General features: G+C 49.0%; 1 protein-coding gene across 5 annotated transcripts; it reads left to right on the top strand.

Moving 5' to 3' along the window:
* The first annotated feature begins 29,989 nt into the window (after nucleotides 1-29,989).
* Nucleotides 29,990-58,409, top strand: SLC6A14 (solute carrier family 6 member 14). 5 transcript variants are annotated; one of them, XM_073358559.1, is made up of 14 exons: nucleotides 29,990-30,229; nucleotides 30,731-30,899; nucleotides 37,781-37,912; nucleotides 40,885-41,046; nucleotides 42,277-42,415; nucleotides 43,779-43,911; nucleotides 45,945-46,085; nucleotides 47,483-47,711; nucleotides 48,602-48,727; nucleotides 49,283-49,401; nucleotides 50,622-50,721; nucleotides 51,224-51,333; nucleotides 52,367-52,534; nucleotides 56,444-58,409. In XM_073358559.1, exons 1-14 carry the CDS (start codon nucleotides 30,182-30,184, stop codon nucleotides 56,591-56,593), a joined length of 1,926 nt encoding a protein of 641 aa, XP_073214660.1. In that variant the 5' UTR covers nucleotides 29,990-30,181; the 3' UTR covers nucleotides 56,594-58,409. The 5 variants fall into 5 exon arrangements, with proteins under 5 accessions (XP_073214660.1, XP_073214665.1, XP_073214664.1 ...); XM_073358564.1 differs by lacking the exon at nucleotides 56,444-58,409 and adding an exon at nucleotides 51,915-51,983 and having other exon boundaries at nucleotides 52,367-52,456; XM_073358563.1 differs by lacking the exon at nucleotides 56,444-58,409 and adding an exon at nucleotides 51,870-51,983 and having other exon boundaries at nucleotides 52,367-52,456.
* The last annotated feature ends 12,823 nt before the right edge of the window (nucleotides 58,410-71,232 follow it).

The following is a 71,232-nucleotide window of genomic DNA, read 5'->3' as shown; positions in this document are numbered from 1 at the left end:
TATGTGACTCTGAGTGTTGCAATGTCTCCCTTTTAGGCACCTAGAAAACCACAGGAACAAAACTTTGTGATCCACAAAGTCTGCATTAGGCATCTTGACGCTCCATACAACACACAGGGAGAGAGAGGTGCCTTAGACTGTGACCCACAAAAGCCAACACAGCAGGCAGGGAGCGGGTGAGGCCATCTGATCACTTTTAGTCCAGTGGTTAGAGCACTCACCCGGGATGAGGGAGACCCAGCTTAATTCCCCCCTCGGCCAGTGGGGGAGACAAGATTTGAACAGAGGGCTCTCCCCCCTCGCGGAAGTGTGCTCTAACCACTCAGCTATGGGATAGTATGATGGGGTTTGGCCTCTCTCACTCTCCTGTTGAAACTGTTCCACTGTGGATCAATACGGATGCAGGGCCAGAGAGAGCAACACACATACTCTATGGCCCGGTGGGTAGGGAACCACCTCGGGGCAGGAGACCAGGGCCCAGACCCCCCCCGTTCCAGCAACTCTTCCACAAGAGCCCCACCTCGGAGTGTCCCATGGCTCAGCAGCCGGAGCACCGTCCTCCGAGGCAGGAAAGCCTGCTTCAAGTGGCTCTCTCCTTCCGGCAGAGCGCGGCATGGTCTCTCCTCCCAGGTGAATGCTCTAACCGCTGGGCAAACAGTTCTAGGGTGGCCACTGACGCTTCTTCTGCCAGCTGGATTTTGAATGGGACCCATCCCACCAGGTGGCCTTTGAACACCGCCCCCCCCACATGCGAGATAGGTGGGCAAAGGCCTATCTTCCCTTTTGGTGGCACATCGCAGGAGATCAGGGTGCAGGTGTCTGGAGGGATGGCAGTGCACGTGGACACGGGCAGACGTGTAGGCACCTAGGAACCTTTCCCCGGTGCATTTAGGCGCTTGCAGGACTTAGGGCGATGTGAATCATCGCGGTGCCTCGGCACCTTTGTGAGCCCAGCTCTCCGGCCGTACGGTGCTTGTCGGAGCTCGGCCTCCTTCTGGGTCTGGTTCCAAGTGGCTCTGGTGGAACCCACAGTCCAGGTCAACTCCTCCTGTGTCTGATCAGGAGTTGGGAGGTTTGGGGGGAATCCGGGCCTGCCCTCTACCCTGGGTTCCAGCCCAGGGCCCTGTGGACTGCAGCTGTCTAGAGTGCCTCCTGGAACAGCTGGGCAACAGCTCCAACTCCCTGGGCTACTTCCCCATGGCCTCCTCCCAGCACCTTCTCTTCCCTCACCACAGGACCTTCCTCCTGGTGTCTGATAATGCTTGTGCTCCTCAGTCCTCCAGCGGTATGCCTTCTCACTCTCAGCTCCTAGTGCCTCTTGCTCCCAGCTCCTCGCACGCACCCCACAAACTGAAGTGGGGTCCTTGTTAAACTCAGGTGCCCTGATTAGCCTGCCTGTCTTAATTGATTCCAGCATTTTCTTCTTAATTGGCTCCACGTGTCTGTCTTAGCCTGCCTGTCTTAATTGGTTCCAGCAAGTTTCTGCTTGTTCTGGAACTGCCCCTGCTACCTTACCCAGGGAAAAGGGACCTACTTAACCTGGGACTAATATATCTGCCAGCTGTCCAGTGCCTGCCCTGCCTGCTTGGGGCAGAACTGATTTATTATTTTTAAACTCCTGGAGTTTGATACCAAAAATCCTGCTCTGGGGAGAGGGAGCCAGGGGGGGCTCTTGAACCTGGGGGAGTGGGTTTAATCTTTTTGGATCAAGTCTATTTTGCCAGTTGAGCCCCTCGACCCTCCCCCACAATGCTGAGAAGATTTCTTTTTGAATAAATATTTACCAGAAATTCTTAAAAACAAAACCACACACACACACACACACCCCACTCTCCTGTATCCATCTGGCCTGACCCTGTCACGCTTGGTATTGACCTATTCTGTGTGTAGAGGTTGTTTGTCATTTCAACACCTTATAATTAATCAAGTTCCTATATTTATGGACAAAGGAACATGACATTCATCTCATCAGAATGTTTGCAGAATGAAATAACCAGATTTATTGACATGAAGCCCCATTCACACTTCCTTTGCTGAGAAGCCATACATTAAAGTCAAGAGCCATCATTTTCAAATAGTGACCAGTGGTTCTGCATGCCTAGCAGAAGCAGCTTGGTTTTCGGAGTGTGGGTGCTCAGCACATTCTCCTTCATAGTCTCTCACATTTGGTACCCAGAAATGGAGGTACCCCAAATCCCTAGTCGTGTTTAAGAAATTTGGTCAAGATGAGGTTTGCCTTCAGGATTGGGCCGCAGGTAAACAGGCAGGTTAACTAACACCTCTGCCATGAATGGCTCACAACCAGATTTGTTTGCTTAGTAACTGCATATGCAGACATGATCATCGGAGAGTAAATAATTGTTATATGTCAGCATGAGAACTTGTGTGGGTCCCACAAGCTGCCTCTCTGCAATTACTGAGGAGCTGGTGAGTAATTTTTCATCTTCACAAATAGGTAGCTGGCTGCTTTCATTGTTTGGTTGTTTTGAGGTAACTAATGAGGTAAACAGTGTCATAAAGCTAGGAGTGATGCTCGCACCAGGGAAGCCTGCCAGAGGAGGAAACAGCGTTAGATACAGAGAGAACTGAGCCACTCCAGCGTGTGTGGTGGCAGGGCTTGGACTCCACAGGGCCGTTACACCTTGCTGATGAGGAAAACAAATTAAATCTGCGCTTTCTGAAGAACTATTCTTAGATTTTTGCCCAAAACCAAGGGAGTAGATTGTATATTTTCAAGCTAAGATATAACATATCTTGTTGAAAATCTATAATCTGCAAATATAGGGTGTGCATGAAAACCGCCAGTCAGCTTAGCATTTAGGCATCCTAGGGCGAGGGGAGGTTTACTGAAGTCAATGATGAGGAGACTGCTTCTGAGGGGCCTACATCATGGTGGCATTCATGTGACTTACAATGAGTAATTTGCATGAGGTGTCTCCCCCCCTTAACTTATGTCAGTGTGGTGCTCATCAGCACAGAGGGCGCCTCAAGGGAGATGGGTATAGGCAGTTTGCAGTGGGGCCCGAACCATAAAGGATGGGGAGAAGGCAGAATCAGAGGCTGGTTCAGCATGAGGAAGCTAGGAGCAGAGACTCAGGAATGGAAGAAAGTAGGTGTCTGTTTATAGAGAGTCTCAGATTCCAAGGCCAGAAGGGCCCATTGTGCTCAGCTAGTCTGACCCCCCACCCCTCCAGCCCCGTATAGCACGGGCCAGAGAACTGCCCCGAAATCATTCCTCACACAGAGCTTTTAGAATAACATCCAGTCTTGATTTAAACATGGTCAGTGATGGAGAATCCGCCTTGGTAAGCTGTTCCAATGGTTAATTACCCTCACTGTTAAACATTTACATCTTATTTCCATTCTGAATCTGTCTAGCTTCAACTTCCACCTGTTGTATTAGATCTTTCTCTGCTACCCCGAAGAAGCCATTACTAAATATTTGTTCCCCAGGTAGATACTTATGGACTGTAATCAAATTGCTCCAAGTCTTTGTTAAGCAAAGTAAGTTGAGCTCCTTGAGTCTATCATATAAAGCAGGTTTTTTTAATCCTTTCATCATTCGCATGGCTCCTCTCTGAACCCCCTCCAATTTATCAACCACTTTCTTGAACTGTGGACACCAGAGATGGACCCAGGATTCCAGCAGCGGTTCACCAGTGCCAAATACAGATGTAAAATAACCTCTCTACTCCTACTCGAGTTTCCCTGTTTATACATCTTAGGACCACGTTAACCCTTCGGGCCACAGCACTCTACCAGGTGCTCATGTTTAGTTGATTATCCACCAGTACCCCCACATCTCTTTAAGGTCCCTGCTTCCCAGGATAGAGTCCCCCACAGTGTAAGTGTGGCCTGCAGTCTTTGTTCTTAGATGTATATATTTACATTTAGCCATATTACAATGTATATTGTTTGCTTTCCCCAAGTTTACTGAGTCATCCGGATCACTCATCAGTGACTTGTCCTCTTCTTTATTTACTGCTCTCTCAATTTGTGTGTCATCTGCAGACTTTATCTGTGATGATTTTATGTTTTTTGCTGGGTCATTAATAAAAATGCTAAATAGTGTAGAGCCAAGAACTATCCCTATGGGACCCCACTGGAAAACACACACTCGATGAATCCCTGTTTCCAATTACACTTTGAGATTGATCAGTCGGCCAGCTTTTAACCCATGTAATATGTGCCATATTAATTTGATACCTTTCTAATTGTTTAATGCGGGCTTGGAAATTAATATCTGGGTGTCTTTAATCTGCATTCTTGACACCACTGTAGCCACTGCAGATCCTGATCTTACATTGTATGTGCACAAGCTAAGTTTGGCATCTCATTAAGAGGGTGGGGAGCAGGTAAGGCATTCTACATCTTAGCCGGACAAACGAGTTACACGTGTTATCCTCCTCCCTCAAGCAAGTGTTGTAGTGTGGCTCTCTCTCCATCCTAATATGAACCATCAGCTGTGGCAGTGATGGACTAGAGCATGTATTGGTTAAACCGGGGGTAGTTTAAAAGCCTGTTTGTGCAAATTCTGCCTCTTAAAAATTAGACAGAGAATAGAATGAAAAGCTATCCCCCTTTTACGGACATATATATTTTCACAAGATGCAAAAATGTTTGTCCATAAATATCACATAAGGAGCAGTGGGGAGTTTAATATAAGATTCTTTTGTAATAACCTTCAAGTGTATTTAACACAACAAAGGAAAACTGTAGAACTACTCTCCGAGAGAGAGAGAGAGCGCCTCAGGGTTTGGATGACATCACAAATCACTCCGGTTTCACCCTTGTGGGGCTATCATATTGTCATCACAAACCCAGGTGAGTGTGGGGGTGTGTTTGGGTTGGCCTATTGCTGACATATAGCACTGGAGTGCAGCATCAGACAGTAAACTCTCTGCATGTAATAACACCTAGCTCTTACAGAGCACATTTCATTAGTAGCTCTCAAAGCACTTTACAAGGGAGGTCAGTATTGTTATTATATAGCTGGGGAAACTGAGACAGGGAGGTACAAATGTCGTCCAGCAAGCCAGTGGTAGAGGCAGGCATAGAATCCAGGTCTCCTGAGTTCCTTCCACGAGGCCATGTTCCCTCCCAAGGATGTGGCATCTCTAACTGAAAGTGATTGAAATAACTGAGGGTTTGTTACTGATCGTAGGGTTTTATGTTGGACTTCAGTTCACATATTTTTGGCGTAGGGCTCATTCACTCAGCCGGGCCCTATGGAGCACTGAGATTTCCACAGTAATGCTCCACAAATCCAGCTGCACTATTCTAAGTGGATGTTAAAGGCCTAACCTAGAAGAGACAAGATGCTATTGCAGTCATCTCTCCTCAGAGTAAGTTGCTCAGCTCCAAACAGCTTCCCATTCAAACAACATCAGTCTAGTAATTTACGGACAAGTCTTGCCTCTCTTTCTATGGGCACAGAGGGCTCCATCTCCCTGTTCCCATAGCCTGCTCCCACAGTGGAACCAATGCAACATGACTGCACAAACTAGGGGATGGATTTAGGGACTGCACATGGAGTGTAGCCCCCTATGTGGCCCAAGCCCAATTCTGCACTGGCTCCCAGGACATGAGAAATTGCAACTTTTGCAGCTGGGGTTGGAGCAAGGCTGGAAGCCTGGCTGTGGCATGGACCATGTGGCTCTCCCTCATGACAGGGCTCTGTTGGGACTGTGGAGGGCTGCTGCAGCCATTCAGAGAAGTAGCCTCTTTGGGTTTTCCTGCCCCTCCACCACCTGGGAGATGCCCTGCCCAGTACATGGATGGTCCCACAAATTGCCTATTGAATGGAAGTCCAAAAATAACAAACTTTTTGGCAAAATACAAAAGAAATTGCAGGTGAATGTTTGAGTTATAGGAACGCGGCCTGTGTTAGAGTTTATGGGAGAGAGGACAGAGCCCCACAGAACCCCAAGTCTTGAGGAATCTATGGGTGGAGGTGCCCTTGTGCCCTTTATCCTGCTCAGGGACTGTTCTGAGAGGAAAGGTGTGAACAAGCCCCATGCACTTACCTTCATCCCTGCCAGGTCCCTGGGGTGCACCAGCACCATCTCATGGTTGGCAATGTTAAATGTGTTGGAATGATCCAGGAGCATGAAGATCAGCATTAGGTTCCACCATCCTGGTCTGCAACTGAAATGGGAAAGGTCCACGACACAGGAGGAGGTGATGAGCTGTTGAGAGATGACTCTTCACCAGGTTCTCAGTCGCTGTGTTCAGGGAATGGAGCTCAGCCACTGAGCTGGAGCTGATGAGGTCAGGTAGACTGAGTGATGTCTTCCGTAGTGCTGAAGAAATTGTACTTTTGAGACCACCTCCTCAAAGGAGGCGTTGCTATACAGGCTAGCAAAGAGTCCAGTGTCTTTCACTGTGGATCCAAAGCACATGTGATGTGTTGAGGTTTCCTTCAGTGCTTTAAGGTCTTGTAGCTGTGTGAATGGGGCAGTATCTGAGGAAGGGACCCTGTGTGTGGAGCTTCCAATGCCTGGGAGCAATAGAGGGATTGAACCCTGGGTTTGGCAGGTCTTGCTCGCAGACCCCGCTAACAGTTGTTCACAGCAGGCTGGGCTGGGATATGACCCTGGGAGCTGGTATTCTGCACTGACAGGCTGGTTTACACTCTGGGAAAGTTCAGCAGGACCTGGCTCGAGGGCTGCTCTGAGGCCAGTGAAGGAGCTTTATTCCTCCCGGGCATTCAGGAACTGCGTGTACACTACAAGCAATGCTCCATACCTGCTCTGTGCAGGAGCAAGGCCATAATGCGGAGGCCACTGCTCTGTCCCTAACCAGCACGCCTGGGCTTCATGCCTAACTGCTCATGACCCGTAAACAGGATAGAAGGCAGAGCCCAGATCATGGGTGATCTCACTGCTGTGTAAGCTGAGATGACTCACCCATTAACGAAGGAACGAGCGTCGTCTTTTCACTTTTCTAACCCAATGTGGAGGTAAAGTCCTTTGGCTGAAATGCCATTCCACGAGCTTCTAGAATATTCTGCTCCCTCTAGAACCGTTCTGGTCCTTCTAGAACGTCATTATCCTATTCTCTCTGGTGTCTCTCATTAACACTGAAACTTGGGTTAGTGTTTGCCTTCGCACATAGTCTCGAAAGAATCAAAATAAAAAACCCAAGAGGACAAATAACATCCACGCAAAATTACTTTCATTTTTTAAAATTCTGTTTCTTAGCAAGAAACAAACCAGCCATGCTCACAGCATCTGCAGCATACACAGAATGGACTGAAAGCCTAGCTCACAGCTCAGGGTTATATCAAGAGAGATCGGATTCCAGGAAATCGATAGGAGCACAAAAACCGCCAGAATCCCTATTAATATCTCAGCCCAGGGAAACCTGAGAAATGTGGATTTACGTAAATTTGAGCTCTTAAAAGCAAAATAATCACAGCTTCACGTACTGTACCACATTCCCTTCTCACCATGAACGAGCCATAGACTAGAACAAGGAAGAGAGCCTGCACATAACTCAGTTTTTCTGAAATACATTTTACCTCATTTTCTTTCTAATGGGAAAATCACCCTTAGCGATTACTCAAAAGAATTTACCTTAATGTATCGGCAATGTCAAAACTTTAGACTTACCAGCCCCGCTTCATCACCCTGAGAGGAACAAAGGTTTTTCAAACCATTGAATACAACTTGATGTGTATGAAGGGGTTTATACACTACACACGTTGTCCTTACTCCGTTTGGGACCTCCATGTAAACTTAATCCTCAGATTATCTCCAAGGCATGTCCTCCTCTTCTCTCTTGTGTCTGTACGGCTTTAGTTCTTCTCACCACCTTACTGAGATCCCGCCGACCAAAATAAACCCTTCTGCAGGCATCCAGTCCACCAAAGCTTCCTGAATCTGTTTAAAATTTTGATGAATTTGCAGCTCAGAACTCCTGATATTCCATCCAGCACAGCAGGTTGTTGGCAGTCATGGGTGGAGTCCAAATCTCATGCTGGTTATGGAGCAATTGTGGGGAATTAGTAATTTTTGCCGTCTCCTGCCATTGTCCTTTGCATATTCATTTTATGTCTGAGTGTTAGCCTATCTTGTTTGGTATGTGATATGGCATTTGCCTTCTTGTGCTATCAGTCTGTTGTCTTGTTAAGCAAAAAAGACTAAAATAGAGGTCCGTACTCTAGCCTATTTGCATAGGTATTTGCTAGATAAGGCACAGGTGTAAATTAAGCCAGTAAAGCAAAGAGCTTACAGGCCTCAGGCCTGGGCAACAATAGGTTAGCTAAACCAGGCCGAAGAAGTCTTAGCATAAGCAGCTAACCAGAAATAACCCTAGCTCATAAGATATCCCAATTAGAATGCTGTGATGACTAAACTGCTGACCTGTAACCACAAAATGTCAATTTATATCACTTTGAGGTATTTTTAAATTAGGAACATCAGTAGATGTCTGACCACAAGATTGCTATGGTAACTAATGGATGTATATGCTAATAAACCTGAGATAGAAGGATTCGAACCCTATGGGAGAGAGGAGCCCGGACATTAGCTTGAGGAAATACAGATCAGAAAAAGGCCTACTGAATAGGCAGAGATATCGTGAGCGCCACTATTACATATCATAAAAGCTGTCTTCCGGCCCGCGTGCCTTGGCAGATGCCAGGATGATGACCACTAGGATGCTGAGGGTGACTGACGCTTTGGGTCCTTTTGCAAGGGATGGTGTGAGTATATGGGTATTCCGTTGCGTGTATTGCCTCTACCGACTTTGGTGGGTTGGATTGTTTGTGATCTTGCTTAACTGTGTTAATAAAACTATTGCAGATTCAGAAGCGTTTTCTAAGTGCGAGTGTTGCAACCGCACATGTCGGGGTTCCCAACGGAACAGTAATTCTAATAATACCTGACCTTTCGACGGCAACCTCTCAAACCTCAGAGTGTTGCTGGGAACTCTTAAGTGATCAGTATAATTAATGCACAATGAATAGATCAGGCAATGCTACTCATTTGAATAATGCTCTTCAAATATTCAAGCTCCCTGTGATGTTACCTAGTCCTGGTTTGGGTAACATGTTACCTAGGTGTTGAATGGAGGTGGGCTAGAACTGAAACCTGAATGCAAACATCTCAGGAGTTACAGACTGGATGTCTCTGCAAATTTCCTTGCAGAAATCTGCATCTTCTTTACATACCTACACATGTATGTAGCAACACATTTATTGCCAGTAGCACCCATGTACCCTGTACCCGGAAATGCCTAACTTACTAAAAAACCAACAAGACAAATGTAGCCGAGTTGCTGATGAGATTGTTGCCATCACTATTCCTCTAGTCTTCAATGGGCAAATATCTGTCCAGGAATGAAGTCGCCCTCTTTGTGATTCCCGGTAAGATTGCAAATGTGAAAATGTCTTTGTTTCCATCAGTTCATGGTGTGCAGCATGAACAAACCATTCTAATGCAAAGGCAAACCTGATGCTGTCTGTTAATCAGTCCCATTGTCTTTATACCAAGATCAGATTTTTTTCCCCGCTCTATTTGCTCAGCACATCATAATACTAGTTAGCAAGTTTGCTCGGACACAAAAATTGCAACTTAGCCAGCAAAACAATTTTGTGTGTGGGATACAGCCAGCTAATTGGAAGCACTTAAGCATATACAAGAGAAATGTCAGCCAATCAAAATTAACCCCTTGCTAGAAATAGTCACGCTGTAGTGTTGTCTTTTCTTCTGACACAAGTGTCCATTTCTGGAACTAGTGTGACCCTCTGCTGAGCAGATATTGGTACCCTTGCAGGTTGGCTTTCCAGTGGAGGAGGTATCAGTGATGTGAAGTCTAGGTATTTCTAAGTGTCACTTGTCTTCTTTACACACATACACCAGCCCAACGGGGAACAAACAGCCTGTAGTGTAATCTCTTCTCTCCAGAATTTCAGCCCAGCACCAGTTTGCAGTGAGTAACTCCAGCCTGAGCACTGACTCAAATCAGAGACCATGTCACTGAGCAGAATCTCTCCTGCTTCTCAAACAGCTTCCTCTGCACAGAACATTGCATAACAAAAGCTAACAGCAACATCATGTCTTCCCAACAGCATTTGTGAATTTTGTGGCATGTTGTGTTAACCATTTAACAGCCGTGGTTATAGTTTGCAATATATTACTTTTAAGGCTAAAATGTTTTGCCTTAGCCTTACAGATTTCTTTCCACATTCCTTCCCCACTATATCTTTAAAATTCATGTGGACCTTTTTTGCTAGCAACCCAGCATGTCCATACCTTATTACACTCTGTGAGGATTTGCAGGGCGGGGTTAAGGGGGTTTCTAGTTCGTGGTTTTCTGTCATGTTAGATCAAGATTCCTACAAAGGACAGCTCATTTACTTACCTGATCAGTCGTCGGGGTCACCAGTGTGGTTAGATGTTCAGCTGCATGTGTATGTTTGTTCTGTGTGCTGCCCCAGCTCTGCACAGACAGCCGGCACAGCAGACCTCGAGCAACTGCCCAATGACCACAAGATCCTTTAAGGTACAAAAACACCCGGCCAGGTTAATTGTTGACAAAGCATGGTAATAGCACCTGGCAGACTCTATGAGAATACTAAGACATGTATGCCCATGACACTGGACACAGCTCAGTGAATGGCGGGACTTTCCATTTCCCCCTTGGCTGGACGAAGATGCTCCCTCTGAGATCCGTCTTTATACCCTGATACGAACAAGTTATGTACTGTCATCCTGACCTTATCTTTTAGGAGTGGTCAGTGTGTTCCTGTTATTCTTGGGGAATGTTTTTTGTACCATCCTTGATAGTGGGATGTTCTGGTACCACTTGATATCGGGATGTGTTTGCATGAGTACTCTGTGCCTAGCACTTCTTAGGAATGTATATTTCTGCAATATCAGCCCTGTTCTTGCCAGTTTCTGTGAGCAGGTCCTGCCTCATACCAGGCCTCTGATACAAGGGCTTATGTCTCAAGCTCTCTTCCTCCTATACGCCATAAGAAAAAATAACTTGAGACAGTGTGTACCCATGTATGGCACCTAACACAATGGGGTCCTGGGTCATGACTAGAGCTAATAGGTACTACAGTAATACAAACAATTAAATAATGGCAAGTTCAAATGAGATGCTAATGCCAAATACCGTAACAGAGCCAAATGGTCTGAGGTTAATTGATCTAATTCTGCAAAGGTACAATTAATGAACTCAGAACTTTGGACCTGAACCATTTACAGGGTTAAAATGAAAATTAACCATCAAATGTTTGTGTCAAATTGATCTACAGCCTCTTGTCAGATGTCTTGTAACACATAGTAGCTCTTCCTGAAGGATTTCCAGCAATATCATTTGCCATGTATGATTATCTATAATTCTAAGTGAAGATATCTAACATTATTCTTCCACCTTGAGATGACATGTTTCAAAGCCTCCTGTCTCTGTTTGCAAGAAATCCCACACATCTTTGCAGTGTCCTTCAGACTGGAATGCTCTGTGTATACAAGATTCAGTTAAACACGGTGCTGTCTGTACACCATTAAACCTTCATAATCATGATACATGGAACTGATTAAATAGCAGTGGTGCAGTGTTTTTGCACTATGCTTCCAGAAACCAGTTCATATGTGCTTTGCAAGGGATGGGCTATATCAAATAGATGTCTTATGACTTCTGAATCTACATCTTTCTAGTGGAAGCGGAGCATTGTAAATGATCAGACACTTAAATCAGTGCAAGTGGCTGGGTTTCCCTTGGTTGAATACATTTTTAAAAGGTGCATATTCTGGAAGGTTACAACACCACAGACATGCCTACCAGCGCTGATTTGGAATGCAGACTGCCAGGGGTTGACAGGGGTCAGTTGAATGTTAGCAAGCCCAATCTTGCTGTCAAGTTTCTGTTTTGGAAGTAACCACTCTGCAGACGCTTGCCATGTTGGGACTGCGTACTGTGAACTGAGATGGCCTAGCAGGGTCTACCAGAACTCAGACACCTTTTGTAAAGCCCTGTCCACATGGCAACAAAAACCAGTTTCAGGTGCCCTAGGTCAGCAGACTTGTACCCAATGCCTTGAACTACAGGGGCCAAACCTCATACTTTAGCCCAGGTTTAAAGCAGTTCTTTAAAGAAGAATCCAGGCATGAAGAATGCCCACTTCACCAAGAGTAGGGAATTACCGCTCCCCCCCCATTCACGACTAATGGATGTCTATGATGAGTTGGAGCATCTTGTGTGGCTGGTCTTCTGTTGGCCAATGTTTCAGTTGATGTGCTGATTGGTCTGGGCACTGTCAAAGCCCCCTTTTTACTGAACCATGTTGCTGTGGTCTGGGTGGCCCCTCCATGAGGTATGTGGCAGTAGCTTCATGTGTTCCCTAGCTACGTCATTCCAGGACGATGTCCACACTCCATCAAGCTGCATTACAATACTATCTTGCAAATTTTTCTTCTGGGCATGTCAGCCAAGGAAGGGCCAGATGTCATCCCCAATGTGGAGAGGTAGCAAATGACAGGATTATTGGGTTGAGATAATATGGACAAATTAATTATTGCACAAAGGCTGATGTTCCAAAATGTTCTGGGTTTGGATTGGTGTCAGAAGATTTGGATAATCACCCCCAGGAATGTGAAAGGACCTGAATTTCTGAAGATGTGTCCCTTGACAGTGGAAATCACTTGGACAACCCAAAGGTAACAATGACTGATTTGAGGAAATGTCGCAATGCAAAGCAAACACAACTTCAACAAGCAAATAAAATCTCTTCAACTGGGGCATGGGGGAATCTGTAGTACAATCCTGTGGAGTAACAATAATGGGCCAGATTACATATCCAGCTGTTTTACTGAAGGCTGGCAATGCAAAGCAGCTGTAACCCAGTTAATTAGCCATTCACGCCAGAGTTATTGCTGGCCTGTGTCGCTAGAACAGTGCAAAGAAGCCCAGCATACCAGAGAATTTATTCCAATATTTTCATATTTTTTTTTCTGCCAATTGTAGCGGAATTATATGTATTAATCTCTTTTCTTATCAGCAGTCAAATAAAAACAAAGTTGTCATTTATCTGTGTACACGGATGTGTGTAATTCCTCACAGACAGAGCATGCAATAAAGGTCTGCCCACTCGTTTGTCCCACAGAAAGTGCAGAAAATAAAATTATATTTAAGAAGAGGCATAGACACTATTAATTGTGGTGATGAATTACAAACAGCTTCTGGCAAATTCATCTCCGATTTAACTCCGCTGGAGAGAAAGGGATGATACATCAAGGATGTATTTATCCCCTCACCTTTTCTATACCGCGACTCCATGAAGTCTGCTAGGGACTTTGTGTGGAAGGCACTCAGATTCTACTGTGTTGGAGGATTAAGTCCCCTCGCTAGATAGATTAGATAACAGGAGCCTACAGGAAGGGAAGTACAAACCCTTATTTCGGATGGCACATCTACCTCATCTTTGCAATTACAAAATGCCATTGTGCTACTTTTAGTTCTTCCCCTGTGATCACTGCCACAGTCAGCCAAATTCTGTCCTCAGGAGTCACTGGGGCGTGCCCTGCCATTTCTCTGGGTGAATCCGGACCATGATACAGAACGCAGGTGCTTGTGTTAGACATGCTGATGGTTTCAGAGTTTGGGGAAAGATGGTTCCCCCTGTTTTTTAAACACCGTTCTGATTGTTTGTGATGGAATGCAGGGGTGGGAGGGAGAACAACAAACTTCTCTCCTCCGGCAGGCCCCTTGCACCTCCAACATTGCTGGGGGCAAGGGGAATTTTTGCACCTAGGATTGGATATTCACCTATGTAGAGAGGGGTACCCGTGAGGCCTAGGCTCCTCTGGAGGTCTATCTGAATGATTTTTTTTTCCACAGACTTGTCCATAATCCTGGTGACTGAGGGGTGAGAAAGGGATAAATATTGTACCATGCAGTGGGTATTAATGGCTGATTCCTGCCTCTGGCATTTTATTTCTGAATTTTATTTTATTGAAGAGCTAGATTGTGCAACCCTTACTCACCTTGGTCAACTCTTGCTCAGACGAGCAGTGCCGTTGACTTGGATGGGAATATTTTGTAAGTAATTGCTCCCAAACGTGAGTAGGTATCACACAAAGAGAAGTGTGGACAGAAGTTGCTGTCAGTTACATAAGATAAAAGCATAAAGACTAGCCAAGGCAATACAGGCTATTGGTTACAGCCTGGTTTTTATGCTGTTGGTGGAGAACAAGCATGAATATAGTGCCCTGTAAGATCATGTAATGAGGGTGTTTTAGTATGTCAGATCAGCTGAAACACTTGCTATGTGATAGACAGCCCTTCTCTTTCCATAGTAATGTAGGACTGGAAGATACCTCAACAGGTCATCTAGTCCAGTCCCCTGCACTGAGGCAGGACCAAGGATTTTCAAGACCATCCTTGGAAGATGTTTGTCCAAGCTGCTCTTAAAACCCTCAAAAGACAGAGATTCCATAACCTCTCCAGATAGTTTGTTCCAGTGCTTAACTACCCTGATAGGAAGATTTTCCTAATGTCTAACCTAAGCCTCCCTTGCTACAATTTAAGCCCATTAGTTTTTGTCCTGTCCTCATAGATAAGAAGAACTATTTATCACCGTACTCTTTCTAACAACCTTTTAAGTACTTGAAGACTGTAATCGTCCCGTCAGTCTTCTCTTCTCCAGACTAAGCAAACCTAATTTTTTAATCTTTCCTTGTAGGCCAGGTTTTCTAGACCTTTAGTCATTTTTGTTGCTCTCCTCTGGACTTTTTACAATTTGTCCACACTTTTCCCAAAGTGTGTTGCCTGGAACTGGACACAATACTCCAGTTGAGGTCTTATCAGTGACGAATAAAGCGGAAGAATTACTACTCGTGCCTTGCTTACAACACTCCTGTTAATACATTCCAGAATGATGTTTGCTTTTTTTTTTTTTTTTGCAACTGTGTTACACTGTTGACTCATATTTAGCTTGTGATCCACTCACAGCCCCCAGATCCTTTTCCACAGTACTCCTTCCTAGACAGTCATTTCCCATTGTGTATGTGTGCAACTGATTGTTCCTTCTTCAGTGGAGTACTTTGCATGTCCTTATTGAATTTCATCCTATTTACTTCAGATCATTTCTCCAATTTCTCAAGATCATTTTGAATTCTAATCCTGTCCTCCAAAGCACTTGCAACCCCTCCCAGCTTGGTATTATCTGCAAATTTTATAAGTGTACTCTGTATGCCATTATCCAAACCATTGATGAAGATATTGGATAAAACCAGACCCAGGACAGATCCCTGCAGAACCCCAATCGAGGCCCTTCCAGCTAGTCTGTGAACCATTGATAACTACTCTCTGAATATGATTTTCCAATCAGTTGTGCATCCATCTTATAGTTTGTCTAGACTGTATTTCCCTAGTTTGCTCATGAGGTGATGTGAGACAGTATTGAAAGCCTTACTAAAACTGAGATATCTCACATCTATTGCTCCTCCCTCTTGTCCACAAGGCTTGTTGTTCACATCTGCCTTCTTTTCAAAGCCGTTTTCACGTAACTAATGGGATATGGGTGGTTTCCATATGCAGTAGCACTCAAATTTTACTGAGGAAAATGACATGAGACTGATTCAATGGGGAAGAATTTGCTAATAATTGAAATATGTCACTGTTAGCAAGGGCTGGGGGACTCATCTGGGCACTCTCAATAATTGACACTCCAGTCATTATATGACTGAATATTCATACTCTGTTATATTTCTGTGAAGAATGACTCCCTTGTTCCCGTTATTCGTAGCTCTGAAACATTTCCACTCCCATTAGGCTAGTCACGAATTGTGTGCATTGCCACAGAGTTTAGGTTTGTAATTCCCAGTTTGTATTTTTCATGCAATTTTAACTCCTCCCTTGTATTAGTTGAACTTGTTATGCTGGGTTAATGAGACGCTCCTGAGCTGCACATGTGCACAGAACATTTCACTGGCTCAAGGAAAAACAGGTGGAGCATGGTGGCTTATATAAATGAAAGGTCAGGAAGAGGGGGCTTGAGGCTTTTTTTAAAGTTTATTTCAATTCTTTAAAAGTTGATAGTGAAAGTTTGTTTCAGAAAGGGGGAAAAGTGTGTTTATTCCTCGAAAACCCTGAGAGAGACTCTCTTGGTAGAGAGGTTTGTATGTTTGACAGTTAGACCAGAGCTATTGCATCCAGCTTCTGAAAGTGATGGAGACAGTTCTACCCCAGTTACACAGGGCCAACTCTGAAATACCTGAGAGAAGAGCAGGGCCCAGGGTCTGTCTCCAATGCCTAAGGAAGATATCAGACGACCGTGGCTACACTCCTGTTTAGACGCACGCTAGCTTGATGAGAACTAGTGCAAATATCTGCACAGCAGCAGGGGAATCACACCCCCTAGCTCCTAGTGCAAACATAGCCCCAGAGAACGTTACAATGAAGAAAGATCTCACTGGAGAACTAGTGCTGGGGGTTAAGTCAAGACAGCTGCCTAGAAAACTGTATTGCAGATAATGCATGTTGTCAGGCATCACCGGTGTGGTGCTCTGCTCTGTTCAATATTGATAACAGTCGGCTGCAGGCATGTGTTCCCCCTGTGAGCTGCCCCGGCTCTCCGCGGATAGCTGACACAGCAGACCCCGAGAGAACCCACAATGACCACAGACTCCGTTAAGGTACGAAGGCACCCGGCCAGGTTTATTGCCAAACGAAACACAGTCTCCAGCTCCCCGGATCAGATGTCTACAGTTCTGCTAGTACATATGTGCTCCTTGACAATGGACCGGCTCGGTCAGTGGCGGGATTTACCACTGTCCCCTAGGCCAGACCAAGACAACTCCCCAGGGATGCGGTCTTATACACAGGTACAAACAAGTTACACATCACTCCTGACGTATTGAGGTACAGCCCCTCTGCATGTCAAGGTGCCCCCTATTACCTTGTACATGTTGGTTCAATTAAAACAACCCTAGCCATCATATTATCCTTTTAACCCTATCTTTGGGATGAGTCAGCATGTTCCTGTTCTCTGATGGGGAATGTGCTTGTGCTGGAGTGTTGTGGTACCATCCTGGCACGTGTTTACATCACTTGTGCCCGGGACCTTTTAGGTATGTGTGTGTTTGCAGCATCAGCCCTCTTCATGCCAGATTCTGTGAGCAGGGCCTCCCTCTTGCTCACAGCTTAACTTCATTTATATCAGCAAAGTCTTGACCGTTACTTTAGCTTAGGCCTTAGGCCTCATACTGGGCCTCTGATACAAGGTCTTATGTTTCAGGACCTCCTCTGCCTACAATGTACAGTAGAGCTGGTAAAAAAAATAAATTAAGTTGTTGGAGCAGTTTTCCATTGGACAATGCCATTACATCTTACGCTACGGGTTTTGCTGGAATGTGTCATAAAGATTCAAAATAGAAATGGAGTATTTCGCTTTGACTTGCTCAATTCATTTCATTCCAACCTTCTTGTTTTCATGTACCGTATTAGAAAAATGAAATGCTTTAATAAAGTTCTTCTGAACTTTCTGAATCAAACTTTTTGTGAATTTCTATTCCACAAAAATTTCGAAGTCCCAGTTTAGGACAAAAACAACTTTCCAAATGCTGGGATTTCCCCAAGGATGGAAATTCCATTTTCTGACCAGCTCCAGTGCACAAACAATAAATGTGGCCATGGGGAAAAAGCTGCAGAAATCCTGGGGCAGGAAGGGGGGCAGTTGGTCAGTTATAACCCTTCCAGTGTCCCTAGCCTTGCATTGGCAGAGGCTTTGATTGCAAGCAGGAACTCGTCTTCTTGAAGTGAATGACAACATTGGGAGCATGATCAGACCCAAAGCCCACTTGTTTACTCATGGGAGCAGTCCTATAGAAACTGCAGGATGTAGGCAGCAGGATTTTCTCATGATCATTTCTCACCCTCACTATAGTTTATTACAACCCCCTAAGAAGCTGCTTCCTTCTCCCTGTTTCCTCCTGCAGTGAGAGCTCATTGTTTTTATGCCTCAGTTGTGCAATTTGCATAGGCTGTGCCCTTGTTTATCCTATGATGACCTCTCCACAATAACACATGTCCTCTGAACATGAAGTCCAGTTAGGGCATTTCTACACTGCAATTAGACACCCCTGGATGGCCCATGGCAGCTGACTTGGGCTCATGGGGCTCTGGCTAAGGGGCTTTTTAATTGCAATGTAGATGGTCAGGCTCGGGCTGTTGCCTAAGTGCTGGGACCCACCCGCCTTGCAAGGTCCTAGAGCCCAGGCTCCAGCCCAAGTCCAGATGTCTACACTGCAATGAAACAGCCCCTTAGCCCGAGTACTGCAAGCCTGAGTCAGCTGGCATGGGCCAGCCCTGTGCATCTAATTGCAGTGTGGACAGACCCTTCGTATCATCCCCTCTTGCCAGCTCTTCCAGATGTGCTTCCCTGCTGTTTGCAGCTGGTCTGGAATGCAATAGTTGCTCACAGGGTGGAGTAACCAGGTTTACATGACACCCACCCTGTGTTACTCTCCGTGGGTTGCCTGGGAAGTGTCAGGTTGGTTTTAAGTAGGTGGTGAAGGCTCTGGCTCTATTCCAGACACCTCCTACTACCTAAGGACAGAGAATGACCATGAACTGATGAAAAATACAGAGCATCTCTTAGCCCCACAGTTAATTGGGACTCAGCGATGGCCATTACAGCCTTGCCAGGCATTGCCTTGTGTACCTCCCAACACACAGCATTGCTAGGATTCACGTGAGCAGGCTGAGCAGGGCGGTGGGCGCTCCTGGAGCACTGAAAGCAAACACGGAATCCCCAACTGCCTCCCTGCTGTCAGCTCCCCCTGAAATGCACTCACCAGTGAATGGCTCCCGCAAGTTCCCAGCCTCTGCGATCGCATCATTCAGCCTCCGGCTGAGTCTGCCGGAATGACCTCACCCAGGAGGGCCGCAGGATGTGGCCACTTCGCCCACTGTGCAGGACGTCAAGGAGGTCAATGCCATTCATAGAAATCAGGGAACATGCACACGTGGCAAGGGACGGGCTGGTGGTGTGATTAAGGGACCAGGCTGGGATTGCATAGTTTGGATACCCCCATACCATCCATAGTAGCAGAGCTGGCAGGCATGTCGGCTGTTACCGTGGTCACAGACTGGGTGTCAGGCTGGCACCGTTCACCAGAGAGTGGATCAGACCCCACTCCACATGCAAATCATCTAGGCATCGGTTCCTGAGGTCAATTCCAGGCTGTGCCACAGTCACCCTGAGACTTGGCAGGTCCCTTCAGGCTAGGTGGGGAAAGGAGCAGGTAGGTGCCTAGTGAAATTTTCAGATGCCCCTAAGAACCAAATGTCCACAGAAACCAATAACAGTTTGGCACCTAGGAGCTTTTGAAACTCTCATTAGGTGCCTCTCAGCATCTCTGGGTGCCTAAACACCTTGGAAAACTAGCCCTTGGTCTCTCTGTGTCTCCATTCCTCATCTGTAAAATGAGGATAAAATATTCCCCTGTCTTGCTGGGGTGCTGGGTGGTTAGATCATGAATGTTTGCGGGGTGCTTGGATTGTACCACTGCGGGCGCCATATGACACCCAACTTTTTAACCAGAAGGGGAACCAACCCTCACGAGGCCCTACCAAGGGGTGTGGCTAATATCTCATCGGTTGGGATCTTTAACTCAAGACTGGCTGTCTTTCTAAACAACATGCTCTAGTTCAAACACACGCAATTGGGACCGATAACGTTCACGTTCCCTCTAGTGCAGGAAATACTGGGTGACCTTCTCTGGCCTGCGTGATGCAGGAGGTCACACTAGCTGACACTGGTAGTCCCTTCCGCGCTATTAATCTGGAAGTATAGCGCGAGCGATAGTCTGCGACCTCTGAGCAGCACTAGCCTGGTGCTGCTGATGACCGATTGGATGACTCATGCTCCCTTCCCTGGGATCAGTCTGGCTTTTCACACGGAGATTGCGGCTGCCGCCTGTTTTGCCAGTGGGCACATGCAGTGACGGGGCAGCCATTGTAGAAGTATTGTGCTGAAGTGGGAACAATGACGCTGCTAATGTTGTTGTGGTCCGTCCCTCTGTCCGCGGGAGGACAGGCTACGCCCCTCTCCCCACAGACGGTTCTGGACCGGCTGACCGGCAAGCTCTGTCCAAGGCTCTTTGCGCTTTTCGCGTGACGACGACGACATCCCGTTCATGACCATTCGTACGCACTGAGTGCATGGATCGTGCCGTTCCCGGGGCGGAGCAGGGTATCCCGAGTGGGGGCCTCTACTCCTCTGTGCGCAGTGTGGGCTGTGTTCTGCCAGGCTGCACTTAGGGCTCCTGCAGCTATGGGTCTGGTTCCTATGCCTGGGCCTTTGCCAGTAGGTGTAACTGGCTACGTTGTGAGTGGGAGTGCAATGTTCATTTTCTTTTGGAGCCCTGAAGTTTTTCCAAGGCCCTTCCATTTTGCAGCGGGGATGACATCCTGGGCTGGGTTCTCCTGCAGGCTTCTGGTTGGTCATTGCCTGGTCCAGCCAACTGCCTGTACACAAAGGCTGGGCATGTGCATGTGTTGTCACCCCTTTCCAAGAGCAGCAGTGTTCTGCTCGTGCGAGCATGCACTCTTGTCTGGCTGCTCGCATGGGGGCATAGATGTGTATGGCTTACTCCCATTTCTCAGCCATGTCTGTTGGCATGGAGGCAGCTCGTGTCTTTCTGCATTCACTCTGTGTTGGTTGCCAAATGCCTGTTGTTCCTCCGGATTACATAGTCCTCATCTGGATTCCCTCCTGTGGTGTGCATAGCCTTGAAATGGCTCCTTCCACCTGCCTCTGGGTAAAGGCTATGCCAGATCTGTCACTCCTAACATAAGCACGGCCAGACTGGGTCAGACCAAAGGTCCATCCAGCCCAATATCCTGTCTACTGACAGTAGCAATGCCAGGTGCCCCAGAGGGAGTGAAGCTAACAGGTCATGATCAAGTGATCTCTCTCCTGCCATCCATCTCCACCCTCTGACAAACAGAGGTTAGGGACACCATTCCTTACCCATCCTGGGTAATAGCCATTAATGGACTTAACCTCCTTGAATGTATCCAGTTCTCTTTTAAACCCTGTTATAGTCCTAGCCTTCACAACCTCCTCAGGCAAGGAGTTCCACAGGCTGACTTTGCGCTGAGGGAAGAAGAACTTCCTCAGGTCTCCTTTAGGTCCTACCCACTGGCAGCAGCAGACGCAGAGCCCTGCCTTGCTCCGCTGCACCTCATTTTGTCTCGTCCCCTTGTGGGAAATGCATATTTGGTCACAGTGTTATGTGCGTTGAGTGCATTGGGTATGTGTTGGTGTCCCAGGTGACACACAGCTTCGTACAGGAGAGGAAGCAGTTGACTTTGTCTCACCAGTTTCTTTAACACACATTGAATGTGTCTCTCCCCCACTCCTGCAGATGTGCTGGTGTTAACCCACAGCCACACTGAACTCCCAGTGAAATCACTCATGTATCTGAAAGGAGAATTTGAACTCTTTGATGTACTTAGCAAACTCAATGGGGCTTGTGCCCCGACTCACTGAAGTGCTTCTGAAAACCCCACTTTGTGCAGGTGGGGTCAAGCTGCTCATTACTGTTGTGTTGCTGGATCAGGAATTCCACTGGTAACTGGCTTAGCAATCAACAGGGGTAATTATTACACTGTAATGAAGTCAATGGTTAGCTCAAGTGTGAGGGGAAAATCCCCCCTCCCCCAGTGTTGGAGGAGTCCGACTATAGGAAATGCAAATCAAACAGCTGTGCCTTTCAGCAATGTATCTCATCACAAGGTAGAGCAAAGCCACGCGCTTGGAAGCTCGATAGGCCCTGCAATATATTTGTACTAAGCACTGATTCTTTTAAGTACTGGAAGTGCATAAAAATGAACAGTCAAGTGTCAGGAAGAGACTACGTCCCAGGTGTGGTACATTAAGGGCCACTGTACTGTAGTTGTCTCTAGTTACATGGAAAGAAAATACCCCAGTAAGTGACTTCACAACATTACAACATGCACTTAATCTTAATGAGAAGGGAGAGGTTGCGGCTAACAGGTTGGGTAGTTTTTTTTCTAGTTTCGTTTCAAACTAAGCACATCCCCAGGAACAGGAGCTGTCTTCTAAATCATTAAACTGTAGTTCTGAAGAAAACTCGGCACTACTGTAACGTTGTTCAAACAAACAGTTTTCACCCCGGCTGTGAAGAACTGATGACTCGGACTATGCAAATGGTCAAGAAATCCCCCATAAGCCAGGCCAACTCCCCTTGTTTCATAGGTAATTTCACACTCACAGCTCGGAATCCAGTTTGTCAAAAGCTCCACTAAAGTTCATGTTCGATCCCAACAAACATGGGGCCAAGTCTGAGAGAATCTGGGCTGATGTATGGGTTTCTCTAGCGCATAGGTGAGATTTGCATTTTCTTTCAGGCTGAATTTGTTCGAACTCAGAATTCAGAGGGAAGATGGAAGCCCAAAGAAATGCCTTCACCAAAGCCAGTGTGTCATGCAGCCCGACAACTCTGGTTGCATCTCTTTCAGCAGGTACTGTAGATTGGCATTTTTCCAGCAAGCTAACACACATGTCTCATAGCTAACACACATCCTACTTTACAGGATGATCCAACAGAACCCAATACAATCCTGTTACCTTTCACACACTATCCTCCCCCTCCCCGCAATGTACCAAATACGCCTTTGACGAATGGCTGGATTGTGCCCTGCTTGCTTGTGCCAAGCAGCTCCTCACTCCATAAGGAGCCACACAGACCTGTGAAGAAGGGTGCTGCTCACTGTGAATATGGGTGGCACAAACTGGCACTGCAAAAGAAAATGGGCCCTAGAGTTGGAAATGGAAGCAATGAAGCCATCAGTCAGTCCCCACCCGAGTCCCCTTGCCAGGGACGGGGTCTCTCCTGCAGGAAGCGTGGGGGTGCTTTGGCCAGTTTGCTATTTCTTGTCCAGAAAGGGCTCGTTGTGAAATCCACACTCACCGCATGTAAAGCAAGAGCCCTTTCCCACCCATTGCCCCTCGGATTCCTGGCCTACAGGTGACTCTGCTTTTATGGTCTGTTCTCTAGCACGATTGATAAGTGATCCCACCTGGCCCTCTTGGAAAAGGCCACACTCCACCATGCCTCTCTGGCTGGTGACTCCCTCAGTGAGGAAATTACAAAGGGCTCCTAGGAAGTTTAGTTTAGGCGTTGGAATTTCCATATCTGGTCAATGGTTTGGGAGCACGAAGAGCAGGGGCAGCAGGCCGGCAGGTTAGGTGGATGCGGTGTGTGTGTGTGTGGGGGGGGGGGTAGTTTGGAGGATGGATGTGTCGTGGGGGGAGGGTGGATGTGCTGGGGGAGGGGGTAGTTAGGAGGATGGATGTGCAGGATGGATGTGTCGGGTGGGGGGTAATTAGGAGGATGGATGTGCAGGGGGGGAGGGGGAGATGTGTTGAGGGTGGGGGTAGTTAGGAGGATGGATGTGCGGGAGGGCGGAGGGTGAATGGGTGTGTCGAGGGGGGTAGTTAGGAGGATGGATGTGTCCGGGTGGGGGGTAGTTGGGAGGATGGATGTGCTGTGGGAGGGGGTAGTTAGGAGGATGGATGTGTCGGGTGAGAGGTAATTAGGAGGATGGATTGGAGGGGGGATGTGTTGGGGTGGGGGTAGTTAGGAGGATAGATTTGCAGGAATGGGGAGGATGGATGTGTCAGGTGGTGGGTAGTTAGGAGGATGCATGTGCGGGTGGAGGATGGATGGCAAGTAGGAGGATGGATGTGTGGGGGGAGGATGGATGTGTCAGGTGGGGGTAGTTAGGAGGATGGATGTGTGGGAGGGCGGAGGGTGAATGGATGTGTCGAGGGAGGTAGTTCGGAGGATGGATGTGTCGGGGGGAGGGTGGATGTGCTGGGGGAGGGGGTAGTTAGGAGGATGGATGTGTCGGGTGAGGGGTAATTAGGAGAATGGATTGCAGGGGGACGGAGGATGTGCTGGGGGTGGGAGTGGTTAGGAAGATGGATGTGCAGGGAGGGAGGATGGATGTGCAGGAGGGGAGGGTAGTTAGGAGGATGGATGTGCTGGGGGAGGATGGATGGCAGGTAGGAGGATGGATGTGGGGTGGTGTCTAGGGGTAGGTAGGTACATGGGTAGGAGGATGGATCTGCAGGTGGGGAGGATGTGTGGGGGATGGCGAGCAAGTAGGTGGGAAGACGAATGTTTCGGGAGAAGGATGGATGTGTCAAGTGGGGGCATAGTTCGGAGGATGGATGTGTCGGATGAGGGGTAGTTAGGGGGATGGATGTGCAGGGTGGATGTCGTTGAATTTTCTTGGTGGTTGGTTTAAAATATTCTCCTGTGAAAACTGAAACTCAGTCTCTGTAGGGTTGTGTTTAAGACCCTTCTGGAAAGTAACGAGCCTTTAAACAGAAGTGAAACTCATGCAGTGTTGCCACCTCTGATGATTTTGTCATGAGTCTCATGATAATTATTGTTTTCCTTAAAACCCTAGCTCCTGGAGTCGCAACATCTGTGATGATTTCAGCCTTCATTCTTAAAGAAAAATGAAGTTTCCAGCCCTTGTGGCTGTGGAGAAAGCTTCAAAATGTGACCCCAGTGCACCCTAAAGGCTCAAAAAGCAGAAGGCAAATAGAAAGAACACCAATTCTGTTATTTTTACATAATCTCATGAGTTCAGAGGCAGTCTCATGATTTTTGGTGGGCCTGAGTCATGATTTTTGAACACTGGGGATTGGCAACACTATGAGAGTGACTTGAAAGTGTCCGTTTCACTCCTGTTTAAAGCCAGTTTCTAGTCTGTTATTTGTAGTGGGGTAACACCCCCCAGGCAGGTGCAGGATAAATAAACACATGGGGCCTTGCCCTAGTTGGATGTTTCAAAAAGTTAAAGGCTCTGTTCCAAGCTGGATGAATTGCAAACAAGTGCCAGAAAGTCATCTAGATTCTTCTACAATTGTTCCAACAGTCGTGTTCAGCGTTAGTGACAAAGTGAGACGATACATTAACACTGTTAAACCTGACCAGTGTCCCTTCCGTGGACTGACACAAGATGTCCCAATGCGTTAGGTTTAACGCTGCGTGCGTCTAATATTTATTTCATTTTCTTTTTTTATATAGGAATTAGAAATTATCTGACAGGAGCACCCCAGTCATTGTTTGCAAAAAACAAAGACCCCTGCCCCCAAACAAACAAAAATAACCCCAAGAGTTATCAGGTGCCCAAGGAGTCTCTGAAATCATGGTTAAAGTTGCATCTCCCCCAATCTGAAATGGTGCCACTAGGAGGGTAGGAGGATGTGTGTGTGGTGAGGGGTAGGTAAGTGGGGGGATTACTGGGGAGGTGTCTGGCCGGGGGGAGGATGATTGTGGGGGGGCTGGCTGGATGTCCGGGGAGATGCTGGCAGGAGGATGTGTGGGGCGGGGGGGGGGGGCGGATAGATGTGCGGGGGGCTGGCAGGTAGGAGGATGTGTGTGTGGGGAGTGGATGGATGATTAGCGGGGAGCGATGGATGTGCGGGGGGGTGTCTGGCAGGTAGGAGGATGGGGGGTCTGGCAGGGAGGAGGATGTGGGGGGGGGCTGGTAGGTGGGAGGATGGGGGGTCTGGCAGGGAGGAGGATGTGGGGGGGGCTGGCAGGTGGGAGGATGGGGGGTTGGATGGGGAGATCTGGCAGGTGGGAGGACGGGGGGGAGGCGCGGATGGATGATTAGCGGGGGGGGAGCTGGCAGGTGGGAGGATGGGGGGTCTGGCAGGTGGGAGGACGGGGGGAGGCGCGGATGGATGATTAGCGGGGGGGAGCTGGCAGGTGGGAGGATGGGGGGTCTGGCAGGGAGGAGGATGTGGGGGGGGCTGGCAGGTGGGAGGATGGGGGGTCTGGCAGGGAGGAGGATGTGGGGGTGCTGGCAGGTGGGAGGATGGGGGGCTGGATGGGGAGATCTGGCAGGTGGGAGGACGGGGGGGAGGCGCGGATGGATGATTAGCGGGGGGGAGCTGGCAGGTGGGAGGATGGGGGGTCTGGCAGGTGGGAGGACGGGGGGAGGCGCGGATGGATGATTAGTGGTGGGGGGAGCTGGTAGGTGGGAGGATGGGGGGGTCTGGCAGGTGGGAGGACGGGGGGAGGCGCGGACGGATGATTAGTGGGGAGCGATGGATGTGCAGGGGGGGGTCTGGCAGGTGGGAGGATGGGGGGGTCGGATGGGGAGATCTGGCAGGTGGGAGGAGGGGGGAGGCGCGGATGGATGATTAGCGGGGGGGGAAGCTGGCAGGTGGGAGGACGGGGGGGTTGGATGGGGGGGGCTGGCAGGTGGGAGGATGGGGGGAGGCGCGGATGGATGATTAGCGGGAAGGGGGCTGGCAGGTGGGAGGAAGGGGGGGGCGCGGATGGATGATTAGCGGGGGGGCTGGCAGGTGGGAGGATGGGGGGGTTGGATGGGGGGGCTGGCAGGTGGGAGGAAGGGGGGGCGCGGATGGATGATTAGCGGGGTGGCTGGCTGGTGGGAGGATGGGGGGGTTGGATGGGGAGATCTGGCAGGTGGGAGGACGGGGGGGGGCGCGGATGGATGATTAGCGGGGGGGCTGGCAGGTGGGAGGAAGGGGGGGCGCGGATGGATGATTAGCGGTGGGGGGAGCTGGCAGGTGGGAGGATGGGGGGGTCTGGCAGGTGGGAGGACGGGGGAGGCGCGGATGGATGATTAGCGGGGGGGAGCTGGCAGGTGGGAGGATGGGGGGTCTGGCAGGTGGGAGGACGGGGGGAGGCGCGGATGGATGATTAGCGGGGGGGGAAGCTGGCAGGTGGGAGGATGGGGGGTTGGATGGGGGGGTCTGGCAGGTGGGAGGATGGGGGGAGGCACGGATGGATGATTAGCGGGGGGGCTGGCAGGTGGGAGGAAGGGGGGGGCGCGGATGGATGATTAGCGGGGGGGCTGGCAGGTGGGAGGATGGGGGGTTGGATGGGGGGCTGGCAGGTGGGAGGAAGGGGGGGCGCGGATGGATGATTAGCGGGGGGGGGCCTGGCAGGTGGGAGGATGGGGGGGCTGGCAGGTGGGAGGATGGGGGGGTTGGATGGGGAGATCTGGCAGGTGGGAGGACGGGGGGGCGCGGATGGATGATTAGCGGGGGGGGGCCTGGCAGGTGGGAGGATGGGGGGGCTGGCAGGTGGGAGGACGGGGGGAGGCGCGGATGGATGATTAGTGGTGGGGGGAGCTGGTAGGTGGGAGGAAGGGGGGGGCGCGGATGGATGATTAGCGGGGGGGCTGGCAGGTGGGAGAATGGGGGGGTTGGATGGGGAGATCTGGCAGGTGGGAGGAAGGGGGGGCGCGGATGGATGATTAGCGGGGGGGCTGGCAGGTGGGAGGATGGGGGGTTGGATGGGGGGGCTGGCAGGTGGGAGGAAGGGGGGGGCGCGGATGGATGATTAGCGGGGGGGACTGGCAGGTGGGAGGATGGGGGGTTGGATGGGGAGATCTGGCAAGTGGGAGGAAGGGGGGGCGCGGATGGATGATTAGCGGGGTGGGCTGGCAGGTGGGAGGATGGGTGGGTTGGATGGGGGGGCTGGCAGGTGGGAGGACGGGGGGAGGCGCGGATGGATGATTAGCGGGAAGGGGGCTGGCAGGTGGGAGGATGGGGGGGTTGGATGGGGGGGCTGGCAGGTGGGAGGACGGGGGGAGGCGCGGATGGATGATTAGCGGGAAGGGGGCTGGCAGGTGGGAGGATGGGGGGGTTGGATGGGGGGGCTGGCAGGTGGGAGGACGGGGGGAGGCGCGGATGGATGATTAGCGGGAAGGGGGCTGGCAGGTGGGAGGCCGGGGGGGGCGCGGATGGATGATTAGCGGGGGGGGGGGCTGGCAGGTGGGAGGCCGGGGGGGGGCGCGGATGGATGATTAGCTGGGGGGGGCTGGCAGGTGGGAGGCCGGGGGGGGGCGCGGATGGATGATTAGCGGGGGGGGCTGGCAGGTGCGAGGAAGGGGGGGGGCGCGGATGGATGATTAGTGGGGGGGGCTGGCAGGTGGGAGGATGGGGGGGTTGGATGGGGGGGCTGGCAGGTGGGAGGATGGGGGGGTTGGATGGGGGGGCTGGCAGGTGGGAGGATGGGGGGAGGCGCGGATGGATGATTAGCGGGAAGGGGGCTGGCAGGTGGGAGGCCGGGGGGGGCGCGGATGGATGATTAGCGGGGGGGGCAGGCAGGTGGGAGGCCCGGGGGGGCGCGGATGGATGATTAGCTGGGGGGGGGCTGGCAGGTGGGAGGACGGGGGGGGCGCGGATGGATGATTAGCGGGGGGGGCTGGCAGGTGGGAGGAAGGGGGGGGCGCGGATGGATGATTAGCGGGGGGGGCTGGCAGGTGGGAGGAAGGGGGGGGCGCGGATGGATGATTAGCGGGGGGGGCTGGCAGGTGGGAGGATGGGGGGTTGGATGGGGGGACTGGGAGGTGGGAGGACGGGGGGAGGCGCGGATGGATGATTAGCGGGGAGCGATGGATGTGCAGGGGGGGGTCTGGCAGGTAGGAGGATGTGGGGGGGCTGGCAGGTGGGAGGATGGGGAGGTTGGATGGGGAGATCTGGCAGGGAGGAGGATGTGGGGAGATCTGGCAGGTGGGAGGACGGGGGGAGGCGTGGACGGATGATTAGTGGGGAGCGATGGATGTGCAGGGGGGGTGTCTGGCAGGTGGGAGGATGGGGGGGTCGGATGGGGAGATCTGGCAGGTGGGAGGACGGGGGGAGGCGCGGATGGATGATTAGCGGGGGGGGGAGCTGGCAGGTGGGAGGACGGGGGGAGGCGCGGATGGATGATTAGCGGGGGGGGCTGTCAGGTGGGAGGATGGGGGGGTCTGGCAGGTGGGAGGACGGGGGGAGGCGCGGATGGATGATTAGCGGGGGGGGCTGGCAGGTGGGAGGATGGGTGGGTTGGATGGGGGGGCTGGCAGGTGGGAGGACGGGGGGAGGCGCGGACGGATGATTAGTGGGGAGCGATGGATGTGCAGAGGGGGGGTCTGGCAGGTGGGAGGATGGGGGGGTCGGATGGGGAGATCTGGCAGGTGGGAGGAGGGGGGAGGCGCGGATGGATGATTAGCGGGGGGGGGAAGCTGGCAGGTGGGAGGACGGGGGGGTTGGATGGGGGGGCTGGCAGGTGGGAGGATGGGGGGAGGCGCGGATGGATGATTAGTGGGAAGGGGGCTGGCAGGTGGGAGGAAGGGGGGGCGCGGATGCATGATTAGCGGGGGGGGGCTGGCAGGTGGGAGGATGGGGGGTTGGATGGGGGGGCTGGCAGGTGGGAGGATGGGGGGAGGCGCGGATGGATGATTAGCGGGAAGGGGGCTGGCAGGTGGGAGGAAGGGGGGGCGCGGATGGATGATTAGCGGGGGGTCTGGCAGGTGGGAGGATGGGGGGGCTGGATGGGGGGGCTGGCAGGTGGGAGGAAGGGGGGGCGCGGATGGATGATTAGCGGGGGGGGCTGGCAGGTGGGAGGATGGGGGGGCTGGATGGGGGGGCTGGCAGGTGGGAGGAAGGGGGGGCGCGGATGGATGATTAGCGGGGGGGGCTGGCAGGTGGGAGGATGGGTGGTTGGATGGGGAGATCTGGCAGGTGGGAGGAAGGGGGGGCGCGGATGGATGATTAGCGGGGGGGGCTGGCAGGTGGGAGGATGGGTGGTTGGATGGGGAGATCTGGCAGGTGGGAGGAAGGGGGGGCGCGGATGGATGATTAGCGGGGGGGGCTGTCAGGTGGGAGGATGGGGGGTTGGATGGGGGGGCTGTCAGGTGGGAGGATGGGGGGAGGCGCGGATGGATGATTAGTGGGAAGGGGGCTGGCAGGTGGGAGGACGGGGGGGCGCGGATGCATGATTAGCGGGGGGGGGCTGGCAGGTGGGAGGCCGGGGGGGGGCGCGGATGGATGATTAGCGGGGGGGGGCTGGCAGGTGGGAGGCCGGGGGGGGCGCGGATGGATGATTAGCGGGGGGGGGCTGGCAGGTGGGAGGCCGGGGGGGGCGCGGATGGATGATTAGCGGGGGGGGGGGCCGGCAGGTGATTTACCTGCCGAAGACACGGCCCCGCCCTGGCGCCGGGAGCCGGCCCGGGAGGTGTCCAACCTGCCGCGGCCCCGCCCGGGTCCCGCCGCGCTCGTCACTGCCGGGCAGCCCGGCGGGGGCGGGGGGCGGATAAAGGGCCCGGCCCCGCGGCCGCCGCTCACTCGGGCAGGGGAGCGCAGGGAGCCGGGCTCATGGGGAGACTGACACCGCCCGCCTGCCTCTGCTGCGGGACAAAGAAGGTGGGGGCCGGGCAGGCGCGGCGGGGGGGCCCCTGGGCAGGTGCAGGGGGGCGCGGCGGGGGGGGGCTCGGGGCCCCTGGGCAGGTGCAGGGGGGCCCCTGGGCAGGTGCAGGGGGGCGCGGCGGGGGGGGGCTCGGGGCCCCTGGGCAGGTGCAGGGGGGCCCCTGGGCAGGTGCAGGGGGGCGCGGCGGGGGGGCCCCTGGGCAGGTGCAGGGGTGTGCGGCGGGGGGGCCCCTGGGCAGGTGCAGGGGGGCGCGGCGGGGGGGCCCCTGGGCAGGCGCAGCCGGGGGCCGGGACCTCTAGGCAGGAGCCCCGAGCCAGCCAGCGGCCCCGGAGAGCCGGGTGTCCCCCCGAAGCCCCGGCTGCTGCCCGGGGCCGGGCTCCATCTCTCCCCCCTGGGCGCCACGTCCCGGGTCAGATTCTCCAGCGCCCGGCGGGGGCCCTGGGCGCGGGTGATCAGACCCCCCCCCCGGGCCACGGCGGCCCCCTCTCCCCCCGCAGGACTTCACGCTGTCGAAGGGGAAAGATGCCCCCGCGGGGCAGAGCGACGAGAACTCGGAGCGCGGTAACTGGTCGAGCAAAACGGACTATCTGCTGTCCATGGTGGGCTACGCCGTGGGGCTGGGGAACGTGTGGCGGTTCCCCTACCTGACTTACCAGAACGGAGGGGGTAAGTTTTGCCCCGTCTGGGCTCCGCACCTCAGCCAAGGCAGCAGCGTCCTCTCCGCTTCCCTGCCGGGCACGGACGCGGAATTCATGGCATTACCCTTTTTGCTCTCCTGCAGCACCTCGGCTGTCCCCGGCTCGGGTCAGATGCTGTGTGTTAGCCAGCCGTCTCAACCCCGAGTCTCCCGGTGGAATGAATGTTCCAGCTGGCACCAGCCTTTGTAATCGGCTAAACCCGAACCCGACCCCGACCCCCGGGAAAGGTGGGGTGGGCCCATCTGGAGTTAGCAGTGGATCAGGGTATTAGGGATGGACGGGAAATGTGAAGTATCTGTTCCAAACTCCTTTCCTATCAGGAAAGTAACTGAAATACTTCTAAAAAGAACAGGAGGACTTGTGGCAGCTCAGAGACTAACCCATTTATTTGAGCATGAGCTTTTCTGAGCTGCAGCTCACTTCATCGGATGCATCCTGTAGCTCACCAAAGCTTATGTTCAGATAAATGGGTTAGTCTCTAAGGTGCCACAAGTCCTCCTGTTCTTTGTGCGGATACAGGCTAACACGGCTGCTCCTCTGAAACCTTTCGAAATACTTCTCTGATGGATTATATCTACTAAGGGACAACCCATCCTAAATGCTCAGTGACTGAGGGACCATCTACACTCATTTCTATATTTGCTGTCTACAACCAACTCTCTGTATAACTTTTCATGAGTGATGTACCTGCGTATTTAGATTCTAATATCTAAATTTAACGGATACAGTTTATCTAAATTTGGGTTATTGCAGATCATGCAGTATGTGTATCTTACAAGTTTTTAAACAAACTTTGTATTTGTGGATAAACTAAGCACTGTACCGGAGTGGGCAAACTTTTTCACCCAAGGGCCACATCTGGGTATGGGAATTGTATGGCAGGCCATGAATGCTCATGAAATTGGGGGTTGGAGTGCAGGGGGGGTGAGGGCTCTGGGGTGGGGCCAGAAATGAGGAGTTCAGGGTGCAGGAAGGGGCTCCAGGTTGGGGCAGGGGGTTGGGGTTCAGGGGTGGGTGAGGGCTGTAGCTGGGGGTGTGGGCTCTGGGGTGGGGCTGGGAATGAGGGGTGCAGGAGGCTGCTCTAGGCTGGGGCCAAGGGGTTCAGAGGGCAGAAAGGAGAATCAAGGCTGGGGCAGGGGGTTGGGGCACGGGAGGGGGTCAGGGGTGCAGGCTCCAGGTGGCACTTACCTCAAGCAGTGGCATATCTCCGCTACAGCTCCTAAGCAGAGGTGCAGCCAGGCAGCTCTGCGCGCTGCCCTGTCCGGAGGTGCTGCCTCTGCAGCTCCTACTGGCTGCAGTTCTCGGCCAATGGGAGCTGCGGGGCCAGCACTTGGGCCTGGGGCAGCATGCGGAGCCCCGTGGCTGCCTCTATGCGTAGGAGCCGGAGGGAGAACATCCCACTGCTTCTGGGAGCCACAAAGAGTGGGGCAAGCCCCGGACCCCACTCCCCAGTGGGAGCTTGAGAGCCAGATTAAAACTCCTGGAGGGCTGTAGTTTGCCCACCCCTGCACTATGACCAGATAGACAGACGCTTTTCTCAACCTGTGTATTATATAATTTTAACATTAGCTTTAATAAAATTTTAAACCTAGTTAGCACTTAATTAGCAACGTCCATCTGAGGCTCTCCAAGCCAGGAGAATAAGATGGGAATCAGACAGATGGGAAAACGAGGTACAGAGAGGCTGTAACTGATTCAGACTTATTCAATGAGCCGGTGGCAGGACCCAAACCAGAATCCAGGTCTCCCATTCCAGTGCTCTGGGGACCTATTCTACTGCCAGGGATGGGTAACCAACCAGACAGCAACATTCTCAGCATTTGGTAATTCCTGAGGCCTCAATCCCGCAAAGTACTTAAGCACGTGTGTAAGGGGGCTTGTAACCTGAGCCCTGCCACCTGGGCCTGAAACTCTTGGTCTTTGGCCCTGAGCGGTCTGGCCACGTGTGTAAAGATTCAGGTTAGTTTGAATGCTCATGTGCTTCTACACAACGGGGAGCTGGAGCCAGTTGTTAAATCTACAAAAAGAAAAGGAGGACTTGTGGCACCTTAGAGACTAACCCATTTATTTGAGCATGAGCTTTCGTGAGCTACAGCTCACTTCATCGGATGCTTATGCTCAAATAAATGGGTTAGTCTCTAAGGTGCCACAAGTCCTCCTTTTCTTTTTGCGAATACAAACTAACACGGCTGTTACTCTGAAACTTGTTAAATCTAGAAGCCCTTTTAGAGCCGGTTGTTCCGCGAGGGAGAACTGGTTCTAAAAGGGCGTCTAAATTGAACCGGCCCAAAGTGGCGGCTTAGGCGCCGACTCCACGGGTGCTCCAGCCCTGGAGCACCCAAGGGGAAAATCTGGTGGCTGCAGAGCCCCCACCGGCAGCTCCCCGCCCCACCCCCGACCCCAGCTCGCCTCCGCTCCGCCTCCTCCCCTGAACGCGCCGCCCGGCTCTGCTTCTCCACCCCCCCAGGCTTCCCGCGAATCAGCCGTTCGCGCGGGAAGCTGGGGCTGGCTGAGAAGAAGGCGGCGGCTTCGCGCCCAGGCCCAGGGAGGCAGAGCGGAGGTGAGCTGGGGTGGGGGGGCACGAGGAGGGCCGCCCGCGCCGCAGCAGGTAACCCGGGCGGGGGGGCACACGCAGGGGAGCCGTTCCCCGCCCCAGCTCACCTCCGCCACCCTCGGTCTGAGCGGGAAGCAGTGGCCTGCTTCTCAGCCCGCCCCGGCTTCCTGCCGAACAGCTGATTCGCGGGAAGCCGGGTGGAGGGGGCGCGGAGAAGCAGAGCGGGGCGGTAGGCTCAGGGGAGGAGGTGGAGTGGAGGTGAGCTGGGGCCAGGCGCAGGGCGGGGAGCTGTCGGTGGGGGCTCTCCACCCACCAATTTTCCCCGTGGGTGCTCCAGGCCCGGAGCACCCAGGGAGTCGGCGCCTAAGGCACCCACTTTTGATGTGATCAGTGGGGGGAGCGGCCGCTCCCCCCCCAGCTACACTCCCCCGCCCCTAGGAGCCAGAGGGACCTTCCGGATGCTTCCTGGGAGCTGCCCCAGGTAAGCATCGCCGGGACTCCCCACCTTGCCTCCTGGCAGGTGCCTCTGGCTCTTAGGGGTGGGGTGGGCACCCACTACGGTGGCCCACGAGACCCTCCTGCCCAGTTCTGGGGGCAGTCAGGGGACAGGGGAGGGGGGTGGATGGATCAGGGGTCCTGGGGGGGCATCAAGGAATGTGGGGGGGTTGGATAGGGCAGAAGGCCCTGGGGGACGGGGGTGGGCAACGACCGCCTCGTGGGGTGAAGAGGGAACCCAGTGTTAAGATTTTGGCAGCTCATCACTGCTTCTACATCTACCTAAGTGCTTTGGGGCCTTGAGACACCCCTGCTTCACTATTGTCAGTGCAATGGGACTAGTCATTTGGGAAAGGGTTACTCATGTGAGTAAGAGTTGCAGGACAGGCTTTAAAGCTGAAATCATTAGACTGAAGTACACAGAGAAAAATAATTGTGATGTGACCTGAAATAAATGACACAACTTTTTGTGATTGTAGAAACAACTACTTAGAGCAGGTTTCAGAGTAGCAGCCGTGTTAGTCTGTATTCGCAAAAAGAAAAGGAGTACTTGTGGCACCTTAGAGACTAACCAATTTATTTGAGCATGAGCTCATGCTCAAATAAATTGGTTAGTCTCTAAGGTGCCACAAGTACTCCTTTTCTTTTTGCGAACTACTTAGAGCAACGATTCTCAAACTATGGGTCTCTCAAACTGTGGATCAGGACCCCAAAATAGGTCGGGACCCTGTTTTAATGGGATCGCCAGGGCTGGCTTAGTCTTGCTGGAGCCCAGGGCTGAAGCCTGAACCCCAATGCTCAGGGCCAAAGCCCAAGAGTTTCAGGCCCAGGTGGCAGGGCTCAGGTTACAGGCCCCTTGCCTGAGGCTGAAGCCCCTGGGCTTTGGCTTTGATTCTCCCCTCCCCACGCCCCCACCCAGGGCAGTGAGTGGGGGGATTCGTTCCCCCCTCCTGGGGTCGTGTAATAATTTTTGTTCTCAGAAGGGGGTCACGGTGCAGTGAAGTTTGAGAACCCCTGACTTAGAGCCTGTTCTGTTTGTTGTTAATGGCTGTTTCTGGTGTAAATGTTGAAGGTTACACTTATCTAGACTTCACAATGCTGCACTCCAATTAGAAACTGTCCCACACTAAATGATGCTCAATGCCTATTTATTTAAAAGGGCCTATTTTAAAGTGACATCCCCTTTTTTACTTGGATTAAAAATAGTTTACCCCCAAATAAAGACTAAAAATAAAGGTCTCTAATCTGTTCACTAGAAGGTTACATTCCATGGGTGCCTTGGCAGCTCCTTCACAGAACCGTGTGGCTGGCTTTACCTGACAAATCTCTGGTGAATCACTTGGCTGAATGCAGAGGCAGGATAGACAAACTTTGGCCTGTCCTGTGATTTATGGAGGTCAGAGATTCTATTTCAGGTGGGAAAAGCCCTAAAGGCCTTAGGGCCAAGTCCAACTCCCATTTAAGGTCAATGGGTGTTGTTGTGTAAGTGCAACACGGCCCGAGTATGAAATTTTACATACATACATTGGAGAGAGAGATGTATGGAATACACAGTGGCATTCTTGGCATACATCTTTTATTGGCATGTGTTTGACCTGGTTGCATTCCTCATGAGTGATGAAGGAGAATTCTAATCCAAAATGAATGCTAATAAAATCAGTTTATCACACTGCACCATGGAACAATATATATGGAACAAAACAGTTATATGAGGAATATTTTAGAATTTAAAAATATTTCATTGGGACTATTTTTTGTATCCTTCTGCCTGTAAGGCAAGGTGCCTTCAGCAAGGCATGTATGCATTTGCTTAACTTTAAACATGAGTAGTTTGCTTGAATTCAGTGGGGTTACATGCTTAAGGTTAAGCATGTGCTTAAATATCTTGCCAAACTGGGTCCCTAGTTTATCGTAAACACCTGTGTGGGTGAAGAGAAAAAATAGATGAACAGCTGCACGTGCATGAATATCAGATCACTTCCTGGGTGCTGATTCTCTGTCACACTTATGCAGTACAGCAAATATGAAATGCTGGTCCTTCTCATAGTACAATAGATCTCAGTAATGAGGGGTGCTGGAACAATTTGTACAGTGCGGGTGCTGAGAGCCATTGAACCAAACTTTAAACCCTGTATATGATGGAAAGCACTTCAAGCCAGGGGATGCGGCAGTACCCCCAACATCCCTATTTCCAGTACCTATGTCCCTGACCCTAGTTTAATGTGGAATTTAGGAAATCATTCATGCAAGTGACCAGCTGAGGCTCTGTATCAGAAAGGAGTCAGCCAACCATATGAAACAAATGACTAACATTTCCATGTTCTAGCCATTCTAACAGAGAGTTGCAAATCACCACTAAGTACAAAGAAGAAACAGTTCATTTCTGTTGTAAATTAAAAAACATAAGCTACCGTAGAATGCAAACAAAATCAAGAGTATATGCAGCCAAATATTGTCTCTGGCTTCCTGGCAGCAGTATGTGTTGGACAGGGTTTTTTTCATCCTTCTTTTCACAAAAGGAAAGTTGTGCCATAAAAATTTGTCCGTTCTAAGTTCCAGAGCCTAGCAAGCTGGCTCAGCGCTTTGCGCCTGTGGCAGCATAGAACGATACATTCCGCGGCATTGGTGAAGAGGAGAAGCAGCTGGTGGTATTGTGCAGGGTCTAAAATGAGTGGTAAAGATTTGTTCTGAATTCCTGTTGTTTATATATTATGGGCCAGACTCTGCTATTTCTACTCACATGGGTAGTGTCTGATTCATGCCGAGCAGCCCCAGCCAAGTAAGTACAGGCAGCAGACTCTAATCACCAGGATTTATATAGCACTATACATTTGCTTGGCACCTACAGAAATAAAAAAGAGATGAGGTCAGTTTTTTGATAATTCAGCCTTTCTATGCGTATGTGCAAACCCACGGTGCAAATACCTGTGGATGAAGTTTTGTGCCTGCATTGATTTGCAGGTACAACTGACGTAATGTGGAAGTCTAAGTACCTGATTTGTGAGTGCAATGTGGTGCACGTTTTATTTTGCTTAAATGATTAAGATTAAAATAAATTTTAATTAATATTTGGTTTTGTAAAATGTTTATTTTTAAACTATAAAATCTAAATTTTGGGCTGAACTATGTTCCAGTGTTCCTGTAAGCAATTACTGAAAGTAAAAAGCAGGTGGGGGAAACTAGATAATTTTAAAACTTTCATATATATGTTATGCAAGTACATCTATTCCCTTTTATTCAAAATATTAAGGGCCCACCATTTCAGCCCGGAGGTAGGGCTTTCGTACTGTGCCTTGAATCTTAGACTTTTAAATAAGTTATTCAGAGATAGAGCCACTTCAGCATCTTTCTGACCTGCTGATGTTTTCCTGTGAAACATATTTTCAGTTGTAGCCATAGGCACAATTCGTAATCATGCGTGAAGGTATATCTGGGATCTATGTGACACAAGCAAACATCTCTGGATAGACAATAGTGCATCCTGTTGTTGGTAAGAATCTATCATTGTGAAAGAAGGAAGGAAAGAAAGAAAGAAAACGAAATACATGAGAACTTTATTTTACAAAACAGACCTGCTTATGTTACTAAAGTTACCTTTAATGGAACCTGGATCAGACCTCCAATGAGTAATTATCCCTTTCCTCTGCAAATACTATTTGATTTTATGGAACACAGTCCTTTAAAAAAAGCAATCTGTATATTCTGTACAAAATAAAAACCACTTTGGTATATTTGCATATATGGCTACACAAGAAGGAGAAGAATTGTGCAGGTATAATAGGTTTTTCTATTTTCCCCAGGTGCCTTTCTAATACCCTACACAGTTATGCTGGCGTTAGCTGGTTTACCTTTATTTTTTTTGGAATGTTCCTTGGGGCAGTTTGCCAGTTTGGGGCCGGTTTCTGTGTGGAGAATATTACCAATTTTACAAGGTCAGTGACATTAGTTTCTTATGTATAGATCTTCTTTTGTTGCTGCTAATAGTCAAAAGTGGATTAATAGTTTCACCATAATGCTTCTGGCTAGTGTCATAAATTAGACTCTAGAGTACACGGTGTGTCATGCCATTTCATGGATGGCCAAACTAAGAGGGCTTGTATGTACTGTAGGGGAGGAAATTGAATTCATGGCACTATATGTGATACATCAGAAGCAGCAATTCTCCAGAGCGCCAATGTAAGTTTATTGTTTTCATTTACTGGCTATGTCTTCTCACTCTATATGCTATATAGGGGTCTGCATGGGACATGCAAATCCTGCATTTAGCTACTCATATTGCACGTGTAAAGAACCATTTTATGCACCTATGCACCTGGGCCTCTATTCCAGCAGTGTGGTCTGTGGGGCACTGAGCCTGCTGCAATCAGAGACATCCCACACCTATGGGAATCAGGATCACGGGGCAAATTCTGCCCTATTTGCATCCATTCTTCTCCAACAAGGATGGATATGAACGAGGGCATCATTGGGCCTGCATGCCCTCCTCACCACCCAGCTGCATTAAGATAGGAAAGGAAATTACATTTTTAATCATATTAAGAGCTTTATTTGCCTTTACTGATCCTGTATATTAGTAGACAACAAAAAGGAATTATATCCAGGCATTTACTGTTCCTTACCAATTTCTGCCTGAAAACTCACCAGAAACAACAAGGCACTGCACACAAGCTTCCAAAATCTGCACTAAATGAAAAGAAGGATGGATCCAACCCAAAGGCAGTTGGGTCTATGGAGATAGCCAGGGCTGTGTGTGTGTAAACGTGTATGTCATATATACTCCCCAAGATCATTGGAAAAGGTTTGGTAGGTTGACCTCAAACTTACAAAGTTCCTTTTGACAAAGAGAGAGCTGCAATGTCCTTGCAAACCGCTAGTTTATGCTGTCTTTCATTCACTGATGCAACTAGCAATCGCAATGAGATCTCTACAAGTGATGCCATCAGCCCCAGTTTTGTATAAGTTTCCTTTCATTTTTTTTCGAGACACCCAGACCAAAATCCATTGAACTTCAGGGATACAGAAAATCTAAAACCTCACCCAGAATTCACAAACAGCTCTGATTTTCCTACATGTCTGGCCCAAACCCTGGATTCAAACCCTCATTTGGGATATTCAAAATCTGGATCCAGTCCCTAATTTTGTGGCTTCAGCCCATCTCTAAGCTTGTTACTGTCCAGGATAAAAGGAATGAAGGTAATTCTTCCCGCTGATGTTGTGCTTTTTCATTTAACTAGCACAGATATTTTCCACCTCTATATTTAACACGTTTCTTTTAGCGATGCAGCCTCCCTTTTCCCTCCTTTCTGTCTTCTTCACCAGTCCTTTCTTCAGCTGCAAAGAGCTGGACATGGTTCCCTTTAGCACATGATTCATTGCTCCTTGTATTGGCTACAGAGAATCATGTAGTACATTCCCCTTTCTCCCCGCTCACAGTCTATTGCCACTGTTTCCTTCTTTCCTGGTAGTCTCGGATCTGATCTCCTCCCCTCCCTAGCTGGGCTGCCCTGGTTCTTTAACACTAATGTGTACTCTTGGACTAGCATGGTGCATTTTCCCACTAACTCAGTGTGGAATGCAGAAGACTCTCCCTTACTTTATCAAGTTTATATTTATCTTTAAAATGATGTAAATAACCTAATAGATTAGCCTTAATGATCTTAGTCTTACTGCTAAGAAAGATCAGTAAGGTTAAGTTGTTAGTTTATTTACACACAGAAGTGGAACGTCTTTGCAGACTTTAGCCATACTGTGCCTATAGAAATCAGCCATGTCCGAATTTTCTCTTCAGCACTGGACTCCCTTTGGTATCTGAACCAGTGAAATCTGGTCTCCTCTCTTTGGCCTAGACTGCCTTGGCGTGGATGTTGTATTCTGTTCTGTTCTTACTCTGCCCTCTTCACCATAGCATCTTCGTCCTCCGTTTGGCCACTCCACACACTAACATTATAGGCTCGTAGACTTTAAGGCCAGAAGGGATCCTTGTGATTTTCTGGTCTGACCTTCTGCACCTCGCAGGCCACAGAACCTCACCCACCCACTCCTGTACTAGACCCCTGACTGCGGGCTGAGTTACTTTCTTCCTGCTGCTGCGCTGCGCTGACCCTTCCCCCCTACATTTTCAAGGAGGTATGTAGCATCGGGATTGGGTGACTACGTTCCCTCCAGCTATTAAAACGTAGTGTGTCTCCCCTGCCAGCTCTGCAGCAAGACTGAGGCTTTTTTTGTTTATTGCAACCTGTAAATCCCAAGGTGCACCCTCCTTCCGGGCAGACAGGCAGCTTTTTTCAACATTGAAATGGAACATGTATATATTTGTGTCCTTTAATTCTGTCTCTTCTCTAGCCTGATTCCAATAGATCAGGATGCAACAGGGACAATACAAATAGGTATCTGGGTTTTTAAACATTACAAAGTTCTACCACTTTGAGTTTGAAGGTCAAGTACCACACTCTGTCATGGGATCTCCTCAAGAGAGCTCTGCCTACACCACATGGTATAAGATCCATCGTGAACTTTGCTCTGCAGTAAACTCGCTCTACCTTGTGTTTGCATGTCACTTTTGTCTGGTCACTTTCTGATGTCACACCAGCCTTCACTGCTTCCTCTCTGTGCATGTGTGGAACTCCTCTCAAAACCTGGCAGTGAATGAAGAGTGCTTTGAAATGAACCATGTTCATTGTACATGTGCAGGGAATTGAGATATGCCCAGGGTTTATTCACAGGGAATTGTCTTTGCCTGGTGTATATACCCAGCAATACTATGCAATCCAGTGGATAGTAAAATAATTTCTAGGCAATGTGGAGGAAGAGTAGAGAAATGTGGAGTTCACTGAAGTTGATGATTCACATTTTCTTTATCCTCTGTTTGGGTTGGATGATGAAACTTTCACTCTCTCTTTTCTAGGAGTGGGAATCACGATGGTGGTCATCACCGCCTTGGTGACGGTCTATTACAATGTTATCATTGCATATGCCCTCTACTATTTGTTTGCCTCCTTCCAAAGTGTGCTGCCGTGGTCAGACTGCTTTGCGTGGGCAGATGAAAATTGCAGCAAAACACCTGTAGGTATGGTACTTTTAAATAATCCACACTATTACTAGGAATAATTCCATTGCTTCTGTTTCCCAGTAATAAACAAAATACATTAAAAAGGGCAGTAGTGGGATAGTTAGTTGGCCATGATGCTGCTGTCTACTTTACCTTGACAACCTGTTGACACCTGGACTGATCTTCTTTCTGTCTGCCTGTCGCATTTGCCCATATGATCTGTTGGGAACTAGAATGAATCTTCCTCTCTGCCTTTCTGCCCATCTTTCCTTCTTCCTTAGAATAACAGATTTCTAGACTAGTATAAAATCACCAAAAATACCACACTGCAATTTCATTAGTGCTTCATGACAAAGAAATGGCCTTCCTAATGCAAAAGAAATGCCTACGTAGTGCATTCACCTGAGGTTCTTCCAAAATCCTTTATCCTATATGTGTGGCTTTGTTAACACCATGTGTTGGATGGGCATTGGCTTCATGTTTCATCATGTCTTTAGATAATATTTCCAGGCTATTGATTGGCTGTGTGCATGCATGATTTAAAAACTGTAATTATATTTTAACATTGAGATTTCCCACCCCACAGTTAAGTTTAATAATTTATCATAGACTGCAGTTCTGATGTGTTATTTAACAATTTTACATTTATAAATTTCAAGGAGATACTCATTTAAAAGACCAATACAAATGTTTCACCCCATATTAAAAGTGTGCTGGATTGGTATAAGAGTCAGACAAATTGCCCCACAGTACTGCACTAAAATTTCACCAGGGTTTCATGTCAAATAAATCCTCATGCTGATAGTGATCTTTAATGCTTTGATCAACTCTTGTTTGGCTTAAATTGTAGCCAAGAGATTTGCAGTATATTTTAAAGAGAATTAGGAATAATGCCAGTCTGTCCCGATCAGTATGATATGGGATTGCTATAGATGAGTGTGAACTGAAATACTGGATCTGGCCCTTAGATTATCAAAGAGTTTGAAAGCCTAACTGTACCTAGATCTGATTTTTGCAAACATTTCCTATCTTTACATTAGGCCAGCCAGGTTCCCAGAGCTGAACACATCAGACCTGGGAGTGTTTGGATATGGAGCCAAATCCACATCTGAAAGTGGTGGCGGGGGCCTGTTTGTAGTTACCACAAGAATACAAACTGTAGCGATAACAGCACGAAAAAGGCCCTAGCTGTAATCAAAGTCTGTTTCTAATTTCACCACTGAACATTAACAACCCTGTCTCTTTTAGTGCGTGATTGCAATACGACCTTAGCAGACGGGACAGTCATTCACACAAACTACTCGTTTGTCTCCAGCAACAATCTAACCTGTCTCAATGGCACCTCAACGTATAAAGAAGTGCAGCCTCCCAGTGAGCAGTACTGGAAGTAAGTATACCACCTTCATATTGCTAAAATCAGTATGCACTGGATGGGGTTTGGAGGAGCCCTCTCTGGAACTCATACCACTTTCCAGAAACTGCTTTGGGCCAAGCTCATGGGACTGCAAACTGAAGTGAGTAGTTCTGTCCAGGAAAACATTAAATACTGAATCAGGGTGACAAATGTAACACAAGTCACAGAGAAGCATAAGAACAAATTTATAACTAAGAAATAAATAATAAAATTAAGGAAGTTTTCTCCCCTTAAACTCCCAAACATAAGGCATGTTCTTTACGATGTTGAAAATATTCATCCTTTCATATACCTGTCATTACAGGACACTTTCCAAGGCAGGTTAGTGTTCATAATGTGCAGGTGTTTCATCTGCATACCACACACTTAGGTGTATGATTCACTGCTGTCTGATGATTAATGGAGTAATAAGCCTTGCCGGAGTAGGCATTAGCATGCCTTCAGTTCATGCCTTGTGGGTGGGTGGGGGCAGAAGCTGTACGGCTCCAGACACCCTGGAAGAGTATCACTAGTGAATTAGTGCTCACCTTAGCTTGGTTTGTTGCTGTTACAATACAAATCTTTCAGAACCACTCTTGCCTTCGCTATTTCAGGTTTTTCTATGGTGTCTGTCAACCAGGCACCTGGAGCTGTACTAAAAGACCATAACACACAAGTGTTTTTCTCCTAGCATTACCCCACTGGCCACTTGCACCTTCACTTTCTTACAGTTATTTATACCAGCTAAGGACAGTAACTCCGATGAAGAAAATCTGGCCCTAAATTGGAATCTACCTACTTCCACTTTTATAATGGTATTTGAGCTGGCAATGGGTGGAAAGACTAGTCAGTTCATTGGAGAGGTGTTTTCCTCCAACTCCTGTCAGCCAGTGCTGGGCTCGTCCTTTTAGTTCATAGCCCAAGCTGGCTCTGTGCAGTAAAGTTATCGTTTTAAAAACAGCACAGTCGTGTCTATACACCTACTGAGCGTCAATCCGAGGCAGGGTGGAAAGGAAAGCACTGGTTTCTCTTTGAAGCCTGCAAAGAAACCAGCTTTCCTATCACTCCGAGCCTGGCCTGCTACCCAGGAAGTCAATGGAATTTAAGTACTTGCTTGAAATCAGCAGATGTTTAAAAGGATACATTTAAGAGCCCTGCTAGGAGGCAGGGGCGGAGTGGGGCTGACAGGCTGTGCACCAATGGAAGTTGACGCATGGGTGTGACATCACCAGGTAGACAGACATGAGCATCCCCTCTCCAGAGTGGCTCTGGATAATCAGTGGGACTCTTCATGCTAGCAGCTGCCACGCCCTGTTGCAAGTGACGCGATGCTGATCACGATGTTCTGTGCTTTCAGTAAAGTGGCCCTTCGCCGCTCTGGCGGGCTGGATGAGACGGGTGAAATTGTCTGGTACTTGGCCCTCTGCCTGCTCCTGTCCTGGGTGATAGTCGGAGCTGCATTATTTAAAGGGATAAAATCTTCAGGAAAGGTAAGTCAGGAGGAACCCATGCTAGATTTCTGGGACTGATCCTGCCGGGAGATGATCCCAACTTCAATGGCAGCTCAGCACCTGGTGGGGTTAGGCCCTGATTCTCTGGCCCAGAACACAGGCGATTTCTGACTTTGCTGCTGCTGTTTGCTCATATTTTCCATGACACACATAAAGCACATGGGGCCCGATTCTGCCACCCTGACCTAAGCTCAGTGGTCCCTTATCCCACCAGGAATGGTGCTATTGGGGCTTTTTATGATCGTGTGAGAGACATCGGTTGAGTTCCTCTTATAGCCTGGTCTGTTGTGAAGCATGTGCGCGTGCACACACTGGGCACACACACTGCACACCCAGTATGCACATGCATGATGTTTAGCCTGAACGCATGGGCCCGATCCTGTGGATAGTTATGCACACGCCGCTTGCTGCTGCACTATAAAGTCTTGTCTCTGTCAGTGGGAACCCCCTATGCTGTAGTCAGGGACTAGGCGTGAGGCCCACTGAAGTCCTGGGAAAGCCCCCAGTCTCTTGTGACTCGGGCTCTGAGTCCAGGCCCTGCAGCTCTTCTGGACAGAGACACATCACCGCACATCAGTGCTCCAGCCAGAGGGGAAAAGCCTGCTGGATTGGCCTCGCTAGTCCTCAGGCGATGTCTACACTGTAGTTAGAGGTATGACTGCAGTACCCGCAGATGCTGGCTTTGAGCTAGCTCGCTCCTGTAACATAACGGAGAAGCCGCAGCAGCCTGGGCTGTACAAGCCCCCCCATGGCCGTGGGTATGCACTCAAGTGGCTAGCCCGGCCTGCCACAGCGTCTCTGCTGGTATTATTCGAGCAGGCTTCTGACCAGTGCACACAGATCTTTCCTTCGTAACCCCAAGTCCTCCCATCCAGCCAGGCTCCCTGACCAGCCTGAAAATCCCCCTCTCCCCAGGCCATGATCGCCGGCGGATCCGCTGCAGCTAAAGAGGGCTCCTCTCCCACTTTCAGGCAGGGGGCGACTGTTAACTCATTTTCCTACGTGCGGCCTGGCCCCCTTGCCCAGTTTCTTAACTCCCGATTCTGCTCTCATTCTTCTCTTTGCTCCCATCTGTTTCTTCGTCTCCCTGGCTCCTCCGGTTCCTTGCCCCCATATCTGTCTCCGTCTGCCCCCCTGGATCTCTGTCTTCCTGCTCCTAGCTAACTCGATTTTCTTTCCTTTCCTCCCATGATGTCTGTCTCCTTCTCTCCTTGCTCCCCCATCACTTTTCTCTGCCTCTAACTCTTCTCCGCAACACAATTTTCTGTCCCCTTCTCCTGTCTCTTTAGGCCACAGCGGCTTCCATTCCAGACTGTAGTTCCTCCCTATTCCTAGGGGTCTTTTGGCCTATAGGCCCTTCTCTGCCAGCAGGAGAGCAGGAATGTCCCGTGGGCCATTAGAAGGAGGCTCTTGATGCCAGTGCAGCCAGTGTGTTGGGGTGCAATCCTACAGCATGATGCAATGCTGGAGCAAGGCGGAACCAGCCAACCTGGCTCAATTACGGACGTAAACGACCGTGAAACCTGCAATGAGCACCACCTCCAGGCTTGTTGGTTGTTTTGTTTGTTTGTTTGTACTATGCTAGCGCATAGGAGCCCCCCTTTACAGCCTGTCACCCCATTGTGCCATGCGCTGTACAACTGCAGGAAAACAGACAGTCCCCGCCCCAAAGAGCGTACAGCTCCCTTTGCTCAGTAACTGAATCTGCTCCCATGGTTTTGTTCGACGTTTTCAGTAAATACGCCGCTGCCAGCCAGCTGGCTTGGGCAGGTCCTGAGGTGCTCACCGGGACAGGTTGGACGAGGTTTGTTTGCCCCTGTTGTGCCCAGTTTGTGAATCCAGACTGGTAATTTGTAGAGAAGAATGAGGGAAGGGTCACGTCCAGACTTGAATCCCGACTTTCCCAGCCCCAAGCTGAATCCAGTAAATGGTTTGTTTGGCTCAGGCCCAGGTCATTTTTACGTAGCATTTCCCCCCAAGCCTAATGCCTCTCCCTCCATTTCTCTTGGCAGGTGGTTTATTTTACAGCTGTCTTTCCCTATGTGGTCCTCGTTATCCTGCTTGTCAGAGGTGCCACCTTGGAAGGGGCTCGGGACGGCATTGAGTATTACATTGGAACACAGTCCAATATCACAAAGCTGATGGAGGGAGAGGTGAGGCTCAGGGGTGGTTCTGAATGCATAAAATATTTGCTTGCGGGTAATTACACAATCTCAAAGCCTATAAAGGCTTGCATGTGACTTGGTTTCCAGAATACAATAGCTTCCTTCTTAACCAGCCAGACTCCTCTTATCCCTCCCTTCCAGGGATTATCTAAAATTGGATCATGCCTTCCAGAAACCCACAATTACAGTGAAACCCCCTATCCCCACCTAGAGCTCATTTATCCAGAAGAAGGGCAAGTCCACTGCATCATTTGAATAAAGAGGGGTCCGGGTAGGGTTGCCTGCTATCACAGCTACAGCTGAGGTTTCTGTGTTACCATCCTCTGTTTTTCTGGAGTGTGTAACTTTACTCGCTAAACATGGACATACCCTGTGGCCTGGTGATAAAGGTCTCACCATGAGAGTGAGTATTAGGGCCGCCTGCTTTGGTTGGCATGAATTTCAGGGCATTTTATCTGCAGGTTTCATGAGTGTCTGAGCTTCAATTTTAGACTGGTCACCTAAAACTATGCCTTCCACTGGAAGTTAGATCAGGACAGAATAGGGGGTGGGGAGCAAGGGAGGAGACTTGCTCCTAGCATGGATCTTCTGTGAGGTTCTCTCCAACCTCAGCTCCTATTTTAAGACCAAAGCTCAGGTGTGGTTCTTCCTAGCGTGCTATAATAAAGGCTGGCCGGGGCTGGGAACAGCACTTAGAGCCTTTCACGCTTGGCTGTCCATTCAGATCTCACCTCTGTCACAGTGATGGCTGTTGCCATGTTATTGCGGGTTGGTGTCCGGTGCAGTTTGGTTCTCAGTGGATGGGTGTCTGCTGCACATCACCTGAAACATTGGTGTAACCAGGGACTACCTCCCCAGTCATAGAGGCAATTCTCCCAGGTCCCAGTCTGAGGAGCATGGGTGGGACAACGTGTGTGGGAGCTTCCACCGTTGCCAGCCTCTGCTGTCTGTTTTATTTCTACATTGGTATTTCTATGGCGTTCATATCTCAGCATCTCCCAGACACCTCAGTGAATTTCATCTCTCCTCGCTCCTGTGCAGTAGGAAAGTACTATCCCCACCGGTCTTACCTATTGGGAAACTGAGATGCAGAACATTTAGGTGACTTTGCCCAAGGTCACACAGGAGGTCAATGGCCGAGGTAAGAATTGAATCAAGATCTCCTGGGTTCTGGTCTAGTGCCTTAAGCACAAGACCAGCCTTCATGCCCTTTGGATAGGAAACTTCACTCCCTGGGTTCATTGATATATGGCACTTCTCACTAAAATTCTCATAACATTTTTTTAAAAAATGCAGCATCCCTTACAGGACACTCCTAATGGGTTAGAACAAATATTTGGGGGTAAATAATATAATAACCTACGTCCAAATTATTTCTGGTTTAGGTTTGGAAAGATGCAGCTACTCAGATATTCTTCTCCCTGTCAGTGGCCTGGGGGGGCCTGGTCGCTCTCTCCTCTTACAATAAGTTCCATAACAACTGCTATTCCGATGCCATTGCTGTTTGTTTAGTAAACTGCATCACCAGCGTGTTTGCGGGATTTGCGATATTCTCCGTTTTGGGACATATGGCTTTCCTGGCAGACAGACCCGTCTCTGAAGTTGTAGACTCAGGTTTGTTTGATAGTCTCAGTATTCATCACAAAGACTTCTTGTCTGTCACACTCTTGAGTTGTTTTCTAAACCTGTTTAATCTCAGCTGCTCTGACCGTAGTTTATTGGTGCCAAGCACTTTCAGCGTATAGAGGCTTGAAAGAAGGAGGACGTTTTGTCCTCGTTTTCCATCACTAGTTGACTTCATGCTGTCCACCATAAGTCAATGGAACTTCTGCTCCTAAGTCACTCAGGTGCTATTGGAAATCCCACCCTATGTATCAAGTGTGTCTCAGCTGACGGGCAGGAGCAGTCACAGATTGATACGTAAGGTAACAGAAGAGGACATTTTAAAAAATGAAAATACAGGCTTGATATTGATTCTATTTGTCCTGTTGCATCAAACATGTTAGTAAATCTTCCAAATTATAGATGAAATTCACCCCATACACAAGGCCTTTGCACAGTTTAATGCTCAAAATAGGGCTTAAGTCGTTCTAAAGTAGCACACAGGCCTTTGGGAAGACCAGACCTTCTCACCAGGGGGAATTTCACCTCTCATCTATTTAAGAACCTAAACCTTCCCATTTGGCTATTTGAATTCTTTCTCGTTCAGGATCTGCCTGAAATATTAGCCTATTCAAATCTGAATGAAAGTAATGAAATGTGGTTCGTATTTCTGCAATCCTATTCGGCCACAGCTAAAAGCTTTGGCGGAGTTTGGTTCAACAATTTCAGGCTACATCCTGCTTTGGTTATAGCCAATAGCAAAACTTCCATTGACTTTAACACCTCACTTTTTGTATTCCAAATTCTGATATAATTTCCCATTATTTAAGTTTAAGAGAAATGAGTCAATTTTGCACTGAGTGGGTCACGATGATAATGTATCTTCTCCTCCCCTATTTCAGGGTTTGATTTGGCATTTGTTGCCTATCCATCGGCTCTCTCCAAGTTACCAGTTGCCCCTCTTTGGTCCTTTTTATTTTTCTTCATGCTTTTACTGTTGGGGCTTGACTCTCAGTTTGCTTCCATAGGTGAGTAAGACGTGACATTAGAGCTGAGTCAAATTTGTCAGCTGATTTTTCCACCCAAAAAAACCCGCATATTTGGATTAACCAAAACATTTAAAGAATTTGTGTTAATTTAATTGAATTGTTTCAGTGACATCCCCCACACAAACCCTTCCAAAAATCAAATATTTCACTTTGACATTTTCCAGATGAAACATTTTAATTTTTCAATTTTCAATTACATGTTGTTTAAAAATTTCCTTCAATTTTATTTTGAAGAAATGTAAAAAATGCTTGAACATTTCAGGTTGAACAAAATGTTTTGTTCAATGCAGAATGATTTTTTCCAACTTTTCAGTTTGCTGAACATGTTGAAAAATTTTCATTTCAAGTGGATTCAAGTCGACAATTTTTAATTTATTTAGCTATTTATTTATTTTCAGAACAGCCAGTGAACGAAAAAATCAGGTATTCACACCGTTCCTCTTAAAATAACAAAATGCTTCCCGGATAGAGTTAGCTGCATTTCTTCATTTTGCTGCCCATGTCCAACAAGTAAAATTCTTTCTTCCTCTGCAGAAACAGTGACAACCACCATACAAGATATGTACCCCAAGGTGATGAAAAAGATGAGGGTTCCTGTAACCTTGGGATTGTGCACGCTTCTGTTTTTTCTTGGTCTCCTCTGTGTCACTCAGGTATAACATTAACTCTTTGTTGGCAATGGGTTTAATTATGATTCAGCTGGTGGGAGGATTTGTACAAGACAATACACCATTTCCCCTTGTGACAAGAAAATCCCTGCTAGCAGCATAGTCCTGTGTGTGTTTGTTCTGAGAGAGGTGACCTCCATGCCCCCAGTTCTGCAAACACCTATGGACATGCTTAATTTATGCATACAAGAAGTCCTAATGGCAGTATTTGCAGAATCCAGTCCTCTGAAATGACTATAATTTTTTAAATGGGAGTCTTTGTCAGCTGATAATTTGTGAGCTGTTTTTAGTGTCTGAGCCGTTGATTTAATTTTTTTCTTCAGTTCAGGAGATTAATTTGTGTAATCTTGAACATTTATCCACCATGCCTGCAGCAGCGTAGGAACTGCAAGTGGATATTGATAGTTTTATCATTCAGAATTGATTACCAAAGATGGCAGCTCTCTAGAACTGGTATATTCAGCTCACAGAAAATCAGTAGCTAAAAAGCTTCTTCAGCTAGTCAGGTTAGCCCCTAAAATATAGTGATTGTATTTTTTCAGTTCACTGAATGTACTTCCTTGGGACGATTGCTTTTTAAGATGTCAAGAGTGATTTTTTTAAGGGCCATATCCAAAAAGATAGTTTTACATATGTAATTACAATGAGAAAGTTGCTGCCCCAAAAGAAGTTAACCCTAATGAACCTGTGGCAAGAGCTATGGGATAATATTCAGTAATTCCCCCTCCACTTATTTCCTATCATACTATTTTATAGGTGTGTTCATATTTGTGTGTAGCCCACACGAGGAACTTCTGGGTCTTTGTCCCCCTCTAGTGGCTGGTGCATAACAGAGGATAAAAGTCAACTTCAGCAGCATATTCAGCATATTGCTAGTGTTACTCCTTTAGCGCCATCCTCAAAAGCTGATGTTATGGCACTCAGGGTCTCAGGTTCAAACCCTGCTGTCCCCTCATGTGTGTTTTTACATGTGCTTTGTTATTACAATAGTGATCAGTAGTATGCCATAAAATGCACTTGTCTGTGTAAATATAAATATTGAAATCAAGTAATGTGCAATGAATGAGATCTACCCCTGGAAAATGGGGGTTTTAAACAAAAGCCCAGACTGAGGTTGAATTCAGCTGGCATGAATTCCTCGTATTGCCATGCAAAAGGTTACTAGCACGGGGTGAAAAGCTAGCTCTTTATTGTTTGTTTTGCAGGCAGGAATTTACTGGGTTAACCTAGTGGATCATTTCTGTGCTGGATGGGGGATCCTTTTTGCAGCGGTCCTGGAAATAATGGGCATTAGCTGGATTTATGGTAAATCACTGACACTGGAAAATCAAGCTGTGGCAATGCAAATAATCCTGGTCATATCACAGTCATAAAAACAAAACATGCTACAGAAAAATTTGCATAATATCTCAATGGTTAAAAATATCTCCTGTTCCAAATCATTAGAGCATAAGAATGGCCATACTGGGTCAGATCAAAGGTCCATCCAGTATCCTGTCTTCTGAAGTGGCTAATGCCAGATGCTTCAAAGGGAATGAACAGAACAGGGCAATCACTGAGTGATCCATACCCTGTTGTCCACTCCCGGCTTCTGGCACTCAGAGGCTAAGGACGCTCAGAGCATGGGGTTTCATCACTGCCCATCCTGGCAAATAGCCATTTCTGGACCTATCCTCCATGAACTGATAATTATAAGGAGCAATGCATCCATGCTTTGTAAAGCTCCTTATACTTGCTTTCTGTACATCATAAAACCCATGTTCTAGACCCCAATCTTACAGTGCACTCTTTGGCCATCTTTCAACAGGAGGAAACAGATTTATCCAAGACATTGAAATGATGATTGGAAAGAAGAGCTGGTGGTTCTGGCTGTGGTGGAGAGCATGCTGGTTCTTCATTACCCCTGTTCTCTTATGTGTAAGTACCACGGTTGAACTACTTTGAGTTTTTGGCCAAGAACATATTCATTCCAGGTTGAACAGTTTCCATGTAGAGATTTGGGGCTGCATCTTTGGCCCCTTTGAGCCTGTTTTAAAGCCAGTGTAACAGGCCAGCTGAGGAGTCTCCACACGTGGAAGAAACGTGGGTGGTGGTGAGCCATTGTGGCAACTCAGACGCCATCCCTGCGAAGCGTCCCGCCCTGGGCACAGGACACGTGACTGGTGCCCTGTGCTCTGGCAGTGCCGGGCCATTGCAACTGGGGCTGAAATTTAAAACAGCCCGGGGTGGCTCCTCTGCACTGGGCCAGTGCCTAGCAACTCAAGAGTTAAGGAATGCACATTCGGCACATCCCTTACTCTTCAGGTTCTTTCAGATCATTGCTACTTTGTGCTCTCGTGTGCTTCTGATCTTTAATATGTGCACTATGTAAAAAAAACAACAACAAAAAAACCCCACACCTGCAACTGTTGCATATCCCTTTCTAGCAACAACATTATCTCTAATCTCTCTAGGATACCCGTGAGGAAATGCCTAATATAAATATCTTACCTGTGCAGGAATGTTCTCCAGAACTTAACTCAGCATTCTTTGCCCCAATCCTGTAAACATTCGACTAGCGCATAGAGGTATAGTGAGTCATCCCTTCCACATCCTCAGAGCATGGCTGTGCATGCAAACCGAATGTGTGAGAAATGTGCCTGCCGAGCTATGCGGATTTCCGAGCAACACGGGTGTTTAGATATAAAAAAATACGGAAAGCGTATGCATGCATGTCAATGGATACTTATAGGTCAGTAGGGGGCGATGCATGATGATGCTTATTGCCTGACCACATTTGGAAACAAAACCCTGAACTGCAAGCCAGAGACTGTCTACAGAAAGCACCTTAGATTGCTGTCAAAGCAGCAGCGGTTCACTTGGAGATAAACTGGTAAATTGTGTGTTCTGTAATCAGTACAAATCAGTCTGAGCTTTAGTCAAGTTTTCTCCCTCTTCTTTTTTTTAACAGGTGATTTTATGCTGGTCTTTGGTCGCATTTTCACCTCCCAAGTATGGCTCAGTCGAATACCCTGCATGGGGAACTGCTGTGGGCTGGTGTATGATTGTCTTCTGCATCATCTGGATTCCCATTGTTGCAATTGTAAAAATAGTGAAAGCTCAAGGAAACCTGTGGCAGGTGAGGGCCTAAGAGAACATTTGCAATAGGACCACAGGGTCAGCTGTCCTGATGGAAGTTAATGGGGACACTTACAGTGACTTCACTGGGGGCAGGATCAGACCCTGACTTCTCACATTAATCAGATAAACTTGTTGGATCAAAACAAATCCCTGGCATTGGCAGAGATGAATTTGGCCCGATTGGCTGTCATACGAAGGCAATCAGTAATTCCCTTGGAATTTCATAGTCATTTGGCAGTGGTCAGTGTTTCCCTGTGGTAAAGACATGCAGTCCGTCCTGATCTTCATGGTCTCATTTACTGTTTCCATTGTTATTCCAGTGCTGAACTATGCAATTTCAAATCTACAGTCACGCTCGCATCTTCACTCGGGCCCCATCCCACTGTAGTTAATGAGGGTTCGGATTGAGGAAGAGACAAAGTGGGTGACCAACTTCTCTTGGTGAGAGAGACAAGCTTTCAAAATACACAGAGCTCTTCAGGCCTGGGAAAGGTTCTGAGAGTGTCAGAGCTAAATACAGGGTCAAACCGATAGTTTAGCATAAGTAATTAGCACATATTCTGAGGGACCATTCAAGGTAAAATGGCCCATTAACACCCCTGTAGTCACAGGACAAAAAGGGGAGGGGAGTAGTGGGTATAGATTGTTGTAATAAGCCATAAATCCAGTGTCTTTATTAAGACCATGTTTTTTAGTGTCTAGCAAAGTGATTAATTTAAGCTCCTAGGCTCGTCTTTTGAAGGTGTTTGTGCAGATTTCCCTGGAGGACGAGGACCGAGAGGTCAGATGTAGAGTGATCGCTTTGGGAAAAGTGCTCACCCACAGGTGACAGTGTTTTTGCCTTTTATCATTTTCCTGTGTGAGCTCATTCGAGAGCATAGTGATTGTCGGGTTTCACACACACAGGTGTAATTGGGCATTTAATGCACTGGATGAGGTACACCACACGTTGTGATAGGCTTGTGTAGGACCGTGGATCTTGAAAGGTGTGTTGTGGGGGTGATGATCATCGTATCGTGGAGCTATGTCTGCAGGTTTTGCATCAATTGTTCTGGCAGGGTCTGGTGCTGCTTTCATAGAATATCAAGGTTGGAAGGGACCTCAGGACGTCACCTAGTCCAACCCCCTGCTCAAAGCAGGACCAAGCTCCAACTAGTTGGTGTGTTCTGGTCTGTGAGGTGCTTGCTTGTGATGATGAGCTTGGAGAGGCTGGGGGGTGGTTTGATGGCCAGAAGAGGGGGTTCAGGAAATATTTCTTTCCAAATAGGGTTCCCATTGAGTGGGGGTGTAATTGTTTGATGTTACCCCATATGGGTTCCAGTGTGAGATGGTAGGGGACAACGAGGGGTGTGCGGTTGGAGGGGGGTCTTATTTCTGTATTGAAACAGTTTCTTTCTGGGGATTTTGGTGGCCTGTTCCATGATGTGATCTACTTCTCAGGTAGAGTGTCCTTGTATGGTGAAGGCAGTTTTAAATGTTTTAAGGTGTATATTCCAGACTTTCTCCTGGAAGACTATTCTGTGGTATCTGAGTACCTGGCTGTAGATAACAGATCTCTTGGTGTGTTTGGAGCGGTTACTGGATCTGCGAAAGTAGGTGTGGTGATCTGTGGGTGTCTTGCATACACTTGTCTGAGGGGTTCCGTTGTTGAAGCTGATCACGATGTTCAGGAAGTTGATGCCAGTGTGGGAGTGCTCCGGAGAGAGTTCAATGGACGGCTGGTGGTGGTTGAAGTTGTGGTGAAAATTGATGAGGGAGCTTAAGTCATCTGTGCAGAGGATGAAAATATCATCGATGTACCTCTCATATATCGGATAGTGCCTGGATAATAGCCTGGTCCGGCTGGCAGTGTGCCCAGGCCCGGGCGTATTTGCCAGCTCCTAGACTCGAAGGCCAGAAGGTACCATCATGATCATCTTGCAGGCCACAGAGCTTCACCCACCCACTCCTGTAATTGACCCCCTAGCCTCGGACTGAGTAACTGACGTCCTCAAAGCATGGTTTAAAGACGTCAAGGGACAGAGAACCCACCATTTACACGAGTTTAAGCCTGCAAGAGACCCTGTGCCCCAGGCTGCAGAGGAAGGCAAACCCTGCCCCCGCCCCGGCTAAGTTCCCTGTAAGCTGCGGGGCCACAGAGCAGCCTACCTAGTGCCACACAGGTGCTCAGGGAACCCTCCTGGGGACCTGCCGCGGCTGGGCGCGGGGCACCCCTCCCTTGGCCCCCACCTAGCCCGGCCCCAACCTGCTGCAGCGCCCCTCCCCCAGCCCCAACTCTGCTGCAGCCCAGACTGGCGGTCGGGGCGCCCGCCCAGACCCAGGCGTGGCCAGGGTGGCCCCAGGTGCAGCTGGGGTGGCCCGGCCCCAGGTGCGGCCAGGGCAGCCCTCCCCTGGCCCGGACCTGCTGGGGTCCGGGAAGGGATGCCTATCCTGCAGCCCAACCCCAGAACTACTTCTGCGGGAAGAGGCGCCTCTCCCCCCTCAACCCAGGTGCTTCTGCGGGGAGAGAGAGCTGCGGGGCGGGGGAATCCTCTCTCCTCACTGTTGCCCCAGAGCACCCTCCTGCACCCCAAATCCCTCGTCCCTGGCCCCACGCCTGAGCCCCTCATCCCTGGCCCCAACCCAGAGCCCGCACCCCCAGCTGGAGCCCTCACACCGCTGCACCCCAACCCTCTGCCCCAGGCCTGAGCCCCCGCCACACTCCGAACCCCATGGCCCCACCCCCACCACGTGAATTTTGTTATGTGCACATCGATATGAAGGTCATGTGTCACATATCGCCTCCATATTGGTGCACATAAAATTCATTCCGCACATGGGTGGGGAAAAATTAGGGGGAACTCTGCCCCCAGGGTCTCTGACAATCTGACCCGGGGGAAAATTCCTTCCCGATCTCAAATATGGCGATCAGTGAGACCATGCGCATGTGGGTGAGACCCAGCAGCAAGATACCTGGGAACGAATTCTCTGGAGTAACTCGGAGCCCGTCCCATCACCAGCCATTGGAGAGATTTGCTGTGTGTAGCAGGTCGGCTACACGCCATTGCGAGCAGTCTCATCATACCATCCCTCCACAAATTTATCGAGCTCGGGCTTGACGCTGGTTAGGTTTTTTGCCCCCACTGCTTCCCTTGGAAGGCTGCTCCAGAACTTCACTCCTCTGATGGTAGAAACCTTCGTCTAATTTCAAGCCTAAACTTGTCAATGGCCAGTTTATATCCCTTTGTTCTTCAGCTCATTTAATTTCAGCAAATAGGATTGCAGCATGCAGATGAATTGAGCTGCAGGACAAAAGATGGAGACAGGGAAGAGGAGGAACGGGGAAACGGTCACCTATTTCGGATGTCACCTTTCACCATGGAGTGAGCACGGGGCAGCTGCAAGGGAAGCAGCGGAGAGCAAACAAGATGTGTAGGGGAGGGACCTCTGCTAGTGTAACCCACGCACCTCCTGGGGGTGGTGTTCGGTAGTGGCACCGAGATCACTTCGAGCAGACTCATTTTCTCTCTCTGTAGCCTTAGCTAGCAGCCGGCTGGCTTTTAGCTCATGCGGTAGAGGCTCATGCACTAAGCTCCAGAGACCCCGCCCCCCCACCGCTGACGACCGGGGTCTGTCGGCATTACACTAGCACAAGTCCATCAGCCCAGGCACTCTTGCAGAACGAGCTTTAAATGCAGCTGAACTTCCTGGGCACTTGTGATTTGTAACCAAATGTTTGGATTGCTTTGATTTTGTACCTGAGGTGGGTTTTGGGGCGCGGGGAGGTCAGTGTTTCGATTTCTCCCCACTGTTCAGCAAAATGTACCAAATAAAGCATGGTGCAGAGAATAAAAACCTGCAAGGAAATATCAGCAGAAACAACGAAGAAATTAAATCCCCTTTGGGGACTGTATTTTTTGCTTCCCAGCGTATTGTGAGCTGCTGCCGGCCAGCTGCTAACTGGGGACCCTTCCTGGAATGTCACCGAGGAGAAAGGTACAGCCACATGGTAGATCCCCACAAGGAAAGAGACCAGGAGATCCCCACTGTGGATGGCTTCGTGCACAAGCTGCAATGAGACGCCTGCCCTGGGCTGCATTATTTTTTAACACAAATGTATTTTCTTTTTGTTTAATGTTGGAAAATAGTGATTCAAAATATTGAAAGCCATACTATTTATTGTTAGCTCTGCCTGTACAGGGAGGAGCAGGGCATGAAGTAGAGAGGAAAGCTCAAGCCCACGGGCTGGGAGGGCAGGAAAATACACTCCAGCCTCTCAGAACGTAGGGACTGGGAGCAGTCTGTAGTGCAGCTGGCCTGCAGATGCTGCTAAGGGAGGATGTATTGCACAGGGCTTGGGCCGCGGGGCTCTGCGCTGGGCACATACCAACAAGCCAGGATCCCAAGGCACCTCCCTGCGCGCTCTGTTTTCCGGAGCTGGCGCACAGCTCAGGCTGATAGGTTGCTGCTCTCTGGCTCAGCAGCCCAGGGGAAGTGAATAATTGCTGCTGTCTGGGCCTTCCTCAGGTTTCTCAGGGCTTTTCATAGAATATCAGGGTTGGAAGGGACCTCAGGAGGTCATCTAGTCCAACCCCCTGCTCAAAGCAGGACTAATCCCCAATTTTTGCCCCAGATACCTAAATGGCCCCCCTCAAGGATTGAACTCGCAACCCTGGGTTTAGCAGGTCAATGCTCAAACCACTGAGCTATCCCTCCCCCCTATTGGTGCTGAGAAAAGCGTGCATCTGTGTCATTTGTGTCTCTCGACATTGAGGGGTGACAAGCTGCCTTGCTGATGAGGATAGAAAGTGGCGAGGGAAGTTCCCATAGAGTTATCATTGTTTCCACGGGAATTCCTCCGGGGTCACCTTTTGGTATGGTGTAAATACGGTCAGCATTCACTTGTCTGGTCCTCGCAACCCCAGCTTCCTTAGCACAGACACTGCAGTAGAAACTTTCACCCTGCAGCTTTTGGTCCTTCTGTTTTTCCTGCACTACGCACGGCTTTACCCATCCTTCCCTTCTCTGGAGCCCACACTCAAGGCAAAGCTCCGCCTGGCCAGGGGCGCCGCACCAGGCCTGCATGCTACTTAAGCCTTCAACAAAGAGCACAGGTGGGACTTAAGTGTGGCCCAGACCTTGTGCTGGTGATCTGCACAGGAGAGCAGAATTTCACCCTGAGTGTAGGTTATAATTGCCATTCAGCATTTGCAACAACACCAGCCTCAACCACTCCAAAATCATGAGTGGGGACCCCCAAAATCATGGGATTGGCTTAAAAACCATGAGAGTTGGGTTCTTTTATTTGCCTTCTGGTGTTTGTGGCTTTAGGGTTCACAGTTTTCAGCTCTTCTTAGCATTGATGGGGCTAGAAACTTACTTTGCTTTTTAAATGAAAGCTGAGGTTTGCACATAATCACATGACTCCAGGAGCTGTATCTTTAAGAACAAACACCAAATCTCGTGAGATTTCGGAGCATTGAATTTGTTCTTTCATTTGCTGCCAAATATGGAATGGGTGGTCTGGCTAAGGGGTGCTGACCATGCAGACATTGCCTGGAAAGCCCAGCCCCACACAGAAATCATATTAAATGAACAATTGAAACTTGTGCCTGTAGAATAGAGGATTTCTATTTTGCATTATTTAAAAAGTTGGGTGGGATTTATTTTTCCCGCATGTTAACTCTGGGTTGTTTTTTTTTGAAACAAGATGGCAGGGTGATCAAGTACCGGATCCGCTCAGTGGTATCTTACTAATTCTGGGCTGGGGTTGGGCCGGAGAGCTGAGGGCTGGCTGTGCTGTATACACAGACCTACATTTTGAACTGGCATTTTTATGATAAATTAACTATCGTGTTACTGTTTTTAGCAAATAAAATGTAGAGTTTTTACAACTTTTGGAACCAGATGATCCAACTGGTCTCTCTTGTCTCCCACTGGGTAGAAAATCACCTAAAGAAAGCACCAGCGGTTCTTACCTGAGATTGTCAGAGCAGCTTTGTAGTGCAGCAAGACTGCGGTGTCCTGAAGTGGGGATGAGGGAAGCCCCATCCTGGAGGTGTTTTACTGTGGAAGCCAGGAACAGACATAACAGACCTGGTCATGAGCTACAATCCAGACCCAGCGCAGAGGGCCCAGATAGCAGCCTGGTTTCCCTAGCTGGCAATTCCTCCAGCATGGAGAAGTGTATGGCTATCACTGAGCCCATGTAGTCAGGTCCTGTGTCACCTGATCCCAGCTGCCCTGGGGAGATGGGGCAAGCTGGAGGCTTGGCTGGAGTGCACTGTTGCTCCTGGGCTGGCAAACAGCCCCCTTGGAAGCTATTAGCTTGAATATGTTAGAGCAGCCTCTAGGCTCTGGGGCCAGGGTTTTCATGGCACCAACCCCATGGTCCGGGAGCTGCTCTCCAGTGGGAGGCTGGGGACAGAGAGAGGCTGGGAGTGAGAATCTCCCTGGCTCCAGCTTGCCTTGCACCAAGCAGAAGAGCTGGCAAGGTGTGAGGAGGGGCAGTGATCTGTGCCGGGCAAGGGAAGGAGCAGAGAAAGAATCCAGAGGTTAAGCTATAAATAGAATGTCATACCCCAAATGGGGGGAAAGTGAATCCAGCCCAAAACATGACCCAGAGGCTCAGCAGAGGGTAAACAGGGGCTTTGGAGAAAGTGGATAATACACCCCTCTCCGTGTACCGCAAACGTGCCATACTGCTGGGATCTCCACCAGCTGCAGCAGCCAGGACATCTCTCCTCACCCTCTTCGTGCAGCACTTCCCTGGCTGGAACTCCCTGAATCACTTTCATGATCCTATCGCAGCTCGGCCTCCCATGTGCGGCCCATAAATGAGACAGCAAGCAGCTTCCCTAGAGCCTGGGGAATCAGGCCAAGCCATATGGGCCAAACCCACTCTTGGGAAATCGTGGGACTCTTGGGAAATCACTCCCGAGACTACAGAGCCCTGGTGGCTGGCATAGCCCCTTGCTGCCACTCCTGGTGGGGCACAATTCCTTCCATGTCTTTAGGAGCCAAGATTCCCCCACCACAGCCCTTGGCCTAACAGCTGAGACAGGTGCTGTCTCCTCACCCATTCAGTCCTCGTTCTTCGGGAGTCGATTGAGCTATCTCCAGCACAGCTCCTGGGGGAGGGCACAGTCCATTAAAGCTGGGCTCAGCACCCTGCTCGCATCAGGGCTGGTCAAACAATGGGAATTCTCCTTTGCAAAATATTCCAAACAGAAAGGAAATGGTTTGTTTTGTTCAAAATCTTTTTTCCCCCTTTTGGAAGAAATCATTGAAAACAAACAATTTCCTCTTGATGCAAACTGAATTGAATTGAGCCAAATACTTTTGTTTGTTTTTTTTTAAATTCCTTTCCCCTCTTTCTCTCTCTTTGGGGCAGGGGGGAGGGAAAATATATCAGAGGGATAAATACCAGAGAGGGAGAGGAATTATTTAAACTCAATACCAATGTGGACACAAGAACAAATGGATATAAACTGGCCACTAGGAAATTTAGATTAGAAATTAGACGAAGGTTTCTAACCATCAGAGGAGTGAAGTTTTGGAATAGCCTTCCGAGGGAAGTAGTGGGGGCAAAAGATCTATCTTGCTTTAAGATTAAACTCGATAAGTTTATGGAGGAGATGGTATGATGGGATAACATGGTTTTGGTAATTAAATATTCATGGTAAATAGGCCCAATGGCCTGTGATGGGTTTTTAGATGGGGTAAGATCCAAGTTACCCGGGAAAGAATTTTCTGTAGTATCTGGCTGATGAATCTTGCCCATATGCTCAGGGTTTAGCTGATCGCCATATTTGGGGTCGGGAAGGAATTTTCCTCCAGGGCAGATTGGAAGGCCCTGGAGGTTTTTCGCCTTCCTCTGTAGCATGGGGCACGGGTCACTTGCTGGAGGATTCTCTGCTCCTTGAGGTCTTCAAACTACAATTTGAGGACTTCAATAGCACAGATATAGGTGTGAGGTCTTTTTTAGGAGTGGTGGGTGAAATTCTGTGGCCTGCATTGTGCAGGAGGTCAGACTAGATGATCATAATGGTCCCTTCTGACCTAAATATCTATGAAAAGGCAGAAAAACCAAACAGAACCATCACTTCGATTCCATTCGGTTTGAATCCAAATGAAAATGTGAGTTTTGATTGTTGGTAGTAGAGTGAGAAGCTTTTGAATGATGTGAACATTTTCATAAGGTCAATAGCTATTTTTTGTCAAATCCCCTCCTCCTTTTTTGACCAAAACCCCTTCCTTCCTTCCCTAATTAATGTCTACGGAATGCCCTTGGGTGGGGTGTTTTACTCTCTAGTCACGGTGCATGTTGGTGTTTGGCCAGTAGGGGACAGTGTGGGTTTGCTGCTTTTTCTGTTTCCTCTCTGGCTCAGGTGCACTCCTAAGATGCAGTATCATGGCACAGCGCTGGGGAAGAGATGGCAAGGTACGCACGCTGTTTGTTGTATTCCAGAGTCTGCCGCCACGCCTAATACGGACTGTTAGACTCAGAGGTGGCCCCTAGCTTACGCTCTTCTTTGTGTTCATGAGAGGCTTCACTGAGGATTTCATTTGAAAGCAGAAATGCTTGTAGCTAAATTTCTTGGTCTGATTCTGGCCTCACACCCATTTCACAGCAGTTTTACCTCATTGCCATTACTCCCGATTTACATTCGTGTCCCTGAGACCGGAATCAGATTCATGGTATCTATTGCTCTTCTTCACACTTGGGTGATGCATGAAAATTCGCCATGATCCTCCCCGCCCAAGTTTTAGTCACAGGTGTTTTTAGTAAAAGTCATGGACAGGTCACTGGCTGTGAATTTTTGTTTGCTGCCTGTGACCTGTCCCTGACTTTTACTAAAAATGCCCGTGACTAGAACGTAACCTTACTACGGGTGTGTGGGGGCGCTGCTTCCCGGGCCATGAGACCCACCGCCCCGACACAGTCATGGGCAGAAGGAAGGAGCAATGAATAAAGGGAAACCGAAGCAATGCCCCCCTCCCGCTGGCCTTGCAGAATGCTCAGTGCAAACGAGGCAGCAATTACCGCAAAACATGCCATCGAAAAACAATGGCTTCCCCTGCACTCCTCTCAGCTGGCAGGCCCCCGACCACCCCTCCGGATACACTGAGGCACAAAGGTATTTTCCCTTGTGATCAATGGACAGACATTTGCTTTTGCTTTAGCTGCTACACCTGGCAGCGTGGCCCCTGTGCATTCCTAAGGGGCTGGCACCAACTGCCGCATTTTTGTGGCAGAGTGATTCAAGCAAATATGTGTTCAGCTCCCCAGTTGTCTCATCCATTTCTGGGGGGCGGGGGGTGTCTCCTACCACAACACTCCTGGCAGCTTAAAGGGCGTTGCAGGGAAGCTGTGTAGTTCGGCACATGGAGACAAGCTGATGGGAGCTGCATGCACTGCTATGCAGAACGCATTGATGTCCACGGGCCTCTTTGCACTGATGCTCTGTACTCCCTGCACTGCATTTGTCAACTAGGTGCAGGCAAATGGGCTCTTCAGCAGCTCGGGCTGGAACACATTAGTTTTGTCTGCGGCTTTTGGGGCAAGAAACCAGTATCTGGTTGCAACCGTACAGTCCCAATGGTCGCTGCTGTTCTCCAGCCTGCACCAGAAGGGCTGGAATCCCCCCCCGGCCTTTGCACAAGTGTGCAGTGGGGAGCAGGGGGGAGCGAGTGTGCAGAGCCCTTTGCCCTGCTCCTTGTGCAGCGTGGGTCAGAGATAAGCACTCCTGGGAGTAAGGGGACAGCTCATTCCTCTTGCCAATGGGACTGGCTCCCCCCCAGCCTCACACGCACTGCTCAGCAGAGCTCACAGCCACATGAGGAGCGCTAAAGCCCTGGGAGTGTGGACACCAGGTGCCCAGGATAGGGCTGCTCAGAAAATGGATTAGCCGTTCAGTGAGGAATTCCTCCAGTTTGAGCTCTGGTTTCCATCTGAACCTGAGTGAGAAGCTGCGGTGTCCTGCGGAGTGCCAATCCCCCTCCCCCCCGCCCCAGCTTTGAGTCAGGAACGCTGAAATGTTTCGTATTCTTCATTTTCTTCGTGTCGTGACAGCGTAACGCAATGTGAAGCCATCTATTGTATAACAGCCATCTAAGTGTGATGTGATATTTAAGTTAATAGGTCAATAGCATAAGAAAGTTAAAACAAAATGAACTGAAATGCTCAAGGCAAAACAAGAGGGTTTTGCCCTGTCGAAAGGAGACGTTTTGACAACAAAACGAGAAAGTTGCAATGTTTCATTTCAGCTTTTTTCTGTATAAACTTTTGTCAAAGTCAATGCGCCCGCCGAACGCTTCGGCTTGGACATCCCTGCGTTGTCTGATGGCCAGCTGGTGTCTTTCCATGGTTTTGACCAGCTCTACCCAAGAGGCCCCTGAGGGGCCAGCTCCTGATCACGTGGTATCAGTGCTGTATCCCGAGCAGCGTTCTCCTGCCATGGCGAAGCCAGGCTGGCGGGAACAGGGAACACACGTGCGCCACTGTGACGGGCCTACACGGGGAGCAGTGCATCAGCCCCAGGGTCTGCAGGGACCTTCATCACTTTCCCCTCTTGCTTTGCAACCGCCTCTCAGGGAGTTCCTTGGGCAGCTGCCATTGTTGTCTCAGGATACGTTGCCTGACCTGCTGGCATGAGAGAACTGGGGAGGGGAATGCAAGGAGGGGGTCACTGGTAGTACTTTCAGCTTGGGGACACCCAACAAAATCCTGAAGAAACCATATTGCCCAGGGGAGCCAAGGACCAGGGTCAGCATATGGAAACAAGGAGGCCCCATATAGATAACCCTGGCCTCCAGTGGATGTCCTCAGAGCAGGTAAGAGGTGTCTCCAACCCCTTCTCCAAAGGACGAATCAGGAGAATACAGGGTACGTCTAGCCTGAAATGTGGGCTGTGATTGCAGTGAATCGAGCCAGCTCAGGTCCCAGAGCAGTGAAGCCGTGGCAGCTGGCACGTCGGGGCAGGCTGTACTGGTCTGCCTGGAGCCCCAGGGAACTCTTGCGGTGCAAGCCCACGCTGAATTCTGCGCTGCCATGAGCTTCGCTGCTCCACTGCCCAAGCTAGCTAGAGTAAAGGAAGTTTACACTTGAAATTAGACGACGGTTTCTAACCATCAGAGGAGTGAAGTTTTGGAACAGCCTTCCAAGGGAAGCAGTGGGGGCAAAAGATCTATCTGGCTTTAAGATTAAACTCGGTAAGTTTATGGAGGAGATGGTATGATGGGATAACATGATTTTGGCAATTAGCTGATCTTTAAATATTCATGGTAAATAGGCCCAATGGCCTGTGATGGGATGTTAGATGGGGTGGGATCTGAGTTATCCAGGAAAGAATTTTCTGTAGTATCTGGCTGGTGAACCTTGCCCACATGCTCAAGGTTTAGCTGATCGCCATATTTGGGGTCGGGAAGGAATTTTCCTCCAGGGCAGATTGGAAGAGGCCCTGGAGGTTTTTCGCGTTCCTCTGTAGCATGGGGCACAAGTCACTTGCTGGAGGATTCTCTGCTCCTTGAAGTCTGTAAACCACGAGTTGAGGACTTCAATAGCTCAGACATAGATGAGAGGTTTATCGCAGAAGTGGGCGGGTGGGATTCTGTGGCCTGCGTTGTGCAGGAGGTCGGACTAGATGATCATAATGGTCCCTTCTGACCTTAGTATCTATGAATCTATAAAGCCACTTGAGCACCATTTGAACCAATGATTGCAGGACAGATGTAGCGTCAGGGAGTGCCAGCTTGTGAGGTTTTCACTTCCCCCTCCCGTGGATTAAGAACAGCCAGACTGGGTCAGACCAATGGTCCATCTAGCCCAGTATCCTGTCTTCCAACAGTGGCTGGTGCCAGGCACTGCAAAGGGAGTGAATGGAACAGGGCAATTTTCAAGTGATCCATCCCCTGTCTTTCACTCCCAGTCAGAGGTTTAGGGACACCCAGAGCCCTGACCCCTGGCTAATAGCCATTGATGAACCTGTCCTCTAGGAACTTATCTAATTCTTTTTTGAACCCAGTTATACTTTTGGCCTTCACAGCATCCGCTGGCAATGAGTTCCACAGGTTGACTGTGTTGTGTGAAGGACTTCCTTCTGTTTGTTTTAAACCTGCTGCCAATTACTTTCAGTGCGTGACCCCTGGTTCATGTGTTATGAGAAGGAGTAAATAACACTTCCTGATTCACATTCTCCACACCCGGCATGATTGTATAGACCTCTCTCAATCCCCCTGCGTCGTCTCTTTTCCAAGCTGAACAGGCCCAGTCTTTCTAATCTCGCCTCATGTGGAAGCTGTTCCAGACCCCTCATCATTTCTGTGGCCCTTCTCTGTATTTTTTCCATTTCTAATGCATCCTTTTTTGAGACGGGGCAACCGGGACTGCACACAGTACTCAAGGTGTGGGCATATCATGGATTTATATAGTGGGACTCTCTACCAAAAGAAAATAACAGCACCGGGAAGGGAAGGTAAAGAGAAAACAAGAAATTGAAAGACGGGAATCCAAGCGGAAAGTTAGACAGATGACGAGGGAGGAATAAAAAAATATTGCTCGAGCATGCAGGGGTGTAATCAGGAAGGCCAAAGCATAATTGGAGTTGTAGCTAGCAAGGAATGTAAAGGGTAACAAGAAAGGTATGTTAGCAACAAGTAGAAGGTCAGTGAAAGTGTGGGACCCCTACTGAATGCGGGAGGCAACCTAGTGACAGATGTAGTGGAAAAAGCTGAAGTACTCAATGCTTTTTTTGTCTTGGTCTTCATAGGCAAGATTAGCTCCCAGACTGCTGCCCTGGAGGTGAGCAGCCCTCAGTGGTGAAAGAACAGGTTAAGGACTATTTAGAAAAGCTGGACATGCACGAGTCCTTGGGGCTGGATTTAACACATCCGAGGGTGCTGAGGGAGTTGGCTGATGTAATTGCAGAGCCATTGGCCATTATCTCTGAAAACTCATGGCAATTGGGGGAGGTCCCAGATAATTGCAAAAAGGCAAATATAGTGCCCATCTTCAAAAGAGGGAAGAAGAAGAATCTGGGGAACTACAGACCAGTCAGCCTCACCTCAGTCCCTGGAAAAATCATGGAGTGGAATCCATTTTGAAGCACTTGGAGGAGAGGAAGGTGATCAGGAACAGTCTACATGGATTCACCAAGGGCAAGTCATGCCTGACCAACATGATTGCCTTCTATGATAAGATAACTGGCTCTGTGGTATGGGGAAAGCGGTGGATGCGATATATCTTGACTTTAGCAAAGCTTTTGATACGGTCTCCCACAGTATTCTTGCCAGCAAGTTAAAGAAATATGGATTGCATGAACGGACTATAAGGTGGATAGAAAACTGGCTAGATCGTTGGGTTCAGGGGGTAGTGATCAATGGCTCCATGTCTAGTTGCCAGCTGGTATCAAGTGGATGCCCCAGGGGTCTGTCCTGTGGCCGGTTTTGTTCCACATCTTCAGTAATGATCTGGATGAGGGGCTGGATTGCACCCTCAGCAAGTTCGCGGATGACACTAAGCTGGGGGGAGAGGTAGATATGATGGAGGGTAGAGATAGTGTCCAGAGTGACCTAGACAAATTGGAAGATTGGGCCAAAAGAAATCTGATGAAATTCAACATGGACAAGTGCAGAGTCCTGCACTTGGGATGGAAGAATCCCATGCACCACTACAGATTAGGGACCGAGTGGCTCGGCAGCAGTTCTGCAGAAAAGGACCTAGGGGTTACAGTGGACAAGAAGCTGGATATGAGTCAACAGTGTGCCCTTGTTGCCACGAAAGCTAACGGCATATTGGGCTGTATTAGTAGGAGCATTGCCAGCAGATTGAGGGAAGTGATTATTCCCCTCTATTCGGCTCTGGTGAGGCCACATCTGGACTATTGTGTCCCGTTTTGGGCCCCCGACTACAGAAAAGATGTGGACAAATTGGGGAGAGTTCAGTGGAGGGCAACAAAAATGATCAGGGGGCTGGGGCACATGACTTATGAGGAGAGGCTGAGGGAACTGCGCTTACTTAGTCTGCAGAAGAGAAAAGTGAGGGAGGATTTGATAGCATCTTTCAACTACCTCAAGGGGGGTTCGAATGAGGATGGAGCTCGGCTGTTCTCAGTGGTGGCAGATGACAGGACAAGGAGTAATGGTCTCAAGTTGCAGTGGGGGAGGTCTAGGTTGGATATTAGAAAACACTATTTCATAAGGAGAGTGGTGAAGCACTGGAATGGGTTCCCTAGGGAGGTGGTGGAATCTCCATCCTTCGAGGTTTTGAAGGCCCAGCTTGACAAGGCCTGGCTGGGATGATTTAGTTGGGGTTGGTCCTGCTGTGAGCAGGGCGTTGGACTAGATGACCTCCTGAGGTCTCTTCCAACCCTACTTTTCTATGATTCTATGATCTCTAAGTAATGAGACAAAAGGCAGGGGGAAGTAAACATGGGCATTTTTTAAAAAAGGGTATTAAACATTCCAGGGGAAATACGAGTACAGGAAGCTTAAAGCATGGCCCAAAAGATCAATGCTTCAGAAAGGGAAAGGGTGCACTATATATGATGTTGCCCTGCAACAATGGCTGCTAAAGTTTGCTGGCTAATAAAAGGTGATAGGCAGATGCTGCTGTCTTTCTGCACTGGAGGCTGTGCATGGCGAAAAGCAATCAGGCCTAGCAGGGAGAAGGGACCTGACAATTGATTTCCTTGTCTGTTTCTTTGCTCTGTTGACATTCACTCCTGGGATTGGATCCGCAGCAAGCCACCAGATGGTCTGGGAGGTGGCGGGGAAAAGGAGCATAATCAAACCTGGGAATTTCAATCAGTCATTTTTTTGGCCGCCTGCATTTGGACAGCAGCAGACAGCACAGGTTTGAGCCCAAACATGCAGTCTATTTTGGGGCACTGGTATTTTTTTCTATTATACCTTTCCTTAGCTCATGATTTCTCCTGAGATTCCCATTCAAACTCCCAGATTTCTCAGGCCTCTCCTGTGCTGGTTACACCGTGCTAAAACCACAGACATATTTATAGATTATTTTTTAAAATATTAGTCCAGGTTCCCCCTGCATTCAGCCTCCAGGATACTCAGAATTCTGGGTAAGCAGGGCAAGGATTCTGCTGGGTGGGCAAAGTGGAGACATTCTTTTGCTCATAAAAGCACTTAACAGGATAGCGCAATTTTGTTCCCAGGGAAATGTCTGATTCTCATTAGTTCTACGTGTCGTGTAGATTTCAGATGTACGACACCAATGCCAGTGTTTAACTCAAATTGCGTGAATGAGATCTACAAAGTAAGTCAAGTTTGAACAAAAATCAGTCCAGCAGTTCAAATTACACATGCCCAATGAATATATATGTGTCTGCACACACACACACGGGCAAATGGCTGAACTACTATTGCTCAACATTTGCAAAAACAATTCACGTCTGGACAACACTTGAGATATTGCTTGCTGGAAGACTGGGAAAACATTTACAATAGGAGTTGGAATTCAACTTTGAATATGGCATGTGCCATAGTATGGACCACAGTACGTACCATAGTAAGCACACTCATTTGCAGTGCGCAGAAAAAGCTGATATCTTATTGCACTCACGAATATTCAAAGCCCTGCAAGTTAACTTGTATCTGGTGCTTATTAAAAAGGTAGAAATAAAACATTAAGAACATGAAAAAGAAAGATTTCCTCCATCTGTTAAACGACTAGCATGATTAGACGTGGGTGAATTACTACCTTGCTCATTAGAGACACAAGGTGGGGGAGGTAATATCTTTTATTGGACCAACTTCTGTTGCTGAGAGAGACAAGCTCTCCAGCCACCCAGAGCTCTTCAGCTAACTACAGCTCTTTTAACTACCTTGCTTCTGAATTTTAGTCTACAGTGTTTTTCTTTAGTCAAATTTCATCCAAAGGCTTTAAAAACAAACATAAAGAAATGAAAAGGCTAGTCAGGGATAAATAGTCACAGCTATGGATTATGTAGGGAAGACAGAAATATAGAAGGGGAAGATATAGCAATATTAGCAAAGAAGGAGTTGTTTGGGGAGAAATTAGTAACTATGTAGAATATTACAGAGTTATTACGAAGACTAAACTAATTAGAGGAATCTGTTGTAATGCACCTGACTAAAGTGAACGACTAGAATGTGAAATGATTAAACAAATTAAAAAATCATGCAGAAGGGCCTTGCGGCGATTATTGGGGTATGGATCAGACTCAAGAGCACGTGAAGTGGCAGAAACGAGGGTGGAGACATGACATTGGGAAGGGCACAGGATCACCTGATAAGGAAGGTGTCAGTATTAGACATGGCTTCGGTGACTAAACTAGTCCAACTGGGCTCCTGGCATCAGTCATAGAGACTCTCCCCTCCTAGAGCCGCTCAGGAAATGGGTATTTTATTCACTATGGAGAATTTCCATGAATATTTAGTTTTATTGGTGGAATCTTTTGTTTGTTTCTGTCAACAAGTTGGAAGTGATATCTTTCTTTCTTTCTTTCTTTCTTTCTTTCTTTCTTTCTTTCTTTCTTTCTTTCTTTCTTTCTTTCTTTCTTTCTTTCTTTCTTTCTTTCTTTCTTTCTTTCATACAGTGGTTAGGATAGGGCATGTGCCTAGAATGGCAGCGGCTAAGTGCAGCTGTCTGAGAGCAGTAGGTTGGCCCCCAGGAGTTTCTGTGCTGGGCAGGGTGCTGCTAGGACCTACCATTAGCCCCAGAGCCATAGTCCTGGCCCGTCACCAAGGTTCTAGGTCCTGGTATCATGGGACTTCTGGATGGATGGGACAGACTCCCAGTTACCAGGATTTCCTGTGGGTCAAAGCCTGCAGCTCCTGTTTGAGTTTTGTCCAAGTGTGGGAAGAAGTAACCGCTATTGCCAGCACTCTGGGGTCAGAGCTAGGGGGTGGTGTAGCAGTTGTACTAAGATAGTGGCCACAACCCTATGACGCTAGGTGACTTGTGGTGTGGTGGGGAGAAGTAGAGGTTTCTAGGTAGCAGGTGGAGGAGACATTAGCTACATCTGCCCGCAAGCAGGTCAGGGTGCAGGCCATTTTGGCCAGTCCCTGCTCCTAATGAAGCTGGGTGGTGACTGGCCAATAGTGACCCATCTAGCAAGATGGGCCAATGCCATCAGCTGGCGGGGAGCAGAATACATCCTTCCACTTTCCCCCAGGGGACAGGTCTGTACCCTAAAGCCAAAGCATGTTCTAAACCCTTGTCTAGAGACTCCAGTGCACTAGTTTGACACAGTATAAGACAAGACATATCTGTATTTGCTCTTCTCGGGATTTCAGATGGATGAAAACCATCTTTTAAAAAATATCCCTGTATGTTGGATTTATGAGTTAGAGGATTCAGAGTTCAACATGTTGACATGACTCTCAAAATGCCAGTCACTTGCAACTGTGCTTTCAACGTTGGAGAGGCAGATTAAATCTGGGGTTTACTAAATACAATCAAACAGAATGGGAGTCTGGGGGCGGGGGGGAAGACACAGCCCAGCACAGGTGTCAGCATACTGGGAATCAGCAAAATCCTGCTTTCCACCCCCTCACTCTGAGACGCAGCGACACTAACCTCATCGAAAGAGCTAGCAGGCCCAGCCCTGGATAGAGTAGCATTTCCATCTGCTCAGAGAGCAGTGCTGCCCCTGGAGTTTTGAAAAACGTGAACGGAGACGTTCTGTGCTCTGTACTTCCATCAGCCAAAATACTTTCTGCAGATCTCACTTCGTTGTCAGCATTGTCTCGTGGAGAAGTAATAGAAGTTCCTTCTGTATCACAAACAAAATCTGTGTAAGCAGGGTCTGAATGAACTAGGGTGACCAAGACAGCAAGTGTGAAAAATCGGGACAGAGAGTGGGAGATAAATAGGAGCCCATATAAGAAAAAGACCCCAAAATTGGGACTGTCCCTATAAAATCCGGACATCTGGTCACCCTAGAATGAACTATTACCTGACAGTTAGCTGGGGGGGGGGGAGAGACTTCAGGAGCAAACTGTATTTACCTGAACACACCTACTCTGCTTAGATATCCAGCAGATAGAGCCCTGTTGCTCAAAGTGATCAACTTTGGCTGGTGTTGGGTTACAAATCACTTTAGTACTGAATGCCAGGGTAGTGGAATGCTGTTATCAATGTTGTTGTCTTTATTGTATGAATAAAGGGGGGCAAAACTGTGCTCAACCTGTCCCAAAATAGGGGGTCACCCTCAGCTGAAAGGACCTAGTTAAACCTAGGTCCCTAGTTACCTAGGGAGGTGGTAGAATCTCCTTCCTTAGAGGTTTTTAAGGTCAGGCTTGACAAAGCCCTGGCTGGGATGATTTAACTGGGAATTGGTCCTGCTTTGAGCAGGGGGTTGGACTAGATGACCTTCTGGGGTCCCTTCCAACCCTGATATTCTATGATTCTATGATTCTATGAAACCAGGGGCTTGAATATCAGAGCCCTGTGACAATAAATAGAGATACGTATCCTAGCCAGATGACATGGACTGTCCCTACTGGTCTGGTTTAACCTGTTCCTCCCAACTGCTCACAGAAAGAACTACACAGGCTTCATTCGGAGCCTCTTTGTTATTTTGAATGCTCAATCAGAGCTGAATTCCGTTGTGGTGGGGCTGTGTTTCTACCCAGCCTGCAAGGAGCTGAAAATGACTAAGAGATGGATTTGTAGTGGTCACAGCAGCAGAAGGTGACTGATGTCTGGTGAACAAGTGGTTGGTGAGGCAG

The sequence above is a fragment of the Lepidochelys kempii genome, chromosome 9 (genome assembly GCF_965140265.1).
Source record: "Lepidochelys kempii isolate rLepKem1 chromosome 9, rLepKem1.hap2, whole genome shotgun sequence".
Taxonomy (NCBI): Eukaryota; Metazoa; Chordata; order Testudines; family Cheloniidae; genus Lepidochelys; species Lepidochelys kempii.
This window is presented reverse-complemented; position numbering and strand designations above follow the sequence as displayed.

Coding starts and splice junctions, on each gene's coding strand:
- SLC6A14 (XM_073358559.1), top strand. CDS start 30,182: ATGGGGAGACTGACACCGCCCGCCTGCCTCTGCTGCGGGACAAAGAAG. Junction 30,900..37,780: donor GACTTACCAGAACGGAGGGG/GTAAGTTTTGCC, acceptor TATTTTCCCCAG/GTGCCTTTCTAATACCCTAC. Junction 49,402..50,621: donor GTCTCCTCTGTGTCACTCAG/GTATAACATTAA, acceptor TTTGTTTTGCAG/GCAGGAATTTACTGGGTTAA.